Source organism: Lygodium microphyllum, chromosome 2 (assembly GCF_053477565.2).
Source record: "Lygodium microphyllum isolate KBCC chromosome 2, Lygodium_microphyllum_v1.1.10, whole genome shotgun sequence".
Lineage (NCBI taxonomy): Eukaryota > Viridiplantae > Streptophyta > Polypodiopsida > Schizaeales > Lygodiaceae > Lygodium > Lygodium microphyllum.
In genome coordinates this window covers 37,767,553-37,839,641 of record NC_141136.1, presented here as the reverse complement: position 1 = coordinate 37,839,641, position 72,089 = coordinate 37,767,553, and positions in this window count along the sequence as shown.

The window sequence follows — 72,089 nt, the reverse complement described above, 5'->3', positions numbered from 1 at the left end:
ACCTCATATCCTCTGCTATTGGGAAGACCTTGGCTTTTTGAAGCAAGAGCCAGGACGGACTGGTTCAAAGGAACCCTAACCCTAGAAAGAGGATCCAATAAAGCAGTGTTAAAGCTGTATGGATCGCGAAAAGGCAATGGATCCACATCCATTGAAGTCATAACTAACTCCTCTAACGAGGTAACAGATGGTACATAAGGAGATGAAGAGGCTGTTAAGCAAATCTTTCCTAAGAAAACAGAGGCACAGTCCCTAACAATGGGCACTGTAAGCCAACTGCCAAGGGAAGTAAAATCTTTGACCATGGGTGAATATCTCCTACCTCAATTAGAATTAACTTCTGAAATCACCTCTGACAATGAAATAGAAGCATGGATGTATTGTTCTCCCTGTTACATGACAGTCTCGCAGAGACATAGCAGTGTCAGTACAGAGACACTACAATTACAGATCAGAGACAGTATAGAGGCAGAGCAAATACAGAGCGTCTACAGAACAAAGTCAAAGTGGATACAGAGACAGTAACAGATACAGAGCCAGAACCAGAACCAGAAGTAGAGTCAAAACTGGTGACAGAAGCAGAAGCAGATGCAAAGGCAGACGATCTGTTCTTCTCCTACAGAGCCTCTACAGAGGCCGAGGCACAGCCTCCAGAAGATGAGAATGAAACAGATGAGGAAGTAAATGAAGTAGGCTATGTAAGTGCAGATGAAGAATTTCCTCTGATAGAGGATGATCTGGTTGATGTCCCTACAGAGACTTCAGAGGCCGAATATCTCAGGGTACTCGATGGAATGACCATGGTTCCGTTTGGGTTATGGACCCCAAAGTATGGAGAATCTGTATAAGCAATGGATTAAAGACGTAAAAATCAAGTTTACCAATGGCTCTTGTCGCCCTAACTATTCAGTCCAAAGAGAAGATGATGATGATGGCCCCTGCCAATAGAAGCCCAAGCCCTCAAAGTCACAGCCTCTAGCAGGTCCGTGCTATGTGACATTCCTAGACGCATCCTCTGAAGATGAAGCCTTGAGTCCTGAAGAGATCACCACTCAAACAAAAGCAAATAAGGCTCTAATACCCTTCCAGCAAATCAAACATACGAATGAGTCATCTGTTCAAAAGGAGGACACTGGTTCTAGTGGAACATCAGACGAGGATACGACTCTCTTGAAGGAGTGAGGCCTCTACCCAGAAGCAATCTGTGGGACATTTATTCGTGAAGTGGAAAGTGAAAGACAAGTAACATTCTTGGATGCTAAGGGTACTGAATGTCACCTGAAAGTGGGTCTTAATCTTCCAGAAGAAGACCTGGTGGTCCTTCGAGACCTACGAAAGGAGGATTTAGATGTGTTCACTTGGTCCTACAAAGACCTAAAGGGGATTGATTCTACAGTATGTCAACATCACATTGACCTAGAGCCCGATGCCAAACCTGTAAGGCAAAGACAAAGACAGATGAATCCTAATTACTCTACTCTGGTGAAGGCCGAATTATTGAAACTCCTTGAAGCAGAGTTCATCTATCCTGTGGCTAACAGTGAATGGGTTTCGCCCATTGTGGTAGTACCCAAGAAGAACGGGAAGCTTTGAATATGTGTTGACTTCCGAAAGCTCAATTCGAAGACAAAGAAGGATCATTTTCCTATCCCTTTTACAGATCAATTGTTGGACACAGTGGCAGGCCATGAGCTGTATTCCCTCTTGGATGGATTCAACAGATATAACCAAGTCCAAATCGCAGAAGAGGACCAATCTAAAACAACCTTCACCACAGAATGGGGGACGTATACCTATAGAGTAATGCCATTTGGGCTTTGTAATGCTCCTGCCACCTTCCAACGAGTAATGATGGCGGCCTTCCAGAACCATTTGCATGATTTCATTGAGGTGTATCTTGATGACTTCTGTGTCTATAGTTTGATTCGTGAGCACTGGGGACACCTCGAGTAATGTTTTGATAGATGCCAAAAGTATGGAATTTCTCTCAACCCTGACAAATGTGTCTTTGGTGTCTCCTCAGGAGTTCTTTTGGGCCATATTGTATCTGCACAAGGAATTGCAACAGACCCGGCAAAGATTGAAAAGATTGCCGCCTTAACAGCACCGACAAACCTCAAATAATTGAGAGGATTTCTTGGCCATGTGGGCTATTACAGAAGATTTATTGCACATTTTGCAACCAAGGCAGCCCCTCTGCACAAGCTCCTAAGGAAAGAAGCTGATTTCCTTTGGACGGATGACTGTGAAGAAGCCTTTAATATCCTAAAACAATGCCTAATCGAGGCACCTATTTCATAGCCTCCTGATTGGATGAAGGAATTCCATGTGCACACAGATGCATCAGTTGAAGGGCTAGGTGTTGTCCTATGTCAAAAGGGCCCCTCCAAATTAGATCAACCGATATATTATGCAAGCCGAAAGGTCACTGATAGGGAACGGAACTACACGGTGACAGAGCTGGAGTGCTTGGCAATGGTGTTTGCCCTAGAGAAGTTTCGCCGCTATCTAATGTCTACCCACTTTAAATTTTATGTGGATCATGACGCCATGTTCTTCCTGATGAATAGAGCAGACGTGAAAGGACGAATGATGAGATGGCTCCTTCTATTCCAGGAGTTTGACTTTGAGGTAATTACCAAACTTGGTCGTTCCCATGTTCTGGCTGATCATCTATCGCGTATCCCGCAGACTACAGACGAGGAGCAAGATGATCCAGACCTCCCTGATGCTTCCCTATTCCTGGTAGAAATTGTAACCCCCTGGTATGCAGACATTGCCAATCTGCTAGCAACCTAACAGTACCCTCATGGTATTTCTAGTTGGGAAAGTAAGATTATTTTAGAATTAGCCCCCTACATCTTGTTAGGCGGTGCACTTTACAAGAAAGGAAAAAATGAAGTGCTCAGAAGATGTGTTGTAGGAGATGAGATTGGGATTGTTTTGAAGGCTTGCCATGATGAGCCATGTGGAGGCCACTTTGCAGGAGAAGCGACAGCCAGGAAAGCTCTACTAGCAGGTTACTGGTGGCCGACCCTCCATAAGGATGCATATGATTACTGTAAAAGATGTGATGCCTGTTAGAGGATGGGGAAACCCACCAAGACCAGCGCTATGCCACTTCAACCCATTCTTCCCCTGAAGCTGTTCGAGAAGTGGGGCATCGACTTCATTGGCCCAATTGATCCTCCCACAAGAAGAAAACAGAACAGATACATCTTGGTATATACGGATTATGTTACAAAGTGGTGTGAAGCCAAAGCTCTAAAGCGGGACGATGGTAACAGCATGGCCCTGTCCATGTACGAGAATATCATCACCCGTTTTGGTAGTCCCCTAGAGCTGGTAAGTGATAGAGGCACTCATTTTATTAGTAAAGTCATGGAAGAGTTGAAAGAGTTGTATAAGATCCGCAATCGCAAGTCTACTCCTTACTATCCCAGAGCCAATGGCCAAGTTGAAGTCACAAATCGCATCCTCTGCTGAATCCTGACAAGAACGATTGCTACACATCGTCGTGATTGGGATGATCGACTCACAGAGGCCCTCTAGGCCTACATAACCTCCCATAAAGCAGCTACAGGACAGACACCCTTCCAGCTGGTGTATGGTACAGAAGTTGTTTTCCCTGTTGAACTGGAATTGCCCTCTTAGCGAGTGGCTATCAAAGAGCGTTTGGGGGATGATGATTCACTGCAATGTCATCTCCTGCACTTGGAATGCTTGGATAAAACTCGCAAGATGGCTCTATAGTGCATGGAAGGCACGCAAGCTTGACGTAAGGCTTACCATGACAACTTCATCGAGCACAAGGAGTTCAAAGAAGATGATTTGGTCCTAGCCTATGATTCACGATTTGGCAAGTTTCCTGGCAAGCTCCAACAGCGGTGGATGGTCCCATATAAGGTACTTGCTGTCAATCCTAATGGCTTTGTCCAAGTGCAGACCGTTGATGCCTCTGATGATCCCTTCCTGATCAATGGATATCTCCTGAAGAAGTACTTCCCTCCTTGGGGATCTTGACAATCACAGTCACCTGATCCTTTCCCCCGTTAGCGTGGCACTGTCACTCTTATGATGCTAATTCTGATAGCCGTTCTTCAGCCACTCCTGATGAGGTATGAGGTGGACGCAACCCTCTGTCCCCTCAACCCCACCTTCCAGCCCTGATATTTTATCCTCTATTTTCCACCAGCGGCAGTGGCGAGGTTAGTTCTGACAAATGGTATTTCTACCATTCCCTTGCTTAATTCGAAAAAATGAAAAAAATATACATATCGGTCATGGGAGAAAAGGACTTCGGTCCTTGTCATGCCGACCTATTCTTCGAGAAAAGGTGGAGACACCCTCGAGAATAGGACAAAAAAAACAACAACAAAACAAGAAAAAATAAAAGAAGAAAAAAAATTTGTTACGGGAGAAAAGGAAGAAATTCCCTGTCATAGCAGGCCTCGTTTCAAGAAAAGGTGGTTAACACCCTTGGGCGAGAAGCTGGCTGTGGAAAAGGTGGCAACACCCAGCAGTCCAGAAAGTGGACTCATCAATTGACATCCCCAGGATCTAGTTCCGAAGCTGCCTCCCTTGGTATGCTGTGTCCTGTGCCTTTCTGCAGAGCGTTTGACAGTCCGCTAGCAGACGCCATGTCCTATGTAACACAACGTTCGATCTGATGGCTACCTCCCTAGGTACGCCTTTTCAACAACAACTGACGATGCGATCTTCATCGACAAACAATCGAGTGACGCGAGCTTTCATCCTAACCAGATGGGGAAGTGAGTATGGTTGCCCTCTGTAACTATCAACAGAGAGTGAGACAGAGGGTGGGGCGAGTGATCAGTCTTTTCCCTTCAAATCAAATGAGAGGTGAGAAGTGTGAATGAAGTGTTGCACGCACTGGATGGGCCTCTCAATGCACAAAGCACAATTTGTTCTTGTGCACTGCACCATAAGGCTCCCTGGCCTTCCTTCTCGCATCGTATGCAGGCACAGGGCGGGATGCACAGTTGCACCATCAAATGCGCACAAGGCATACAACCTTTGCACAAGTGACCGTGAGGATTACATCAATGGGTTTCAGGACATGGCTGCCCTCCTGTATTTATCAAAACAGAGCGTGAGACAGAGGGTGGGCTGAGTGTGACTGGAGTTTCTTCAATCAATTGCTGAGAGGTGAAGATTGAGGGACATTATGACCTTTGGAGTCAGGTACGTTCCCGTTTCCCTATGCACCCATGGGCTGGGTTTCTGCCATCAACACATGACACATCATTCTGCTTTATACACTGCACTATAAGGCTCCCTGGCCTTTCTCCTTTGCACCTATGCCAGACGGGTTGGACGCACTGATGCACCATCAACCCTGGCATACTCCCTCTGCATCATTCCTTTATTGCTTCCTAAACCGGGTGTGAGATATAGGTTCTCATTCTGATTTCCTCGAGTGATATTAGTCATGGGGTGAGTGACTGCTCTTTCATTCCATATGGGTGATTGTGCGTTGAGTGCAACATTCATCATCATCGACAAATTTCCTGCAATTCCTTCAACCAGCTACCTCCCTGGGTGCTGCCGCGTGGTCCCTGCCACGAAGGACATGTGCTGTGAAGATACCTTGGTACCTCCTGCACAGCCGACAATGACAATGGATGTGCCATTGACAGTCAACCTTGATTCTCGACAACATGGGCCAAGTTTTTCTAACCCTACACTTTTTGTTGTTCATGATGTTCATGTTTTAAGTGTGGGGACATTAGCGGTTGGTCTGTCGTGTGGTATTAGGTCCCTATTGCTCGGTCAACCCTATCCGTTAAGGTTTTAGGTGTGGGGACGCGTCCCTGTGCATCTACATTGCATACCGCCGTGCATATACCTCACTTTGATCATGCATGTACGCCATGACTTTCTGTTACACTCCTGGGGTCCCTTCCCCACCCACATGTCCACTGTAACCCCTCCCTTGGGGATGTTCCTCCTCCATTTCTCTTTTTCCCTTATTTTGCTGTGTTTCCATGTGAACACACCCTACGTTTCCCCAAATTCTAATCTAAACTTATAGCCCTATTCATCCCTTTGAATTGTCCAATTTTCCTTTTTACCCACCCCTTTTCCGATGCATGGTTTTTGAGTTATTAATTTTTGAGGGATTTTGTAAAAATTAGACCGTTTTACATGTGAACGCATCTTGCTTGCTTCAGAAAAGTGATTTGATATGATAGCCCTGCCCTACCCTTTCCCCCTGACATTTTTCCTTTTTACTCCGTGTCATTTCGATGCACAGTTTGTCCAATATTAATTTTTGCGGTTTTTGGGGACCTTTTCATACGTCTTTTTGATATTTTTCCATGTGAACGTGCCTTGTTTGCACCAGAATTCCAATTTGACTTGACATCCGTGTCCATCACGTCTTTGCCTACATTTTTCCTTTTTTCTCCCTGTATTCTAACTTTCGGATTTTTTATTATTAATTTTTAAAAGTGTTTTTGAGTGTCTTTTTGGTGTTTTTTGCATGTGAACACCTCTGAATCCTATCGGAACTACATTTTACCATGACAGCCCTGTGCCACCCTGTCCTCTGTACATTTGTCATTTTTGCTGCCCTCTGTTTCGGTGAACCGATCTTGTGTTATTAATTTTCGACTGTATTTGTGTGTGTCCTTTTTATGTTTTTCCCATGTGAATGCATGGTATCTCCGTCGAAACGGTGTTTTGACGTGATAGAGTTGTCGGGCGCGTTCTTTTGCACATTTTTCCTTCTTTCTGCCCTGCATTCCGGTGAGCAGATTTCCTGAAATTAATCCCCGTATGTGTTTTCGAGGCCGTTTTTCGTGTTTTTTGCATGTGCACGCCCTTTATTCCCCCGAAACCCCCATTTCCCTTTTCCCCTATCTTCCCCCTGCCGTCTGGTACATTTTTTGTTTTTATGCCATTTCGTTTCGATGATCGGATTGTGAGATATTAATTTTTCTTTATTTTGAAGTGTTTTGTGCGACTCGTCTCGCACGTGAATGCTTGTGTTTTTTGTTTTACGCGCCTTGCCATGCCCGATCACATACGCGCACCCTGTGCCGACGTCCTGGCGTCGTTCCAATCCCGCCACGGTAAATTTTTTTACCCCGCCGTGCGCATGCGCACGGGATTGGGGTACACCTTTGTTTTAATTTATTTATTTATTATTTTAACACACCAAAAGAATCTTTATTATTTTTAAAAACAAATATTTATTATTTTTTTTAAAAAATAATTTTACCTCCCCCTCCCACGTCCATTTCAACCACACACCCCCCCTTCCCTCTTCTCTCTCTCTTCTTGTTTTCTTTTTTCTCTCTCCTCCCCCTCCTCTCTCCCCGTAACTCCCTCCCCTCCTCCCTCCTCCCTCCACCCTCCTCCTCTGCTCTCTCCCGCTCCCTCTTCTCCTTCTCCCCCTTCATCTTCTACCTTCCTCCTCCCTCCTCCCTCCATCCTCCTCCTTCTCCCTCCCTCCTCTCTCCCTTCCACCCTCCCTTCTTCCCCCGCTCGCCTGTGGCCTTCCCCCCGCCGCCTTGGTGGTGCCTGCTGGCCGTCCAGACGCCCCGCGCTGCCCTGCCGATCACCTTGTGCCGTCGCCTGGCTCTAGCGCCTTCCGCCCAACGCCGCCAGGTCCTCCAGCGCCGCCTTCGTCTCCACTCCGCCCGCCGTGCTTCCGGCTAAAAAATACACAAAAATTCATTTCAAATTAGACAAAAATACAGAAAAAAATTTAAAAAATTCCAAAAAATTCCACCCACCCACCTTGACCTTTTTTCATTTATTTTTTCCTTTAAAATATTTTTATACACGGTACCCCTATTTAAAACAATTTATTAAAACAAACAGGACCAACACACAAAACTTTACCATAAAAATCTCCATCTTATTTTCATACCCTAAATTGTGGATATTTCCTAACTGGCTGAAATTTTCTTTTTACTTCATCCCATATCCCTCTTTAATTATTCTTCCTTTTGAAGAAAAACAAAAAACCAATAAATACACAACCACATACAATTTATTAACAAACAAATCCACAAAACCACACATAACTCCAATAACCACACATACTAAAATAAATTAACCAAAACACATTTTACAACCATCCCAAACACAAATAAATTCCAAACAAATAAAATATAGCATTAAGTCGAAAAAATAATACATCCTAATACAATAAAAACAATCTAATCATAAAAATCGACACATCCACTAAGGTGTTGTCTTTGTTGTTCAGTCATCAGTGGTCTTTACTTTTCTTTTACTGGATTCATTGCTTTTGGGGGACTCTTCCGTATGCCTTCAGGCCATTGCATACAAACCCCTTCCAGGTATTTATTTTATGTGTTTTATTTATTTTCATTTTCCCCTTAATCACAAATTAATTGCTAAAATGAATTATTTATTCACCCACATTTTCCATGCGCGTTCACACTAAATACACAATTTCATCATAATAAAAATTAACCAGCCGTTCACTTTGCACGTGCTACGTGCGCTTTAGAGGCACTTTAATTTGTAATTAAAACTTAACCAGCCGTCACAAGAGCACGCGCTGGCAAAAAAGCGCTCCACATCACTCTTAATTTTTAATTAAGAAATTTGCATTTAGAGACCCAGTCTGGGCATCAAAGTCCGGGTTGTGTTAAAGCACCGTTTCAACTTAATAATTTGTGATTAAAATTTTAAGAAGAAACTGCCATTTTTTTATTAAGGTTTATCACTTAATAAAATGTCACCCATTGTTAATACTTTATTCCAATGAACCTTTCATTAAATTAATTCCCCCTCACTGCACTTATTTCCCCTTTTTAATGAACTCGCTTCGTGGGATGGGCACGTAAAAGTTTTTTAGTTGACACTGATGGTCAAGTTATGGTCCAGTCTTGATGTCTGTTTTTTATGGTAGTCTAATTTGTCCATGTGTTACGATTACGGGTATGGTGTGTAGTTTTTTTTCCTTTATTGCCTGATACGAGGATTTATGTGCTTGCATGTTGCATCGCATGAAGCTTTCGGTCGCATATGTGTAGAGGTCATGCCAAATTTTTTCTAGGCTGTGTATTGTCTGGGGTGGTACTTGAGTTAGTTACGTCTATATTTGTATGAGTGTCCTTGTTTTGGCTCGTTTCCTTTTTTATTGCCTTTTGGTTGTTTTGCAGGCATTCTTTGTGAATGTCTGTGTTGTGGTGTGTGTGTTTACCATCTGAATGGCGCCTCACGCTCCTCCCCCTATCCAGTATGTCCCACTAGTTAGTAGGGATTACTCTTCCCTACTCACTTTTGAGCCTCTCACGAAGGCGGGACTCGCAACTTTCGTGGTTGCCTCCTTTCCATTGCTTCCAGAGGATCCATCGATGGTGATGAGTTTCTGGCCTCCTACAGCAAGAAGTCGAGACTAGTCTAGGGTATTTCCATGACTTTGACACCTCGAGGCCTAGGGAAGGCTCTGTCTCTTCCCTGCAAAGGTGAACCCTTTATTACAACTTGCCAGCTTTTCTCTAACGAAGAGATTTTGAAGCTGTTACAAAAACAGATCAGGGAAATTCTGGATGTTAAGAAGGTGATCAACTCTTCAGGAGTTTCTTTTTCCATGATCACTGATCCTGTGTGGAAGTTGGTCTGTCAGTTTCTCCAAGATAGGTTTATGCCTACAAAAATGCCATCCCATTACTTGTCCAAAGAGCTCTTTACAGCTTCACGGATGGTGTTAAAAGGAGTAGCTATTGATTGGAGCACTTACCTACTCAGTAAGATGGATCAACATTTCGTCAAAGTCACCAGGGGCAATGTTACCAATGTTACCTATGGATCGTACTTGTCTGCCTTCTTGACCTATTCAGGTTTACATAAGAGTGTGCCTCCACCTCCTCCATCTGATCCAGTACCTCTTCCTCCACCTTCAGATGAGTCAGAAACAATTGATATAGAGGATTTGGATTCTCCTCCTCCCCTGGTCATACAGTACAAACGCTTGAAGCGGGTAGCAGATAAAGCTCCTTCAGTTCTTCCTTCCGTGCCCATTCTTGCTACCTCTGGCAGTGATATCCTTGCTTATCTCACATGTAATAACCTGTTAGAGCACATCGAGAAGGTTCTTTGGATATATCAGTTCCCTCACTGAACAGTCTAGTCTCAGGAGATGCCATTCCTTTCCTATGTAAAGACGGTCAGAGTTCCATTAAACTGTCAGTGTGACAGCCTCTGTTCAACAGCTGTACACTTCCTTTTATGAAGAACTGATGCAATCTAAGGACCAATTGCATAAGGCAACATCCGAGTTAGCCTCTGCTAATGATACCCTGACAGATTTGTTCAAGCAAATGGAGCAACAAACCCAACTGATTGAAACCCAAAGAGATGAGTTATCTTCTTTGAAGATTCAGTTTAACGGAGGCTCAATCAGAGGTTACTAACCTCTCAGAGGAGAAGGAGAGAATGTCCAAAGAAGCGCAAGAGTTCCAAACTCTCTTAGATGTTAAACTTTCAGCCTTACAAACTGCTAATGACACAGTGGAATCACAAGCTTCCCAAATCAAGCAGTTGCAAGATCAACTGGCAAAGTCACAGTCTGTTTCTCCAATCCCTAATGTTCCCTTGATCCCTTCTCTCTCACAGCAGGACTTGGCAGTTCTTCAGAGACAGGCTACCTTGTGTCCTCTATTCCAAGATAAAGTGGAAAGATTGCAGTCCAGGATGGATCTGCTATGGTCTACATTTGAGCAATTCCAGGAATATGTTCCTCCGGACCATTCTTTCTTTGTCCACTATCAATTACAAAAGTTGGCCTTCTACATGAATCTTTCCACGATGGATCTTTCTCTTTCAGAGGATGGTTGGAGTGGGGCTTGGTCTCCTGAGTTGCTGACAGAGGTGGTCTGTATGGTGTTTGAAGATTCTGTCACGACCGATACCATGTTGATGTCATATATGTATCTCCGAGGAGACTTGTTGATTCCAAATGAAGTGGATATGGCCTGGTATGTGGAAGACGTGGTTTTACAAGTTGTTTTGTATGTCAACCATTTGGAGTTGCGAATAGATGACATGTTTCAGAGTTACTCCTCCAAAGTGGCTACTTGCCCTAATAATTTCTGGCATACCATGATTGATTCTGTGGTCCTGAATCAAAGACAGCACACAACCCCTACCTATGTACAGAGCACTAACCAACTGAGGGTGGATCTCTTAGCTTATCTTTCAAAAAATAATCCATTTGATTCTACCTTTTTTTATGTCTATCAAAGAAGATCTATCTTAGGTCCTTCTGTTTTCCTACCCTACTGTATTACCAACAAATGGCTCACCGTTATGATATATATATCAAACCAATTCCGCAACCATCTTACCCCTTCTTTTCCAACCTCAATCTTTTCCTCAAATTTCCATATTTACATACTATTCTTTTATCGAAGATAGAGTATTTTCCCCTTCTCCGCCATGCCCTTCTCCATCCATTCATGTACCTTCTACCTTTCCTATTTATCAATTATCACCCTTCTTAAGTGATTCCCTAAAATTTTCAGCCACTCCTTAAAATTATTTCTCCTTTTATGATTTTGCCTACCCATCTCTTCATCCACTTTTACTTATTCCACTTCCATCTCGTGCCACTTCTATCTCTCAACCACCTCAGTTGGTTAGTGAATATGACGGGTTTGATCATTAGATTTCCAGAAGAAGGAGATAGAGCTCGAATGATTCTCTTATAGGACCTCAGATAAACTAGCCAATTATTCCAGGAGATTGGACAACTGCCAGTCAAGCATACCAGAACTATATTCATTTTGCTCACCAATATTCATAGTCTCTGGATCCTTCGATGAGATTGACAACTCATTTTGCTTGGTATCTAGCATACATGCATAGGCATTCCCATAATGATCAAAAGGCCATTCCAAAACTTTGTATGAATGTGAATGTGAATATTGACTCCCACCAGTTGGATGTCTTGTATTTTCATGCCTTATGTCTCCCTAGCAAATACATTGTCTTGCTAGAAAGGATATGTTGCTTGCAGTTTTTTCAGAATCCTCCCAAGACATTTGTAGATGAATCCTTCTCCATGGATCGATTCGGAAACCACCAAGCTTTTAAAAGGGATCATCTTCATTGATGCCTTTGCGATGTATTTTGGAAGAATTTTAATGATATATCTCTTTTTGGAGGTGTCATTCAGATGGTTGTGTTAGTGTTCGTGTATGTGTTGTCTTAATTGTATGTGATGAGTCGTGTTGGTTGTGAATATTTGTTCGAAAGCTATTTTCAAAATATTGCTGGTAGATGAAAAGCCTATGGTGGAAAGATGAAGAGAACCTCTTATATCCTTTACAAAATTGTAATGGTTTTTACATGATTAATCAGATGAGTTAATGAATAATGAAGTTTTCCTTTAGTAGTATTTTTTCTATTAGATATAGGTGATAAGTTGGGGTCTTGTTTTGGCAAGATTATTGAAGATCTGAAGGAAGATCCAAATTGAGCTCTTTAGTGAACTTATATTATTCTTTTCCTTAAGTCACGAGGACGCTTCCTTTCTAAGTGTGGGGATATGTTGAGAGTGGAAAAAGACTGAAATTTTGACTGATTTTTGTTGTTTTTGAGGTCTGAATGATTGATTTTTGGTGGATTTAGAGTGATGTATGATTGTTAATGGAAGTATTTGAGAGTGTTTTGGATGATATTGATTATGTTTTGGAAGTTAATGATGATTTTTAATGAAGATATGAGGTTCTATGATGTTCTGATAGGTTTTGATTGGTTCTGTATACCTTCTGTATAGCTTCTGTTTTGTTCTGATTGTCTTCTGTATGAAGCATGGATTGATGATTGATGAAGATTGAGATCTTGTGAAAGCTTATTGAATAGTTTTTGAGATTTTGGAATGGTTTGAGTATGAGTTATGAGGTTTTGATGACCTTCTGTAGATCTTTTGTAGAGCCTCTGGCTCTGCTCTGTAACTGTACAGTAGTTGTTCTGTAACTGTATTGTGATTGTTCTGTAGACCTTCTGTAAGTATTCTGTAGAATGTATGTGTGACTTTGGGAAAGTTTTCTAACCTTTGGAAAGGATGAATCTAAGTTCAAAAGAGCTAAAACAGGTGGAAGAAACAGCTGTTGAAGACTGAAGAGAAGACTAAGTGACAGTGAGAGTAGTGAGCTATGAAAAGACACTGTAGTGGCTCTGGTGGCTCTTCATATCAGACATACCTCTTGGGAGGTGCATCCACGACCTAAGAAGGATTATTGAGGGTTATTATGAGAGTATTATAGTGAAGATATGATGTACTATTGATGGAGAGAGAGAGAGAGAGTCAGAGATAGTCAAATATATCAAAACAGTGTAACTATATATGAGAGATTGAGAGAGAGAATTATGAAGATATTGAAGATGAATAATATGTGATTTATTTCCATTCAAAGATGGTGTATTATCTTGTGTTCTTTTTTCTATTTGTGGATTTTGTGAAGATATTGAAGAATATGGTTGATTCTATTAAATCCGTGGGAGAAATCTACTATGATGCTGCGTGAAGAATTGTTATTTTCTTTGTTTTGATGATCAAAAGAATGAAATAAAAGCTTGTTGATGTTACAAGATAGATTTTCTTGCAAGAGAATTCCCTTTTCCTTGGTGTTCCTCTTGGGGCTCCAAGGGGGGCACAAATTTTCTTCTGCGCTCTACAAATTTGATTGATGCCTCTTTAATCCACAATCTTCTAGAGAGAGGGAGAGAGATTACTAATTCACATAGAGTGAGGAAGATGATGGCTCTAATCTTGTTCAATTTCATGAAGAAATGAGAAATCTCATTTTTAGTCTTTCTTTCTCCTCTCCTCTCTCCTCTTTGGTGTTGTTCGTATGCATCAATTCAAGAGAGAAGGGGGAGGGGTGTTATGAAGAGTCCCGAGCAAATGATGATGCACAGGCAGTAGAGATTGTAGATTAGGCCAAGAGAGCACGTTAGTGGTAAAGAAGAAGTGTCAATGGCCTCCTAACCATGACATACGATCCTCAAACCCACACGTTTCTAGGCATAAGTGAGCGTTTCTTTTGTTTTATGAAAAATGATTGAAGAATGTGCTTGATCTTGATTGTTCTTGGTTTTCCATGTAGCATTATCTCTGAAATATGAAAGAAAACTAGAAGATACAAGGTTACAATAATTGAGTGTCCTTGATCAGTAAGAACTCATAATTTTGAAATAGCACATTTTGATGAATAAATAAATGGAAAATATTAGAGAAAATAAGAAAAAATTTAGTTTTTGCACCGAAAAATTTAGAGAAAAATACATTTTATGTTTGTTAACATATAGAAAGGCTCAAGCATGAGGGATGAGCCTTGTTTCTATGCTATAGTGTGGGTTTTATTGATTTTAACATGAAAAACGACATAAAAATGAATGCTAAACCTACCCAATGAAAGCAAAATCTAAACAGTAGGAGGGAAGAGGGTTTGTGAAAGTGGTTAGTTGCTTAAAATGATTCAAATTATAATCTATTTGTTTATGCATAACATATACAATGGACTATCATTTGAGTTAAGTAGACTAGTAGCATGAAGAAATTCGGTGCTAGTCTCTATCTCAATGCCACACGTACCAATAGTTGGAAAATCATTCAAGGGTTGTCTTTGCACTCTACTTAGTTGGTTTCTCATAATAAAATGCTTGAGAACAATGGCCATCCACACTTCCACTGAACATAACATGATATCAAACTTGGACGATTTCAATTGTTTTCCAAGCATATGACCTACGTGGAGTGTGTAAGCAAACCTGAGTTGTAGGGTAGACGAACGGTTTCTTAGCGCAAGCTTGGTAAGGAAGTATCAAATCTTCTAGATCGTTTGAAATATATAAGAGTGGATATTCTTTGTGAGTTCTTTATGTTAGAGCAATGTAGTGAGGGGTCAATCCTCTCGGTGTAGGAGAGCTGTAGTGGGGCCACAACATTGAGTCGAGGGGGTTGCCACCAATGTTTGTGTTATGTTTGTGTATTATACAAGGATATATGGGATCTCCCTCTAAGGAGTAGATAAGGGCAATCGTTGGACTACGTTCTACTATAAATGCAATATTTACATTAGCGATAAGGGCAGTGTGTCCCTTCAATGGTCCTAGCCCCACGAGGCCGTGTGGGGTTGTCTTGTGAGGGTTATACAGGCCCAACTAGTACTAGAGTCAATGTCCGGACCAATTTAGATCCGGACAGAATGAGAGTTGGATTTTTGGGGCCCATTTTGAGCCATGCTTGAAGCATTTGAGGAGGTTTTTGAAGTTGACAGTGCCTAAGAAGCGCCAAAGACCAAATTTTCTTAAAACATCAAACGGTGGCAAATGGCCGAGATGGAGTTCTCCTAGATGCATTTCAATGTCACGAATCCAAAGCAAGTCTCGGTTAGTCGATCCTAGGTCATTTGACCTCCCATTTCATCCCCCCAAGGTTTGGCATTCTAAAGTAGCTACTAGATTTGGGTGCCAAAAAGTGTTCGACATTAACCAAGATGATGGATATCCATGCTACGAAGCCACCTATCTAGACGGATCTCAAATTCAAGTCTGTTCAGCCCCTGAAAACCAAAATATCCACTTTGCCGCGGGAAGCGTGAACACAAAGGACATGAACAAGTTATTTTAATGCTTTAACTTGAAGCTTGATTTAAAAGGACTTAAACCAAAAGAAACTTACAAGATAGGGGAGGGGGGCGGAAATTTTTATGGGCCCTCTCCAAATTAGATTGATGTCTCTTCAATCCACGATTTTTAGATAGAGGGAGAGAGATTATGGATTGAGACAAATAGACAGAGGAAGATGATGGCCGTAGCCTTGTCCAATTTCATGAAGAAATAGGAAATATGATTTTCAATCTTTCTCTCTCCTCTCTCCTCTCTCCTCTTTGTTGTTGTTCTTATGCATCAATCCAAGAGAGAAGGGGGAGGGGGTTGATGAAGAATCCTGAGAAAATGATGATATTGGAGCAGTATCGATCGTAGATCAGGGCCAAGAGAGTGCCTCAATGGCAAAGAAGAAGCATCAATGACCTCCCGACCCCAACATACAAGCCTTAAACCCGGAGGTTTGAATGCATAAGTGAGCGGTTCTTTTCTTTTATGGAAAATGATTGAAGACAGTGCTTGATTTAGATTGTTCTTGATTTTCTATGTTGCGTTCTCTCTGAAATATGAAAGTAAACCATAAAATACAAGGTTATTACAATATCCTACAAAACTTGAAAAATCCCACAAGTTGCGGTTTATATAAAAATAATGGGATTTGGGGGTTTCGTTGAGTGTTTTGGAGTCATATGGGATAGAAATGGATATGAAGATGATGGTGAGTGTGTTTGATCAGTAAGAACTCATAATACTAAAATAGCACATTTTTATGAACAAATAAAAGGAAAAAAGTGAGAAAAATAAGAAAAATTTTAGTTCTTGCACCTAAAAAATTAGAAAAAAATACATTTTATAATTGTGAGCATATAACAAGGCTGGATCATGACAAATAAGCCTCAGCCAAGCCTTGTTTCTATGTTATAGTGTGGTTTTTATCAATTTTTACATTAAAAAAGACATAAAAATGAATGCTAAACCTGGCCAATGAAAGCAAAACCTAAACAGTAGGAGGGAAGAGGGCTTGTGAAAGTGGTTGGTTGCTGAAAATGATTCAAATTCTGATGTATTTGTTTATGCATAACATATAAGACGAACCATCATTTGAGTTAAGGAGACTAGTAGCACCAAAAAATTCGGTGCTATGCTGCCTACATTTGTGTTACGTTATTGTATTATACCAAGATGTATGGGATCTCCATCTGAGGAGTAGGAAGGGCAATCATTGGACTACGTTCTACTATAAATTCAATATCTATAGTAGCAATTATGGCAGTGTGTCCCTTGGACACTCCTGGTCATGAGGCTATGTGGGGTTGTCTTGTGAGTATTATAGAGGCCCACCTAGTGCTTATAGCCAATGTTGGGCTCTTTTTAGGTCCGGAGAAAATGAGAGATGGATTTTTGGAGCCGATTTTGAGCCATGCTTGAAGCATTTGAGGTCGTTTTTGAAGCTAAAAATGCCCACGAAGTGCCAAAGACCAAATTTTTATGAAAAATCAAATGGTGGAGAATGGGTGAGTTGGAGTTTTCCTAGATCCATTTTGACATCAAGAATCAAACGAAAGTCTTAGTTCCTCGATTCAAGGTTGTTTGACCCGCCATACAATCCTCGTAGTGTTTAGCATTATAAAGCTGCTACTGCATTCTCGAGCCGAAAAATGCATGAGGAAGGACAAGATCATGGATTTTGAGGCTACAAGGCTGCCTATCTAGATAGATCTTGACTCGGAGTCCATTTGGCATCTCAAAACCAAAATATCCACTTGCCGCAAGAAATGTGATCACAAAGGATATGAAAAAGTTATTTTAATGCTTTAACCTTAAGCTTGATTTAAAAGGGATTAAACCAAATAAAATTTACGAGACAGGGGGGCACAAATTTTCCTCCGCACTCTACAAATCCAATTGATGCCTCTTTAATCCACAATTTTCTTGAGAGAGGGAGAGAGATTACTAATCCACACAGAGAGAGGAATTAGATTATGGCTCTAATCTTGTCCAATTTCATGAAGAAATGAGAAATCTCATTTTTAGTCTTTCTCTCTCCTCTCTCCTCTCTCCTCTCTCCTTTTTTGTGTTGTTCATATGCATCAATTCAAGAGAGAAGGGGGAGGGGTGTGATGAAGAGTCTCGAGCAAATGATGATGCACAGGTGGTAGAGATTGTTGATTAGGCCAAGAGAGTGCGTTAGCGGTAAAGAAGAAGTGTCAATGGCCTCCTAACCATGACATACGATCCTCAAACCCAAACATTTATATGCATAAGTGAGTGTTTCTTTTGTTTTATGAAAAATGATTGAAGAAAGTGCTTGATTTTGATTGTTCTTGGTTTTCCATGTAGTGTTCTCTCTGAAATATGAAATAGAAATAGAAAATACAAGGTTATAATAATTTTCCACAAAACAAGAAAGACCCATAAGCTGCGGTTTTTAGAAAAATAATGAGATTTGGGATTTCATTTGAGTATTTTGGCATCATATGGGATAGAAATGGATATGAAAATGATGTTGAGTGTCCTTGATCAATAAGAACTCATAATTTTGAAATATCACATTTTGATGAACAAATAAATGGAAACTATTAGAGGAAATAAGGAAAATTTTAGTTTTTGCATCTAAAAATTTAGAGAAAAACAAATTCTATGTTTTTTAATGTATAGAAAGGCTCAAGCATGAGGGATGAGCCTTGTTTCTATGTTATAGTGTGGATTTTATTGATTTTGACATGAAAAACATCATAAAAATGAATGCTAAACCTACCCAATGAAAGCAAAATCTAAACAGTAGGAGGGAAGAGGGTTTGTGAAAGTGGTTAGTTGCTTAAAATGATTCAAATTCTAATCTATTTGTTTATGCATAACATATACGACGGACTATCATTTGAGTTAAGTAGACTAGTATCACGAAGAAATTCGGTGCTAGTCTCTATCTCAATGATGCACATACCAATAGTTGGAAAATCATTCAAGGGTTGTCTTTGCACTCTACATAGCTGGTTTCTAATAATAAAATGCTTGAGAATAATGATCATCCACACTTAGGGTAGATGAACGGTGTCTTGGCGCAAGCTTGGTAAGGAAGTATCAAATCTCCTAGATTGTTTGAAATATATAAGAGTGGATATTCTTCGTGTGTTCTTTATGTTAGAGCAATGGACAGAGGGGTAAATTCTCTCGGGGTAGGAGAGCTGCAGTGGCGCCACAACATTGAGCCGAGGGTGTTGCCGCCTATGTTTGTGTTACGTTTGTGTATTGTACAAGGATATATGGGATCTCCCTCTAAGGAGTCGATAAGGGCAATCGTTGGACTATAAATGCAATATCTACAGTAGCGATAAGGGCAGTGTGTCCCTTCAATGGTCCTAGCCACCCGCGAGGCCTTGTGGGGTTGTCTTGTGAGGGTTATACAGGCCCAGCTAGTACCTAGAGCTAGTGTCGGGACCAATTTAGGTCCCGACAGAATGAGAGTTGGATTTTTGGAGCCCATTTTGAGCCATGCTTAAAGCATTTGAGGAGGTTTTTGAAGTTGACAGCGCCTAAGAAGTTCCAAAGACCAAATTTTCTTTAAAAATCAAATGGAGGAAAATGGTTGAGATGGAGTTCTCCTAGATGCATTTCAATGTTAGGAATCAAAAGCAAGTCTTCATTCGTCGATCCTAGGTCATTTGACCCCCCATTTAATCCCCCCAAGGTTTGGCGTTCTAAAGTAGCTACTAGATTCGGGAGCCAAAAAGTGCGTGGCAGAGGCCAAGATGATGGATATCCATGCTACAAAGCCACTTGTCTGAGTTTGTTCAGCCCCTCAAAACCAAAATATCCACTTTGTCGCAGGAAGTGTGAACACAAGGGACATAAACAAGCTATTTTAATGCTTTAACTTGAAGCTTGATTTAAAAGGGCTTAAACCAAAAGAAACTTACAAGATAGGGGAGGGGGGCGGAAATTTTTATAGGCCCTCTCCAAATCAGATTGATGTCTCTTCAATCCACGATCTTCTAGAGAGAGGGAGAGAGATTATGGATCGAGACAAATAGAGAGAGGAAGATGATGGCCGTAACCTTGTCCAATTTCATGAAGAAATGAGAAATATGATTTTCAATCTTTCTCTCTCCTCTTTGTTGTTGTTTGTATGCATCAATCCAAGAGAGAAGGGGGAGGGGTGTGATGAAGAATCCCAAGAAAATGATGATGTTGGAGTAGTAGAGATCATAGATTGGGCCAAGAGAGTGCATCAACAGCAAAAAAAAAGCATCCGCGACCTCTCGACCACAAAATACAAGCCTTAAACCCACAGGTTTGAATGCATAAGTGAGCGGTTCTTTTCTTTTATGGAAAATGATTGAAGAAAGTGCTTGATTTAGATTGTTCTTGATTTTCTATGTTGCGTTCTCTCTGAAATATGAAAGTAAACCAGAAAATACAAGGTTATTACACTTTCCTGCAAAACTCGAAAAATCCCGCAAGTTGCGGTTTATATAAAAATAATGGGATTTGGGGTTTTCATTGAGTGTTTTGGAGTCATATGGGATAGAAATGGATATGAAGATGATGGTGAGTGTGCTTGATCAGTAAGAACTCATAATACTAAAATAGCACATTTTTATGAACAAATAAAATGAAAAAATTGAGAAAAATAAGAAAAATTTTAGTTTTTGTGCCTAAAAAAGTAGAAAAATATACATTTTATAATTGTGAGCGTATAATGGGGCTGAAGCATAATGGATAAGCCTCAATCAAGCCTTGTTTCTATGTTATAGTGTAGTTTTTGTCGATTTTTACATGAAAGATGACATAAAAATGAATGCTAAACTTGGCCAATGAAAGCAAAACCTAAATGGTAGGAGGGAAGAGGGCTTGTGAAAGTGGTTAGTTACTAAAAATGATTCAAATTCTGATGTATTTGTTTATGCATAACATATAAGACGAACCATCATTTGAGTTAAGGAGACTAGTAGCACCAAGAAATTTGATGCTAGTTTATATCAACGCCACACGTATGAGTAGTTGAAAAATCATTCAAGGGTTGCCTTTCAATTCACCTAGCTGGTCTCTAATGATAAAATGCTTGAGCAGATTGGCCAACCACACTTGCATTGAGCATAACATGGTATCAAACCTGGATGCATTGCAGTTGTTTTCCAAACATATGACTTACGTGGAGTGTGTGAGGAAACTCGAGTTGTAGGGTAGACAAACGGTTTCTTGGAGCAACATTAATAAGGAAGTATCAAACCTCCTAGATTGTTCAACATATATAAGAGTGGAGATTATTCATGTGTTCTTTATGTTGAAGCAGTGCATCGAGGGGTCAATTCTTGCGGTGTAGGAGAGCTGCAATGGGGCCACGACATTGACTCGAGGGGTTGCTGCCTACGTTTGTGTTTGTTGCCTACGTTTGTGTTACATTGCAGTACTATACCAAGATGCACGGGATCTCTATTTGAGGAGTAGGGAAGGGCAATCCTTGGACTATGTTCTACTATAAATTCAATATCTACAATGGCGATTATGGCAGTGTGTACCTTGGATGCTCTTGGTCGCGAGGCTGTGTGGGGTTGTCTTGTGAATATTATAGAGGCCAAGCTAGTGCTTATAGCCAATGTTGGGCTCCTTTTAGGTCTTGAGAGAATGAGAGATGGATTTTCGGAGTCAATTTTGAGCCATGTTTGAAGCATTCGAGTATATTTTTGAATCTGAAAGTGCTTGAGAAGCACCAAAGACTAAATTTTTATAAAAAATCAAACGGTGACAAATGGTTGAGTTGGAGTTTTCCTAGATGCAATTCAATGTCACAAATCCAAGGCAAGTCTTGGTTCGTCCATCCGAGGTTGTTTGATCCCCCATTTAATCCCTGCAAGGTTTGGCATTATAAAACAACTACTAGATTCGAGAACCAAAAAGTGTGCGATGGAGGCCAAGATGATGGATTTCCATGCTACCAAGTTGCCCGTCCAGACATATCTTGAATCCGAGTCCATTTGGCCCCTCAAGACCAAATAATCCACTTGCCATGGGAAGTGTGAACATAAAGGAAATGAACAAGTTATTTTAATGCTTTAACTTGAAGCTTGATTTAAAAGGGCTCAAACCAAAAGAAACTGACAAGACAAGGGAGGGGGGGCGCAAATTTCTTTGCACCCTGTCCAAATCCGATTGATGTCTCTTCAATCCACAATTTTCTAGAGTGAGGGAGGGAGAATATTGATCCACAGAGAGAGAGGAAAATAATGGCTGTAATCTTGTCCAATTTCATGAAGAAATGAGAAATATGATTTTTTTTCTTTTTCTCTCCTCTCTCCTCTCTACTCTTTGTTGTTCGTATGCATCAATTCAAGAGAGAAGGGGGAGGGGTGTGATGAAGAATCCCAAGAAAATGATGATGTTGAAGCAATAGAGATCATAGATCAGGCCAAGAGATGCCTCAACGGCAAAGAAGAAGTGTCATCGACCTCTCGACCACAATATACAGGCCTCAAACCCATGGGTTTGTATGCATAAGTGAGTGGTTGTTTTGTTTTATGGAAAATGATTGAAGAAAGCTCTTGATTTTGATTGTTATTGGTTTTCTATGTTGCGTTCTATCTAAAATATGAAAGCAAACTAGAAAATACAAGGCTATAATAATTTCCTGCAAAACATGAAAATCCCACAAGTTGCGGTTTATATAAAAATAATGGGATTTGGGGTTTCTGTTGAGTGTTTTGGGATCATATCGGATAGAAATGGATATGAAAATGATCTTGAGTGTCCTTGATTAGTAATACTGAAATAACACATTTTTATGAACAGATAAATGAAAAAAACCAAAAAAATTAAGAAAAATTTTAGTTTTTGCACCTAAAAATTTAGAAAAAAATACATTTTGTGTTTGTGAGCATATAACAAGGTTGAAGCATAAGGGATAAGCATCAATCAAGCCTTATTTCTATGTTATAGTGTGGTTTTTGTCGATTTGTACATGAAAAATGACATAAAAATGAATGCTAAACTTGCCCAACGAAAGTAAAATCTAAACGGTAGGAGGGAAGAGGGTTTGTGAAAATGGTTAGCTATTGAAAATGATTCAAATTTTGATGTATTTGTCTATGTATAACATATAAGACAGACTATCATTTGAGTTAACGAGACTAGTAGCACCAAGAAGTTTGGTGCTAGTCTCTATCAATGCCACACGTAGGAGTAGTTGGAAATCATTCAAGGATTGTCTTTCACTTCACTTAGCTCGTTTCTAATGATAAAATGCTTGAGCACAATGGTCATCCACACTTGCATTGAGCATAACATGGTATCAAACTTGGACACATTACAATTGTTTTCCAAACATATGACCTAGGTGGAGTGTGTAAGAAAACCTGAGTTGTAGGGTAGACGAATGGTTTCTTGGGTCAACATTGGTAAGGAAGTATCAAATCTCCTAGATCGTTCAAAATATATAAAAGTGTGTTGAAAGGTAAGCATAGGAACTCTCCCTACATTAGAGAGGATAAGGGTAGCTACGTGTAAAAGGGCTGGAGGACATGGGATACCCTAACCCTAACTCCTCCAGTGGCTATATAAACAACCTAAAGTACACACTCATGTAGAGGAGAGACTTGTAGTAGTTGTACTTTGAGCAACTAACTAAACAAGATCTTGTCTTGTACCTGAGCTCTCTCTCTCCCTCTTGTGCACACCCTCTCAAGCCTTCAACTCTGATTTGCAACATGGTATCAAAGCCTTCTCTGATCCCTTCAGCTTCATATACCCTCAAATTCACTAAGTGCACATGATTTTTTCCATTGTCTTCATCTTTTACCTCTTGCCTCCATAGTCAAACCAGACCCACCTTTGATGGAGGACTTGGGGAGAACAAAGGAGGAGGTTTTAGCTCAAGGCCCCTTCTAAGGAAATCTTCCCCAGGTTAGGGCGTAGCAGCCCATCACCATAAACCTCAACATTAGCCATGCATAAGGACTACATTGCATCAAACTCAGAATCGACACAGTTTTTGGTAGCGTGATGTTTTCCAGGCTTGGCGTGGGAAACAAGCAGTGCAATCTCCTTGGCCACTATAGGGCTTTCATAGTCCCCCTAGTGGGCCATCTCCCCCTAAGAGGGATTCCAAAAATTTCATCTCTAGTAGCTGCTAGATGCCAAACCCTAACTGTTAGTTTCTTGGCAGCCATAGCCAGGCTCGAGGAAGTTACTATATGTATATCCTCTACATCACATGCATTCAAGGCCTATTTATAAATATCATTATCTGTGATTTTTTCTTGAATAAAACACTACCCTTTTCTATTCAATCTATAAATAACCCCTTTATATTATAGCATTTAGTATGTTTTCTATATATATATATATGTATATATATATATATATATATATATATATATATATATATATATATATATATATAGTACTTTAAAAATACCTTATTTTGAACCCACGTGACACACACATATAGTCATGGGTAACTTACCCGAGTAGCTAGGAAGCTTCAAGCTTCTTCAACTTTCAAAATTTTCAATGTTTGTACATTAACAATGATTTTAATCATTGAGCCAACTCTTCCTGAGTTAGTTACTAATCTTGGAACCTTATCTCAGAGGTTATTGTACTTGGAAAGTCATCATCAAGCTCATCAAGATTGACATCTATCATCTCTAGCAACATGAGCTACAGATGAGTGCTTGTAAGCACTAAGGCACATTGCTCAATCAGTATTGCTGCTGGAATTTACAAAATCTGAATGTTTTTTATCAAAAAATTATAACAATAGAGTACTTTACTTCATGTTGTAAGGCTATGTATAGAATTATAAGCACATAGACCATCATACTCTAAACTTGTATTACATATCTTGTGGACTTTTTTCAAGTGCACTAGTCAATGAAATCAGAGGGATAAGTGCCATTGTACTCTCCTCGGAATCATCAGCAACAAGCGTTGAAATCATAGACCGTCCTTGTCCAACACAAGGTTCATCCCTGAAATCATCCACACAAAGATTATTCATCCACACAAAGAGAGGAAGATGATGCTTGTAATCTTGTCCAATTTCATGAAGAAATGAGAAATATGATTTATAGTGTTTCTCTCTCCTCTCTACTCTCTCCTCTTTGCTGTTGTTTGTATGAATCAAGTCAAGAGAGAAGGGGGAGGGGGTTGATGAAGAATCCCGAGAAAATAATGATGTTGAAGTAGTATAGATCGTAGATTGGGGCCAACAAAGTGCCTCAATGGCAAAGAACAAGCGTCAATGACCTCCCGACCACAGCATACAAGCCTCAAACCCGCAAGTTTGTATGCATAAGTGAGCGGTTCTTTTGTTATATGGAAAATGATTGAAGAAAGTGCTTGATTTTAATTGTTCTTGGTTTTCCATGTTGCGTTCTCTCTAAAATATGAAAGCAAACTAGAAAATACAAGGTTATAATAATTTCTTGCAAAACACAAAAATCTCGCAAGTTGTAGTTTATATAAAAATAATGGGATTTGGGGTTTTCGTTAAGCGTTTAGGAGTTATATGGTATAAAAATGGATATGAAAATGATGCTAAGTGTCCTTGATCACTAAGAACTCATAATACTGAAATAGCACATTTTTATGAACAAATAGACGGGAAAAACAAAAAAAAAGAAAATATTTAGTTTTTGCACCTAAAAGTTTAGAGAAAAATACATTTTATGTTTGTGAGTGTATAACAAGGCTGGAGCATGAGGGATAACCTCAATCAAGCCTTGTTTCTATGTTATAGTGTGGTGTTTATCGATTTCCACATGAAAAATGACATAAAAGTGAGTGCTAAATCTACCTAACGAAAGTAGAATCTAAAGAGTCGGAGGGAAGAGGGTTTGTGAAAGTGGTTAGCTACTGAAAATGATTCAAATTCTAATGTATTTGTCTATGCATAACATATAAGACAAACTATCATTTGAGTTAAGGAGACTAATAGCACCATGAAATTTGGTGCTAGTGTCTGTCAACGCCACACGTACGAGTACTTGGAAAATCATTCAAGGATTGTCTTTCACTTCACCTAGCTAGTTTCTAATGATAAAATGATAAAATGCTTGAGCACAATGGTCATCCACACTTGCACTGAGCATAACATGGTATCAAACCTGGACACATTGCAATTGATTTCCAAACATATGACCTAGGTGGAGTGTGTAAGGAAACCTGAGTTGTAGGGTAGACGAACAGTTTCTTGGGGCAACATTGGTAAGAAAGTATCAAATCTCCTAGATCATTCAAAATATATAAGAGTGGATATTATTCGTGTGTTCTTTATGTTAGAGCAGTGCATTAGGCGGTCAATTCTCTCGGTGTAAGAGAGCTGCAATGGGACCACCACATTGAGTCGAGGGGTTGCCATCTCTGTTTGTGTTACGTTTGTGTATTATACCAAGATGTATGGAATCTCCATTTGAGGAGTAGGGAAGGGAAATAGTTGGACTATGTTCTACTACAAACACAATATCTACAGTTGCAATTAGGGCAATGTGTCCCTTGGATGCTCTTGGCTCTGACGCCGTCTGGGGTTGTCTTGTGAGTGTTATAGAGGCTAAGCTAGTGCTTATAGCCAATGCCAGGCCTGTTTTAGGTCTCGACAAAATGAGAGCTAGATTTTCAGAACCGATTTTGAGCCATGCTTGAAGCATTTGAGGAGGTTTTTGAATCTGAAACTGCCTACGTGGCGCGAAAGACTAAGTTTTCATGAAAACTAAAATGGTGGCAAATGGCCAGCTGGATCTTTCCTAGATGCATTTCAATGTTAGGAATCAAACGCAAGTGTTGGTTCATCCATCGGAGGTCATTTGACCCCTAATTAATCCCTGCAAGGTTTGGCGTTATAAATCAGCTACTAGATTCGGGAGCTAAAAAGTGCATGACAGAGGCCAAGATGATGGATTTCCATGCTACAAAACTGCCTATCTAGATATATCTAGAATCTGAGTCCGTTTGGCCCCTCAAAACCAAAATATCCACTTGTTGTGGGAAATGTGAACACAAAGGACATGAACAAGTTATTTTAATGCTTTAACTTGAAACTTGATTTGAAAGGGCTCAAAAAAAAAGAAACCAACAAGACAGGGGGGAGGGGGCGCAACCTTTTTTGTGGCCTCTCCAAATCCGATTGATGCCTCTTCAATCTAAGAATCTTCTAGAGAGAGGGAGAGAGATTATTGATCCACACAAAGAGCGGAAAATGATGGCTGTAATCTTGTTGAATTTCATGAGGAAATGAGAAATATAATTTTTAGTCTTTCTCTCTCCTCTCTCCTCTTTGTTATTGTTCGCATGCATTAATTCAAGAGAGAAGGGGGAGGGGTGTGATGAAGAATCTCGAGCAAATGATGATGCCGAATCAGTAGAGATCATAGATCGGGCAAAGAGAGTGCATCAGCAACAAAGAAGAAGCATAAACGACCTCCCAACCACGACATACGAGCCTCAAACACGCGGGTTCATATGCATAAGTGAGAGATTCTTTTGTTTTATGGAAAATGATTGAAGAAAGTTCTTGATTTTACATGATGCGTTCTCTCTGAAATATGAAAGTAAACTAGAATATACAAGGTTATTATAATTTCTTGCAAAATAGAAAAATCTCGCAAGTTGTGGTTTATATAAAAATAATGGGATTTGGGATTTTTGTTGAGTGTTTTGGAGTCATATGGCCTAGAAATAGATATGAAAATGATGTTGAGTGTCCTTCATCAGCCAGAACTCATACTACTAAAATAACACATTTTTATGAACAAACAGATGGAAAGAAATGGAAAAAATAACAAAAATTTTAGTTTTTTGCGCCTCAAAATTTAGAGAAAATAACATTTTATGTTTGTGAGCATATAACAAGGCTAGAGCATGAGGGATAAGCCTCAGTTAAGCCTTGTTTCTATGTTATATTGTGATTTTTATCGATTTTAACATGAAAAACGACATAAAAATAAATGCTAAACCTGCCCAATGAAAGCAAAACCTGAACGATAGGAGGGAAGAGGGTTTGTGAAAGTGGTTAGTTGCTCAAAATGATTCAAATTCTGATGTATTTATCTATGCATAACATATAAGACAAACTATCATTTGAGTTAAGGAGATTAGTAGCACAAAGAAATTTAGTGCTAGTCTCTATCAATGCCACAGGTACGAGTAGTTGGAAAATCATTTAAGGATTGTCTTTCAATTCACCTAGTTGGTTTCTAATGATAAAAATGCTTGAGTACAATGTTCATCCACACTTGCATTGAGCATACCATGGTATCAAACCTAGATGCATTTGAATTATTTTCCAAACATATGACATTGGTGGAGTGTGTAAGGAGACCCGAGTTGTAGGGTAGACAAAGAGTTTCTTGGGGCAACATTGGTGAGGAAGTATCAAATCTCCTAGATCATTCAAAATATATAAGAGTGGAGATTGTTCGTGTGTTCTTTATGTTAGATTAGCGCATCGAGGGGTTGTCGCCTATGTTATTGTTGCCTTGGTGTATTATACCAAGATTTCTAGGATCTCCAACTAGGGAGTAGGGAAAGGAAATCATTGGACTACGTTCTACTATAAATGGAATATCTACAATAGTGATTAGGGCAATGTGTCTCTTGGATGCGAGGCCGTGTGGGGTTGTCTTGTTAGTGTTATAGAGGCCCGTCTAGTGCCTATAACTAGTGTCGGGCCTGTTTTAGGTCGGGAAAGAATGAGAGCTGGATTTTCGAAGCCCATTTAGAGCCATGCTTGAAGCATGTGAGGAGGTTTTTGAACCTAAAAGTACTCAAGCAGTGCCAAAGACTAAATTTTCATGATAAATCAATTGGTGGCGAATGGTTGAGCTAAAGTCTTCCTGGATGCATTTCAATGTTAGGAATCCAAGACAAGTCTCGGTTCTTCCATCTGAGGTCTTTTAACGCCCCATTTAATCCCCGCAAGGTTTGATGTTATAAACCAGCTAGTAGATTCGGGAGCCAACAAGTGTGTGACGTAGGCCAAGATGATACATGTCCATCGTACAAAGTCGTCTGTTGAAATAGATCTCGAATCCGAGTCTGTTTGGCCCCTCAAAACCAAAATATCCACTTGCCATGGGAAGTGTGAAATCAAAGGACATGAACAAGTTATTTTAATGCTTTAACTTGAAGCTCAATTTAAAAGGGTTCAAATCAAAAGCAACTGACAAGACAAGGTGGGGGGGGGGGGGGGGGGGGGGGGGGAAGGAGGGGGTGCAAATTTTTTTGCGCCCTCTTCAAATCCAATTGATATCTCTTCAATCCACAATCTTCTAAAGTGAGGGAGAGATATTATTGATCCACAAAGAGAGAGGAAGATGATGGCTGTAATCTTGTCCAATTTCATGAAGAAATGAGAAATATGATTTTTAGTCTTTCTCTCTCCTCTTTGCTCTCTTCTCTTTGATGTTGTTTGTATGCATCAATTCAAGAGAGAAGAGGGAGGGTGTGATGAAGAATCCCGAGCAAATGATGATGATGGAGCTCTAGAGATCGTAGATCGGGCCAAGAGAGTGCCTTAGTGGCAAAGAAGAAGCAACAACAACCTACTGACCAGAACATACGAGCCTCAAACCCACGGGTTTGTATGCATGAGTAAGCGGTTCTTTTGTTTTATGGAGAATGATTCAAGAAAGTGCTTGATTTTTATTGGTCTTGGTTTTTTATAATGCATTCTCCCTAAAATATGAAAGTAAACTAAAAAATACAAGGTTTTAATAAATTTTTACAAAACACGAAAATTTTGCAAGTTGCGATTTATATAAAAATAATGGGATTTGTGGTTTTCATTGTGTGTTTTGGAGTTATATGAGATAGAAATGGAAATGAGAATGATGTTGAGTGTCCTTAATTAGTAAGAACTCATAATACTAAAACATCACATTTTCATGAACAAAAAAAGGAGAAAAAATGGAAAAATAGTAAAAATTTTAGTTTTTGCATCTAAAATTTTAGAAAAAAATACATTTTATGTTTGTGAGTGTAGAATAAGGCTGGAGCATGAGGGATAAGCCACCTCAATGAAGCCTTGTTTCTATGTGAAAGTGTGGTTTTTATCAATTTTGACATGAAAAACGAAAGTAAAATCTAAATGGTAGGAGGAAATAGGGTTTGTGAAAGTGGTTAGCTAATGAAAATGATTCAAATTGTGATGTATTTGTCTATGCATAACATATAAGATGGACTATCATTTTGAGTTAAGGAGACTAGTAGTAGCAAGAAATTTGGTGCTAGTCTCTATCAACACCACACGTACCAGTAGTTGGAAAATCATTCAAGGGTCATTTGTCACTTCACCTAGGTGGTTTCTAATGATAAAATGCTTGAGCACAATGGTCATCCAAGCTTGCATTGAGCGTAACATGGAATCAAACCTGGACACATTGCAATTGTTTTTGAAACATATGACCTAGGTGGAGTGTGTAAGGAAACCCGAGGTGTAGAGTAGACGAAGGGTTTCTTGGGGCAACATTGGTAAGGAAGCATCAAATCTTCTAGATGGTTCAAAATATATAAGAGTGGAGATTGTTCGTGTGTTCTTTATGTTAGAGTAGTGCATTGAGGGGTCAATTCTCTCGCTATAGGAGAGCTGTAGTGGGGCCATGACATTGAGGCAAGGGGTTGCCGCCTATGTTTGTGTTACGTTGGTGTATTTAACCAAGATTTATGAGATCTCTGTCTGAGGAGTAGGGAAGGGCAATCGTTGGACTACGTTCTACTACGAACACAATATCTACATAATCGATTAGGGCAGTGTTTCCCTTGGAATCTCTTGGCCATGAGGGTGTGTAGGGTTGACTTGTGAGTGTTATAGAGGCCCAACTAGATCCTATAGCTAGTGTTGGGCCCGTTTTAGGTCTTGACAGAATGAGAGTTGGATTTTTGGAGCCAAATTTGAGCCATGCTTGAAGCACTTGAGGAGGTTTTTTGAATCTGAAATTGCCTGAGCAGCGCGAAAGACTAAATTCTCATGAAAAATCAAATGGTGAAGAATGGATAGGCTCGAGTTTTCCTAGATGCATTTCAATATCAGGAATCCAACGCAAGTCTCGGTTCGTCCATCCGAGGTCTTTTGACCCCCATTTAATCCCTGCAATGTTTGGCGTTATAAAGTAGCTACTAGATTTGGGAGCCAAAAAGTGCGTGACGGAGGTCAGGATGATAGATTTTGATTGTTTACCGTAGCACAGAGGAGCGGGAAATGGAAAAAAGGAAATAGCAAAAGGCACAGGACAAAAGGAAGAAAAAGGCGCCTTAACCGATAATCAGACCCTGAAAAAATTAAAAGCACGGGCACGACCCTTAGGAAGTCTTAGAGTCGCCCAAGGAAAGTAAAAGAGTAAAGAGTGCACCATTAAGTGTGAAAGCGCTCTTGAATCCTTGTAAAAGAGCGCCAGGCTCACTCCTATGCAAATTGTATGCATTAGTTGGGAATAGGATAGATTAGAACGGTGGGAAATGAGAAATGGGCCTAGGCTAATGGCCGGCCATGTAAAAAAGGGAATGACCGCCCATGAAAGTAGGGCATGTATATAAAGTTCAAAAAGTGAATGAGAAGATCATTTTTGTGTGTGGTCAAAGCTTCTTCTTCTTCTTCTCTTGTTTCTTGCCTTCTTGCTTGTGCTTGAGAGAGGGATTGAGAGAGTGTGAGGGAGTGAGGGAGTGATTGTGTGAGAGTGAGGGATCTTGGAGAAGAAGCTCTCCATCTTCTCTCTTCATCTTCCCCTCCTCTCTTCTCTTCTCTTGTCTCGCACGTGGCTATGGAGGATGAAGCTCATGGGAGAGGGATTGAGGTTGCTTGAGCTTTCCTCAAGGATCGTGGAGCTACCGGGAGGAGGGTACTCGATTGAGCATCAAGGTAAGCTCACTACACCCATAAGGTAGGCATTGCACGTCGGCTATGTGAGAGGTAGCCATGGCCGCTTGGTTCGAAACACTTGAGCAATAAGTGGTCCGTAGGTCTCGGGGTAGAGCTTGTAGCTCCCTTTCATTTTGGTTCTGTTGTCGGGACAGATGGAATTGAGCCTTGAGCACCGCGTGCATCAAATCGAGCATAGAAGTAGGGTTTATAGCCCGAACCAGTGCTCGAGATAGCTAGGAGATTTAGGAGGTTTTAATCCGTGAAACAAGTAAGTGTTTTGGTTTGTTGGAAGCATTAGTGTAGGACTACCATTCTGCATCTCTATCTTGCATTTTGGCTGCACTAGATTAAGGTTAGATTAGGTTAAGAAAAGAGAAAACATAAGGTTTTGGCTGCTGCTGGAAACAGGTGACCAGATTCAAATTTCTGGGTAAAACAGGGAAAAGGGAATTGGTTTTAAGGTTTTGCAGTGCTAGGAAAGTCTCTTGTGATTGTGTGTAGCAAGCGTCAAGTGGGATCGAAATGCATCGAAATCGCGCCTGCTGCTAGATGTAGTCGTACCAGGTCTCAGTGGTCCGATTCCCAGAATCGGACCACCCGAGTCCTGGAGTCGGACTGTTCGATTGCAAGAATCGGACCGTCCGACTGAGGGAGTTGGACTGCGTGCTAGTCGGACCACCCAAGTCCTGGAGTCGGACCGTTCGATTCCAAGAATCAGACCTGACTTGTCCTACTACTGGACTTGGACCACTCTGTCTGACTACAAGAATCGGACCCGACCTGTCCTAGTGCTGGACTCGGACCACTCTGTCCGACTGCAAGAATCGGACCCGACCTGTCCTACTGCTAGACTTGGACCACTCTGTCCGACTGCAAGAATTGGACCGTCCGACTACTAGAGTCGGACCAGCCCTGTCCGATTACCAGAATCGGACAATCTGATTCTGGGAATCGGACCATCCTACCAGAAGGAAAAATAAGGATCTTTAGTTGACCCTGCCCCACAGACCTGACCCCCAGGACACAACCCTAAACACCCCTAAGACCCAGTTTGACCATTAGAACCTCAGAGACCAATCGAACTTAGAGCAGAATAGAAAATGTAGCACAGACCTTCAAAAAGACCATAGAATAGCTGGGAACCGAGCTTAGAACTCAAATCAGGCTAATAATGTGGAGAGAAACAGAGTGGAGTTTGCATTAAACACTTTCTGCATCAGCACTTCACTATTGTGTTCCACTACGTTTGCACTGCAAGAAAAGATAAAAGCCTATTTTGGCACCAAGCACCATGAAAGCACTAAGCATAACGTGCAAATAAGGATTGCAACTGCTTTCAAATAACAAGGAATACATTAGAATATCTAATAACATTAAGGAACCCACTAGTAGGAGAAGACCCCAAGACTTAGACAGGTGCCTGAATGCCCTACTAGTAGGACCTGGAGAAGACACGAAGACACGAAAAGCAACAATATAGAGGATTGGACGCTACCGGAGCTACTTGGATTTATTGACAACCTCATGGAGCTGGAAGCAGAAACAATGTCGGGATTAAGAGGCGAATGAGGAGGGGACCAATTAGACTTAGGAGAATTTCCAACCTCAGTCCTGGAATTGGTTCATAACTACGATCTACTCACTAGTACCGTGATCCAGGGCAGACCTATAGAGGAAGTGGTAGCAAACCTGGAAGAAGAGAGAAGAGCAATCAAGAGAGCGCGAGAAGGAATAATTGCCTACAACCATGAGCAAAGGGCTAGAAGGCTACAACAAGACATAGATATGTACCAGGCTAGACAAGTGCTAGACCTAGCTGGAGTGGCCAAATCTGGACCGAATGTAGAGAGGGAACGGACAGCAGAGGCTGACATGACATTGAGTGAACTGGTAGCAAAGCGAATACGTCTGTTGAACAAAGTGCTACTGCCCTAGCCACCGTGCTACTATCGGGATTGGGAGTCACGCAAGGGGCTAAAGGGCAAGCTAGAATCTCCATCGTAGCAAAACAACTAGCTAGATACGAACCTAGCAGTGACCCATACAGGTTCATGGAGCAGTTCAAGCAAGTATGTGAGGCAAACGGTCTTACTGACCCTGCGCAGCGAGCTCAAACTTTCGGCTTGTGCTTAGGCGATAAGGGGAGGACCTGGTATTCTAGTCTAGATGACGTAGAATGTACGAACTTTGTTCACCTTAAGGGCCTCTTCATCAAGAGGTTTTCAGAGGCAGGGTATTCGGATAACCTCATCGTTAGGTTGATGAATATTAGTCAAAGAGAGAAGGAAGATGTTAGGATTACATCACTCAGGTGCGTAGCCTCTACAAGAGAATCCCTGCCAATGAGCAACCTACCGAGAGGGCAGTTTCTACAGTGTTCATGAATGGGATTTAGAGTGAGGAGCTCTGTAACGCTTTGGCCAGTAACTCCATCTTGCAATGAGACATGCTAGCTAGAGTTTTCGAGGAGGCAATACGCATAGATGATCAATTCAAGGAACATAGCATGAGGACTACCAACCGAGAGAGTGCAAGCCAGAGGGACCCTGAGAGATCAACTACTTTGGGGGAAAAAGCAACTGCTAGTGTGCAGGATAAGGGAAAGAGTGTAGACCACGACTAGGGGATGACAGAAATGAGAATGGAGATTGCACGGTTGCAAGAGCTAGTATGGAAGCCTGTGATATCGCATGTACAATGTATATACTGTGGCGGCAATCACCTCCTAGTTGAGTGCGAAGATCCCAGATCTCGTCTGTGCTCAAATTGCGGGGCATGATGCAGTGCATTGTAGAATGCCGAGGAGATTCCCATATGCGCAGCAGTACAACCCTCCATACTTAGGTAATAGGCCACCCAATTTCTTTGGGAGGGGAGCCCAGTTAGCTCTCCCAGCACCGACTGACTCAAGACCTGCCGTACCGAGGCTGGAGATGAACCCAACTGGTATACCCAGACCACCAGGGCCTTTTGTAACCCATCCATCTACCGATGCTCCTGTTCACTTTGTGGAGGAGCCTAATGAGGAAGAAACATATGTCAACCCGTACATATCCTATGACGAGGAGGGCAACCCAGTCCTGATGGACTATCGGCCGGTGCTGGTGATGGATTTAGGAAGAGGAAGAGGCAGAGGCTTTGGAGGGCCAAGCCAAGATCCAATGGACTTGCGGCCACCCAGGCCACATTTCATCATGCTGCCCAGAACGAGAACAAGCTAACAAGGACAAAGCGGATCTCCGATGAACAGAGTGTGGAATCACACATCTATTTCCTGACTGTCCTAGGCGGAAGCCATCAACCAGCTCTGCCAACATGCCATTGGTGCCTTTGGGGCTTTTCGGAGTGGAAACCTTTGACAGTGAGGATACACCCATCCCACTACATGTTATGACACGAGCTCAAACAAAACACGCAGGCATCTCTTTGCCAGGGCCAAGTAACCTTGACGTAACCCCAATAGGAAAGAAAAGCCGGAGGAGATGGAAAAAGAGAACCGATGCAAAGATAACTCTTAAAATTGAGGAAGCGACTACGTTAGTAATGGGAAAGAGGGTCACAGACGCAAGGGCGGAGTCCTCAGCTCCTAAGATAGCCAAGCTAGGGAGTGCCAAGGTAGGGGAATATCCCCATCCCAAACGGCAGCTCGAGGCTATAGCTAAGGTCAAGGAGTGGGTCAAGGACGCCCAAAAGCACCTCAAGGATGCTGAACCCATATTAGAAGATCCTATTGACAATTTCTCTAGCGTGAGCACACCAGTTTCACCTTCAAAACCACAAGCTGTGAGCATACCTGCACCACTGGGGGAAACTCAGTAGCAAGGCTAAGGGGAAACTTGCTAGGGTAGACAGAACGCATGGACTAGAAATGCTAGCCTTAGGGGAAGACAAGAGCCCAGTAGCCTCCTCACAACCTTGTTGTCTACTCCAGTAACTCTAAGCTTGGAAGACCTGCTTAGTCAGAATCATTCCTTATGGCACGAGTTAAAAGACTCAATGGAGGGACACACAGGACTTGCAGGTGCTGATCCGCAAGACCATGATGTGGTTACACAGATCCCAAGTCTAACTCTACACTCAACTCCTAAGTCTTTGCACATCAATGCTTTTTGGGAAGGCACTGAAATGCATGCAGTTTTACCCGTCCTAGCCTTAGGAGATATGACAAGAAAAGGAATTGTAGACACGCAGGTGAGTGTGTACTAAGCTATGCAGTCTTAGAGGCATGGGAAAACCCTCCTGTAGAGACTGCCAGGTTTAACGTCACATTAGCAAATGGAATGAAGGTAAGACCATTCGGGGTCTTAAAGAATTGGCCATTAAAGATTGCCAGTGTGCAGTTTTCCATAAACTTCATTGTCATGAAGGGAGTGGATTACGACATACTATTAGGCCGACCTTGGATGAGGAATGCGCGTGTCATTGAGGACTGGGGCAATGGTTTGATTTTCCTAGGGAACAGAACTAGTGCAGTAAGGGTAGAGATGGACACTTGAAAGACGACCCCTGTTGACCTAGATGCCATCTCAGCTATGCTGAAAGGCTCAAACGACCAAACCCTATAGATCACTCACTAAATATATTCCTTGCCTTGAGGATGAGAGGGATTGGATGCACGTTTTGGAAACCATTGACCTACTATTCTTGGATGAGGAAGAACTATATCGACAGGCTGCTAAAGCCGCAACCATGCCAATTGAGGAGCTAATTGTGCCACTCTACATGATGGTAGCAAGCTCACTCAACCCAGGCAAACCAGCCTCGTTCCATATCCCCAACAACAAACTAGAGCTTCAGGAAATCGTAGAGTATCTGATCAATAAACTAGAAGGCAACTTGGCTGCTAACTTAAAACCTCTATGTGATCTATTAGCTAAGCCAAAATGGAAATGGACCAAGGTCCACGACCTGAATTTGTTATATAACTGGGCTTTAGTTACTAATGACAAGGAGACTGTAGAGGAAAGCTTAGGTGATGATGAGCAGTCAGAAGGATAGGACTCTGATGATGAGGAGTATGAGGACTGTCACTCTACGGGAGAGGAGAGTGAAGAAGAGATAGATACAATAGAGTACGACACGGAAGAAAAGCGATAGAACAAATTAGGACAGACTCGAGGCCTAGGAGAGGAAGGACCAATCATAATGAAAAAGGAGTCATGCGAATGGAGTGTGACAGATCTTGGCTAGAACACACAGGAGCCGTGGATTATGAGCAAGCCGGAGTGGCACGACCATGGGTAATCTCAGTGCTCAAGACAGATGCACCTACTGAACTACGACCCCCTGGGGAAACACCTTCCTCAAGTGAGGGATATGAGTTTAACTCAGAGTTGGAAGTCAACACTGAGAGTGATTCCGAGATACCACAACCTTCTAAAGTCAAACGCACCAAGGGAGACTTACCAGTCCGCCTAAGGTGCTGGAGGCTAAAGGAGGAGGCCAGGAAGCAAGCAAAGGACTCAGAAGTAGAAAGGCAAAAGAAACCACAAAAGAAACCGCAGGATCTACCCAAACGGTTTAAAAAATTTAAAAAGGGTGACAGAGTGGTGATTCGGCTAGGTGCAAAAAGACAAGGCCAAACTAGTGAACCAATTTAGGGACTCGCCAAAGTCAAGGAAGTTAACTTGGCTGGGGAAGGTGAAAAGCCAAGGCCTGTATTCATTGCAGATGACTTGACGGAGGATGAGGAGACCAAACTTGTTGCACTCTTGCAAGAGTACATTGACGTATTTGCCTGGACATTGGATTTGAACTTAAGGGAGTCAACCCTAGGGTTGTGACTCATAATATCCCAATGGTCCCTGATGCAGTGCCAATGAAACAACAACCTTACCCCATGAATCCCAAACACACCCATGCAGTAAAAGAGGAGATTGATAAACTCATGAGGGCAGGATTCATATAACTATACTTTACCTTACACCGAGCACATGCTAGAGAGGGTAGCAGGTAAAGAAGCCTATAGTTCTCTGGATGGTTTCTCAGGCTATAATCAAGTGCAAGTGCACCCCGACGACAGGCACAAGACTGCCTTTGCCACGGAATGGGGTGTATTCACCTACATTGTCATGCCTTTTGGGCTAATGAACGCACCTGCGACTTTTCAATGCCTAGGCGTGAACTGGAAGTGTTTGTAGACGACTTATGCGTACACTCTAGTTGGGCCGAACACTTAGAGAAATTGAGAGCTATCTTTGAAAGGTGTAAGTTGTACCACCTCTCGTTGAACCCCTTAAAGTGCCAGTTCTAGGTGAAACACTGATGCATCTTATGGCACGTAGTGTCAAGGAATGGCATTGCCACTGACTCTTCTAAAGTCAGAGTCATTGTTGACTTATCGCCATCCGATAACTACAAGGGAGTTCAGTGCTTCTTAGGACACACTGGATATTATAAACGCTTTGTACTAAATTATGCACTAATTGCTAGACCATTGTACAAGCTGTTGATAGTGTTCAAGTGGATTGAGGAATGCCAGCACACATATGAGGAGTTGAAAAAGGCTCTTACTATTGCACCAATCTTACGAGCCCCAGACTGGAACATAACGTTTCATGTACGCATAGACGCCTCTAAGTTCGCTATTGGAGCCGTGCTATGCCAGCCTGGTGAACATAACGTAGATTACCCGGTGAGTTTTGCCAGCAGGTAGCTCACAGAGACCGAGATGAACTATTCCACGACAGAAAGGGAGGGGTTGGCTATGGTGTTTGCGGTAAAGAAATTTAGGCATTACCTGTTGGCCACTCCCTTTGTCTTCTTTGTTGACCATCAAGCCTTGCTATATCTTGTGAACAAGCCTTGCGCTACGGGACGCATAGCTACATGGTTACTCCTTCTACTGGAGTTTGACTTCTCTGTGGTTGTACGCAAAGGAAAGCAGCATTACATGGGTGACCACATGTCCCGCATACCCACAGGAGAAGCCGCTGGACAAGGCATACCTGACGATTTACCGAATGCTCATCTCTTTAACCTGTCGAGAAAGAGAGAATTGTTTAAAGCTAATCTAAAGCCATACTAGGCCAATGACATAGTGCAAGTGCTAGAGAGCGGACTACCTGAGAGACCTATTGAGAAGGCCAGGCTGAGAAGACTTATCCTGAAAATTCAGCCATACCAACTGATAGCCGCTCAACTCTACAGGTTGGGATAAGACAGTTTATTGCACAGATGCGTATGTGAGCACGAGATGCACGATGCATTGAAAGAAGCACATGGAGGAATTGCTAGAGGACACTTTAGCGGGGACACAACAGCTCGAAAGGTGCTACAATCCCAACTATGGTTGCCCACCCTTTTCCGCGATGCAGCTAAATTCGTAAAGCACTGCGATGATTGCCAAAGGACCAAAGTGCCTGTGCGGAAAGACAAGATGGAGTTGACCCCTGTCATGGCCCAACAACCCTTTGAAAAATGGGGCATCGATTTTATTGGACCTATCAGTCCTGCGGCACAATATTCCCAAGCTCGCTACATCATAGTGGCAACCGATTATCTAACAAAGTGGGCAGAGGCACAAGCCACGAGGAAGAATGATGCTAGAACCACTAGAAAGTTCTTGTGGGAGCAGGTCATTTCATGGTTTGGCTATCCAATCAAACTTGTAAGCAACCAAGGCACGCACTTCATTAATGAGGTGATTTCCCACCTGCTCTCTACCTTCCTAATAATTCATCGGAGGTCCTCTCCCTATTACCCTCAGGCTAATGGCCAAGCTGAATCCACGAATAAAATCTTAGTCAACATGCTTACAAAGGTAGTGTCTACTTCAAGAAGTGACTGGGACAACAAGCTAATGGCGGCCTTGTGGGCCTATCGCACAGCTTATAAAATAGCTGTAGGACAGACACATGTTGGTATTGGCCATTCTAGCACATCTCTGACCTTGGTTGGGTCTATTGAGATTCCATCTGCTGATACTATGAATCCCAGATATTCAACCTGACGTTTGAAGAATGCACACTTCTTCATCTTAGCATACAGCTTATGCAACCTCATTGTCTCAAGGACAATTCGAAGTTGGGGTTCATGATCTTCTTCCTGTTTGGAATAGACTAAAGTGTCATCGAAGAAGACGAGCATGAAGTCATCAAGATATGGCCTAAAGATATCTTGCATTAACCTGTTGAAAGTGGCAGGTGCATTCGTAAGCCCGAATGACATAACTAGGAACTCAAAGTGCCTATATCTTGTATTGAAGGCCGTCTTGGGGATATCTTCTTCCTTGATCCTTATCTGATAGTAACTTGACTTGAGATCAATCTTGGAGAAGATCTTTGCACCCTGAAGACGATCAAGAAGCTCATCTATTCTAGGAATAGGGTACTTGTTCTTGACCGTTCATTGATTCAATCCTCGGTAATCAATACATAGTCGAAGTGTCCCATCTTTCTTTTTCTGGAATAGTACTGGACCTCCCCATGGTGAATTGCTAGGCCAGATGTAGCCCTGATCTAGTAGTTGCTTGAGTTGTTCCTTCAGCTCAATTTCTTCTGGTATGGACATTCTATAAGGTCTCTTTGCAATCGGTGCAGCTCCTGGTACTAACTTAATCTCATGATCCACTTCTCTTTGAGGCGAGAGTTCTGTCAACTCTTCAGGTAATACATCCGCGTATTTCTTTAGCCAAGAAGGTCCTTCATTAGAATCTTGCTTCTGATCTAACTTGTTGAGTTTCATTAAGTAGACATGTTATCCTTTTCTGACTCCTTTTATGATCTGAGATACTTTGGCCAATTGGATTCTCGGCACTCTAGCCTCACCTTGGGTTGTGACTAATTCCCTTTCAGAGTTTCGAAAGGAAACTTGGCCCTTTCCACAGTGAATGTGGACGTCATTAGGCTTAAGCCAATCCATTCTGAGTAGACATTCATGGATACCTGAATTCATGACTCTGAATTTGAGGGAATTCTTCTTTCCTCCCAAAAATAATTCCACCTTAGTAATTTGCCTGGTACTAGTAACCTCACGACCATTTGCCAATTCCACAAGCAAGGTAGGTGCTTCTACCATGGCTATTCCTAATCTTTTTACACATGCTGATGAGATAAAGGAATGTGTACTGCCACAATCAATCAAGGTCTTGAAACTTTAACCTTGATAGTCTGACAGTGTCTGAATCACCGAGAACTGGCGATTCGGCCCTTTCTTGTGAAGAGCGGCATGGACTGTCACCCTTTTGAACTCTGCTTCCATGGTCAGATCTTCTTCTTCTTCTTCTTCTTCGCACAATTGCCTATTGGCAACGCAGGCGGTTCTTCCTCTACCTCGGGTAGCGGCTCCTTGACCACGGCTTGTTCCTTGGAAAGGCACTTGGCGATGTTGTCCACCAAGCTTGGGACATTGCCTCTTGAAGTGACCGGGTTTGTTGCAGTGGAAACAACAGAGGTTTCTGCCATTGCTTTGAGTAGGAACAAAGTTGTTGATGTTATTAGACCTTGCTTTCTTTCTTTGTCCCTAATTATGACCTTGAACTCTCTTTATCTGAGGTCTGAATGCTCCTCTGTTTGGGTCATTATAAGACCAAGCTTTGTTACCCCTTGGTCTAGACTGCACCTCCTGAATTATAGGCGCCGCTCAAATGAGTGCGTCCTGAAGATCTGATGGACGCATAGATTCGAGACGGGTATTTACTGGTGGATTTAAACCAGCACAAAATTTGGACACCTGCTATGTCATGTCCATCTGCGGATCATACTTTAAAAGTTAGACGAATTTAGAGTAGTATGCGTCAAGAGTGAGCCCCAGCTGTTTTAGCTTGTAGAACTCATTCATTTTCTGCGTGTGATATGCAGGTGGCAAGTATCTTCTCTACACGGATTTCTTCAGCTTCTCCCAGGTAACGGGTCTCTCCGCAATCCCTTGATCCCTACACCATTGCTTCCACCAAAGCCTGGCTTCGCTGGTGAGCTTTAGCTTGGCAAACATAGCCTAATTGGTAGGTGCAGTATCGGCTGCTTCGAAGTAATCCTCCATGGACTCAATCCAAATTTCAGCATTAGCTTGGACAGACCTACCTCTCCCGTCAAAATCGGGTGGCTTGATCTGCTTGAGAAGAAACTTCTTCTCCTGGATTATAGTAGTACTTGATGTAGGAGGAGAACTAGGAACCTGTACCTGGGGTTGTGCCTGAATAAAGGTTTCTTAATGTTATTATATGATAATCGTTATTGATTTATATTACATCTTCAATTCTGCTATCATGTAAGCAATGTAGCTACTTAACTTTTTATCAATTCTCATGCACAATCAGACATTGATAAAAGAAAATCTTATTCGTATTTATATGGGCATAGCCCTTTCGGAATACAACATTTCTTGTGATGATAAGCCAACTATTACATTTAGTTTGGGGAGAACAACGTTGTATTACATTTATCTATAGGAATTGTATAATAGTATGGTTTTGGGTCATGGATCTTCAGGAATCGGTAAGTCATTGGAAGTTCAGGATATCCTTTCCTTTGGAATCTATTCTTTTCATGGCGCCCTAACACTTTAATCCTATCGGCAGAGATTACATGGGTTACTTCCTCATATACATATGTGTTCATCTCAACCCTCTGACCTCGGATATGTAAACTTGAGTTTATGTGAGCTTCCACAAAAATGAACAGCTTCACAACTTTCAGGTCTTCCAACCACTTGATCCTTTTTAGGTTGGTTTGTAGGTAAGCAAACTGGTGGGCGGCTATATAGTAGATTCCTGAAGCACCCGTCCATCTTCGTTCCATGTACAAGGGTGATGGATTATAGATTTGCTCCAAGATGTTCATCATCTCAACCCTTTGTCTATAATGCAGAGAATGCATTGCAGTCATAAACATGATTCAAAATACTAAGAACTTGTTCCATGCTTCATAATTCTGCAAGACAGCATTGGAAGTAAGAAAATGTTTGTACAGCACCATTTGCTTTACTTCATCTGATTAAGATTTCATAAAAACAATTCTGTTGTTGGTGGGATCTGATACCAAGTGTAACCTGTCCACTTGTATCTTCAGGATACGTCTTAGTAGTCCTTCGGAAAGGGTGTCTAGAAAGCTCCGGTTGGCACTCCCATGGAATGTTACGGGGTTTGCTATCTAGGGCTTTTCGCGTTTGTCACATAGCAGAAGTATTCCGGCCGTTCCCACTTAGGATCGACCTAGATTTGGGTTTTCCTTATTGGTCATTTCCTAACGGCAACTAGCGTCGGACCCAAGCGAACTACTTTACACAAAAACGCCAGGTCCGAAGCGAATTCATGCTACACTTGGTTCAAGGAGAATGAGAAACGAGAGGGATGCAAAGCTCAACCTCTCTGCCATAAGGCATAGTCCCATTCGGTTCCCCTAAAACAGCATAAATCGGGTTCAATCATAACTCTCGGTCAATGCTCTTGTTGTTCATGTTCTTTGACGATCTTCCAGCTGTCCATTGTGATTTGAGAAAATTTCCCAGCTAATCGGGACCACCCATCCGTAGGATGGACCTATGGCCCATCCTCCGCACTTTCCTTAGGTTGTTTTAGTTATTTAATTACCTAACACATTAGTTGGACATGTAACAACCAACTTCTTTAATTAACCCGTTAGGCACTGGTTCCTTCACGTGATCTTATCACTTGACATAGAAAATAATATCAGAGAAGTTCCTTATTAACAGGTTATCATATTTATCTTTGAAATACAAAGAGTCCAGCCCGTAAGCTTATCCACAATCCGCCCGAAGGCTATCCAGCAATCGACAGGGATCACTAATCCAAGTTTTCGCCCGTAGACTAGTATGCGGGCCTCGAGATCCAATCCCGAGTCACGTTAGCCTCTTGTGTAGGGCCTGGAAGGCGAGGGATTTACGGCCAGAGCCCCCTGGCACCCAAGCGTCCTCCTGCTCCAAGTAGCGCTCAACGGAGAGACATCTTGTGGCGGGTTCGGTCCACATGCCTGGCACGGTTAACAACCCCCTTGGTTAGGGTTAGGCAGGCAGTCGGGGGTAACTAAAGTTGCCTCTCCCTTCAGGCCTTCAACCTGAAGTATAGATATCCATTTATCTTTTAATTCATTGATCAAATAAAGCCAAACAGTGCTCTAAAATATGTAGCAAGCACAAACATTTTCATTGATCGTTTTTGTTGGCAAACTGCTAAGGAATGAATCCTTCCTTTCGAATGCATCCAGCACTCGATCCGGGATGTCTTGCAGCTTGGCAAAATCCCCTACATCTTGGGTTAGGGCGTACCGTATTAACCCGACTTGGTCAAACCTTAAGTTCATTGGTTATTTCAGTTTATCGGTTGGTCTTTAGTTTCCAATCAATCTTCTTTACTCAAGAAAGATACTAAATTAGGATGATTATTCATCCTCTTGCAAGATAACTTGCATAAGAACTTGCCAACCTCGTTGCGAGAATTTGGCCATTCCCTTGTGATCCAATCACAAGATCATATGACTCCACACTTGTTGCACAAGTGTCGCATTGAATGGGGTCATGAAACAATCTGTTCCTGATTACATTAGGCTAACGTCGTTAGACCTACGGTTTCCAAGTTCCATCTTGTAGATTCTTAGGGGCAAACCCTAGCTCACTTTCAAAATATGTTTCATTGTCCCTACGTTTCGGTGAAAGTGGGAAAATATTTAGGGTATAGGAGTTTCAATTTTTTCAATACGTAGTGATTAGGTTATGTATTAATTCCTAGTGAATTTATTGGAATTTAACCCATTCTAAATGAGTACTCTGCGGTTTTTAGGCTTATGCCAATTTGTTTAACTCAGAAGATAGCTATGTTATTATTTCATAAACACATGACTCGTTGTCTAAGTGTAAATTGATTTTTCAACCCTAACTTGTCCATTTAAGGTCAAGCATAGATTAGGTTAATTCCAACTAATCTTCCCTGTACTTTGTGAACAAAATTCATGCTAAATAAGCAACCTTTTACTTGATAATTTATGTAGTTGACAAACGATAATTTCATAGAGTTTATGCATCGTAAGAATCATTTCATGCTTTGCACTTTCCATGATGATTAATTGCGAAGAGGATATGGGTTAATAGTGTGAGACGCAATTTATACTTCTAGGCTTAACCGAAGTATACTATTTTAATGGGTAATAATCTAGCTTATAATTTATGTCAATGCATAAAGCTATTTGCTAGAAATGCATTTATGCTTTCTTTATTTTGCATGTTTCATTAAAAGTATTAATGACTAAGTTCCTTCGTCGTGAATAACTAGGACAAAAATATATCCTATTTCTAACAATTAACCTTGCATGATTAAATTACAACAATATCAAATAAAAATTAGGAAGGAAAACCTGGGCTTGGGGTGAGATGTCCACGTGGATGCTGGGAGACGACCCTCCCGTGGCTGCGCCTTGGACTTTCTTAGGAGGCATTTCTGCCGTGGAAGCAGCTTTACAACTCCTTTTTGATATTCCACCGTGGCTCTCTTTCGCAATAACTTGCACTGTCCGTCGAAAGCAGTTTTTAGAAGGCTTCCTCCTTGGGGTCGGGAATTCGAAAGGGGTGTTTCAGAATCTTTCATGACTAAGACCCATTAAGCCATGGGGAAGGCCTAATGGCCTTTGTAAGGACTCGCACGAACGGGGAATAACAAGGTGTGGAATCCCTTATGAGGGTTTTTTTTTTTGAGTGGAACAGGGAGGTGTTAAAAGCCCTCAACACTCTCTTCTCTCTTTCGAGTGGGGGGGGGGGAATGGAACAAAGCCCCAAGGGTATTTTGCATGGGTTTTCAAGAGCACAAAGGAAGGGCTTAAGGGGGTTTTTACGATAGGGGTTACAAGCCCAAAGGAAGGGCCTTAAGGAGGATTTAAAAACAAACCGGGGAGATAAGACCTTAAGGGTCAAAACCCTTTTATGGGGGGAAAACCCTAAGGGGAAAACTCCAAGGGAAATAGTAACCTTAAAGGATATAAGTAAGGGTCTAAGGAACTTTATAAAACACGGGGGTTTCAAAGCCCACGGGAAGCATGGGAAGGGCTAAGGGGGAAAAGGGCTTATGAGGGTTTAGACACGGGGGGAAAGAGGGGCTTTTAAATCCAATGGAAAAAGGGGGCTAAGAAGGTTAAGCACGGGGGGGTGATTCTAATCCAAGGGAAAGGGGGCTGAAGGGGTTAAAACCCGGGGGTAGGGTAATAAGACCCTTAAGGCCTTAGTTCTTTTGGGGGGGGGGAAAGGGGGCTTATAAACCCTCCTTAGAAGCTTCCCCTCGGAAGCTTCTATAGCTTCTTACGTGGTAGGAGGGGGGAATCAAAGCCAATGCTGAAGGCGGCGTTCTAACAGCTAGGTGCAGTCGACAGTAGAGGCGACGTCCCTTCCTCCTTTAGCAGCTCCACGGCCATCCTCCCTTCTTTCAAGGTCTTCCCTTCTCAGACTCAGATTGGCATCATGGCAGCTTTTCTTCCTTCGTCTTCTGTCCCCTTACGATAACAGCCCCCCCTCTGTTTAAATAGGGGAGGGGAGGGGGATCCTCCCTCTCCTTCGTGTCGATTGGCATGGCACACATTACACCTGCGAGCTCCACCGAGGAGCTTCCACCTCCTTTCTATTCCCCTCCCCCTCCAGCACGACTGTCGGCTGGGGGGAATAAGGAAAAAAATTTGCATTATCCTTAGGAAATTCAAAAAAAATGCTATATCATTATCCCCATTACTTAAAAGGGGGTTCATGCGAAAGATAGAATTTAGAATGTTACAAATTTTTTCTAGTTCTCTTTTTGATGCACTTATTTTATTGGTTGAAAATAAATATAAAACGTAGAGGATGGGCATTGATTATCAAGGTTTAAACAAAATTACTATTAAAAATTAATGTTCCATTCCTAGAGTTAATAATTTGAGAAATGGTATGATTCTTGAGCCTCTTAGATTCTATATTATTATCCAACCTAGTAATTGGAATCAACATTTGGTTGTTCTTCACATTTCTTTTTATAACACCCCACATTCTACCACTGGTAAAGAGAATTTCAAGGTAGTTTATGGAAAGAAATTTCCTATTCCTACGATGACCATTGCTTCTCATGTTCCACCTACTAGTTCTTTGGTCACTGGCCATAGCCCTAACCATAGCCAAATTTTAGAGGAAGTCATCGAAAAGATTAAACAATCCCAATTGAAATACATTGCTCAAGCCAATAAAAAACACAAGGCTATTAAATTTCAAAAACAAATATCTAGTTTGGTTTCGAATTGAACAAAGGAGGCTACAATTGTAAGAAGCTGGGAAGACTAAGGATTTAGTGTATAAATAATATTGATGCCATGTCACATTGACATAGGTATAAAAGGAGAGGACATGTAAATTTTCTCATATTTTTGACACATTAATACATTATTGTTCTTCTCCTCTTTACCTTGCTCTTAGCTTCAATGGCTTCTTTCTCTTTCATGTATTTCTCTCTCCTCCTCATCACTCTCATTCTCTCTCTTCTACACTCCATCTCTCTCTTCTATAGTCTTCTCTCTCCTCTTTCTCTCTCTCCAGTTCACTTCTTGAAAAGTGGTACCAGAGCATTGGTCTTTGATTAATTTTTCCTTTTATTCAGTCCAATTTTTCTCCATAAAAATCAATTTAAGACAAGTAGGTACTTGACAAAGACTGTGACTAGCAAAGGTTTGTAGACCATCTATAGTTAGTAGGAGACTATATCTTGAGATCTTCAAGGTCAGATATGGCATTGGAAGGCTAAAGTAGTAGGTCATGTCATCAAATTTTCATGCACTTCGGAGGTAACTAAGTTGAATGGGAGTTAACTGGGCTTAGTTAGGAGTTAAACTGTGGTTACTTTTCAAGAGAGGCTTCTCATTCCTCTTTCTTCAAGCTTTGGTCAAGCTTCCATGGAGTTTCTGGCCAATATCCCTTCCTACACACAAATCCGTGCTTATAGACTTCATTCAAGCTGAGAATCAGTTGCTTTAGTTGTTTTCAAGCTTCAAGTTATCAACCATTGTGAAGGATTAGTGCTCCCAAATCAGGAAAAAATAGTCATGAATATTGTGGCTCAATTTTTGGTTGCATCAGGCTTCATCTCTCTTTTGTTTGATTGATTTACATGAAATATTGGCTACTCCAATATTCAGGAAGAGAAAACCTACAATGCATATCATGATTATACTCCATTCTTCATCCATAAGCCTTCTTGTAAACCCTAGATGAACAGTCCATGGCAACCATGAAAGCTTCAACCCAATCTTTCAATTCTCATCAATTTCTTGAAGATTCTTCATCATTTCAGCCTGTGGGATCATTTTAGTAAGGATTCTTGAAGAAATTTCAAGGATTAAGCATGATTGGTCAAAGATAAGCTCAAGAGCTTCCATGGAGCCAAAATTAGGGGAAAACGGGTTAAATGCTTCAATCTTAAGCATTTGAAGCTTCAAAATTGCTCTCAAGCATTAACTACACGTGTCTTAAAGATTATTTTGGCAACATTGGACCACCACTGAAGGCTTTATCAATGGAGTCGCCCTATCCCGTGGTCGCCAATGAGAGCGCGATTTTGGTGCCGAAAATTGCTTAAAAATAGCTAAAAATTATGAATATCAAGGGAAAAATATCCAATGTCAAAGGCGACGGGTCGACCTAGGATGATTTTAAGCACCAAAGTGCTTTAAAGGTGCCTGAGCGACACTTGTTGATTTTTCATAATTTTTCAGACAATCGTGCGGGGTGACACGAGCTACTGGCCAATGCGGGCCAGGATTTTTCAGAGCTCAATTCCGAGTCCGGACGGGAAAATGGCCAAGGAAACGGTCAAGATGCGAAGGGGTGGACAAAATTTGGCCAAAATGAGTAAGTGACCCTTGGGAGCCCAAGAATGAAATGCCACATGAAATGTTGGAGAAGAATCGTGGAGAGAGAGAGGAGAAGTTAACGCTTGCCTGCGCCGAAAAATGCGCCAAGAAGATGGAGAGGGAGGATGCAGCCTGCAAACAACCTACCCGAGCGATCATTGCCCTTGCTTCCCCTCTGCCTGCTGACTCTATTGCCGCCCTTCGCCCGTCAATTGGTGGCCTAAATGCTGAGATAGAAATCTAGTCTTTCTCTCTCCTCCCTCTCTCTCTTCTAAGGGGGAGTTCATGTGGGAAGAGAAAGGAAGAAGAAAGAATGGTGGAGGTTTGTCGGATTGCTCCACGGGTTGGAAATGGTGACTTGTGATCGTCATGAGCAAGAAGTGCTGCTGATTTTCAGATTTGCAGCCATGGACATGAAACCCGAAACACGTAAATAAGCGGTAATTCATTTTTTTCAAAGGAAATTTGAGATTTCATGGCTTTTGATTGATAAAATCTTGTTCATGTGGGCTAAAAATTGTTTATGTTGCTGTTTTCCATGAGTATTTGTTGATCATAATCAGAAAATCAGAAAAAACATGCATCTTGTGACTCAAAATAATACACTAAAACACGTAAAATATGAAAAATCAAGGGAAAATGATGTTTTTGGGCATAAAAATGGAAGAATAAATAGGAACACCAATTAAATTTTCATTTTTGTTTCAAGAAGGAACCAAGGGCCACAGCCCATAACCTATTTTGATTTTTCAGTAATTAAATAATGCAAAAAATAAGGGAAAATACAAGGAAAATAGAGAAAAATCACAAAAAAGGGGAAAAATGCATTTTGGGTGCGAAAAATTAATGAAAATTAAGAACAATGTTCGTGAATGTTTGTGGGGACTGAAGCATGAGGATTTGCCTCAGTTCAACCTCACCTTCTTGTTATAGTGTGTTTTTCCCGCTCTTTACACATAAAATGATGGCAAAATGCCTTATAAATCTATACAACAATGCAACATTTGATCGATGGGAGGGTAGAGTAGTTAAAATGTGTCTAAATGTGGAGTAAAATGATGAAAAGATTGTTGTTTTTGTTTGCATGTCATATAGGTCGGTGAATAATCATAAAATAAGGGCCTAGTAGCACGAGGGTTTCCTCGGTGCTAGTAGGTATGTGCAACGCCACATAAGAACGGTAGTTGAAAATCATTGAAAGGATGTTTTCCACATGTGCACAATATTGATTTCATAACTGTTTGAGCACTTAGCATCCACAATATGCATAAATCATGGAAATATTTAAAGGTATCAGAAATCCTGGATGCACAACAATTGCTTTCATTAGGACCTTGACCCACGTTGAGTGAGAGACAGGACACCCTAAGCCATAGGCTAGTCATGGGGTCTAGGGGAAAGAGAACTAAGGACAATGGTACATTCCTATATACGATTAAATGGTACCTTGAGTGGATTTTGTGCGAAATGCTTATATGTTGAGCGATGCATCGAGGGGTCAATCCCCAAGGTGTAGGAGAGTCGCAGAGGGGTGGCGGCACTCAGCTGTTGGAGGACCCCCTATGTCCATGTTTCGTGTCTTTAGGCAATGTGTAAGGGACTCCCTCTGAGGAGTAGTGGGTGAGAGAAGAGTGGACTACAAATGACGTAATACAAACGTAAGATATTTAGGAAGGCAATGTGTGTGTCATCAACGCTCCTGGCCGCGAGGCCGTGGGGTTGTTGAGCGCGTGTGATAGAGGTCCGGCTAGTGCATGAGCCAATGCCGGCCCGTTCTAGGTTCCATCACTCAGTGCACTCACTAACACCCTCAGTTCTCATGAGACAAGGCATGTTAAGAGGCATAGAGAATTGATGGAAGGCATTGGTCAAATGAAGACCACTATGGACACCCTTGCTACCTAGCTCACTAAGTGGATGGAATTCCAAATGAAAGGGAAGGAACATGAGGATAGATTGGGTATGCATGCTGAAGGAGTGATTGGCCCATCAGTGAATGTAGCAAGCATGAACTCCCAAGGAATTTTGGAGAGAGTGGGCATCCCTAACACACATAGCCCACTTTAAATGCCTCAATACCACAAATTAATTTAAGTGTAGCAAATAGCCCAAGAATGGATAATAGGTAAGGGGACAAAAAAAAAAGCTTCAGCCTTTGGCAATCCAAAGTCCATTTCCATGGATTTGTATAAAGAAAGAAAGGAAAACGGGCTTTGTTATAAGTGTGACAAGAAGTACACAGCTGATCATGCCTCAAAAAGTGCTTTTAGAAATGCTAAGACACGTGTTCATAGCATGTTGGTATTTGAGGACTCCAGGGAGGACCCTAAGGATACACATGCTTTTATGATGACTGTTGAAACGAATGATGCTGATGAAGAGTTTGGTCAAGAAGAGTTCTTTGACCCTGCTGACTCTTTTTCTTTTGACCCCGGTGGTCATGTATCACAAGATATGGGTAGAAAGAATGAACCACATGTAGAAATACATATTGCCACTATTTATACCATATCTATGGATGCTTGGACACGATCTAGAAGCCCTAATACATTGCGTATTAAGGGCCAAATTCATGGGAAGGATGTGTTTATACTCGTAGACAGTGGTAGCACTCATAGTTTCATTAATAGAGCAGTCATAAACATGTTGAAGTGTTTTTCCACTGATTTACAGCAACTATTGAAGGTGCAAGTTGCGAATGGGGATGAAGAAATTAGCATGCAAGTATACCATGCTGTTCATATTCAGCTTGCTTAAATTTTTGGACAGCAATTGGATTTAATTGCATTGGAAATGGAGCCTATAGACGTTGTCTATGATTAGGCGATTGCAACTTATTCAACAATAATCAAAGCCCTTCCTCCTCCATATAAAAAACAACCCTCTCATAAAGAATGTAGTGCCTGAACTTCTTGGTCCCAAATACCATCGCAAGGCACAACTTCTCCATATAGGTGTAGTTAATTTTCGATATGCCTAACTTTCGACTAGCAAAAGTTATCAGATGGTACCACTTTCCCTCCCAAATTTGGGCCAAACAGCAGGTGATACTATACATAGTTGCTGCTGAAAATATACAGAACATTTCACCCCTTTTAGATGCTTTTAAAATAGGTGCTTTGGCAAGCTCTTGCTTTACATCGTCAAAAGATACGTTGCAAGCATCACTCCATGAAAACTAACAATTAAAGGACAATAGGTTTGTCAGTGGCAATGTTCTTTCTACCAAGGCATTGATAAACCTCCGATAATACCCTACCGATGACAGAAAGCTATGCACTTCCTTTGGAGGATGCGGTGGACTCATGGCGACTATGACCTTGATCTTTTCACGATCAGTCGCAATCCCTACGGAACTAACCACATGGCCTAACAAGAACCCATAAGGAACTCTAAAGACACACTTCCGTGGGTTAAGAGCTATGCAAAATTATCTGCAACCCTCAAAACACTTCCGTAAGATAATTAACTGTCCCTTATGGTGGCTACCCCCAAATCGTCAATGAATACTTTCAATTCCTCGGGGGAAATGTCACCAAAGGTCTTGTCGGCTCTTCTTTGCCACGAACTTGGTGCATTACATAACCCAAATGCCATCACATGGTACACAAAGGTACCGAAGACAGTAATAAACATCATTTTTAGCTTGTCTTGGTCAGCAATCGCCATTTGGTTATACCCTGCAAAGCAATCCATAAACGAATAGATTTCCCTACCTACTAGTTGATCCAAAATTTGGTCAATAAATGGCAATGGGTAGTAATCTTTAATAGTTTGCTTATTCAACTCTCTAAAATCTACGCAAAGCCGAATCTGATTATTCTTCTTCTTCCTGATCACAGCTGGTGAGCACCATTCAGTATGCTGAACAAGGAAGTTCAAACCCACTTTCCGCAACTTCTGTAGTTCCTCGAATAACCCGTCCCTTAATTCAAAAGGCATACGCCTTACTTTCTGACGTACAAGGCGGGTACCTTCCTTTACAGGAATAGTATGGATAGATAAACTAGGAGGAATACCCCTAAGTTTGTCATAGCTCCAAGCAAAGATGTCGCGGAACTCCTGAATCAGGGACACATAGTCCTCTCTCTCTTTTGAGCTGAGCATAGAACCCAATTTGATTGGCCTCGAATCATTAGGCGTACCAAGGTCCAACTCAATAACATTTGCATCTCTTATTCTATCATGAGGCTCTATCGGCTCATTCAAGGTTATCTGATAAATATCCTCTGTAATGGACCCTTCCTTAGATCCATCGTTCGATGATGTCTCACTACTAGATGAATCATCTACTGTTTCTAGTTCAGTGGAGGATAAAGGAGCTCTCTCACTCTAAGGAGACTCAGGGTAAGCATCCACTATTACACGATGGGCACCTCGACCTAAAATCACTCGATCAGCGGGTATATAGACTTGACAGTCTGTTCGTAAAATCCAGAGCCTTCCTAGAAAAACTTGATAGCTAGGACGTCCTGCAAACCTTATCACCCTAAAGTCTAGATAGCACTCCACACTTGCAACAGTAATATGGACTTTAGTAATACAACCTTCTGGTTGTCTTAGACTATCATCCGCCATCCTAAGAAGCGTGGAGTCATCATTTTAAATTTTGAAACCTAGCCACTCCATCAAGTTTGAACTTATGATATTGATGGAGGATCTAGTGTCCACAATAGCATGCTCCACTAATATTCCATCAACATATGCTGGAACCCTAGGGCAATGCTTTTCAACATGATCGAACCAATCTTCTCCCACTCTAGCTATGCCCAAAGGTTCTACTATATACTCGATACACAATATTTTCTTGAATTCCCTGCGCACTCCTGGAGAAAGTTTAATCAATTATAGGAGATTCACATCTAGTTTGACTTCGCAAAGAGAACTTGCTAGGTCAAAGTCATGGTAGTTAGCCAAAGTTCTCTTCTCGCTCCAAACCATTCTTTGATTTGGTCGTTGGACCGCTGGCTTCAGTGCCTCTTTCTTTACTTTTGTGTTCTTTCTTGGCACCTCTCTATCCTTCTCAAGATCCACTTTACCGTCAATAGGCCTTAGAGGTCCACTTTCCATATTCGGATTTAGGAATCACTTTTCCCTAGCATCTTGGTTAGGGTTTTCCCCGATAGGTTTTATAGTCACTTTATCACCCTCTTTAATCTTTTGCCATCTTGTCACGGCTTGTAGATTAGAGGTTTTAGTATCATTGACACGTACAACCTCAATAAGGTTGACTCCACTACCATGAGGCAACTCCTCTACAACAACCTTTCCTTGTTGCAGTATTTGTCTTGGTCCCTCATCTTGCTGGAGACTATTCCCTTGTACGTGATGGTTAACTAGACTAGGTTGTTTACTTCCTTGTTGGAGATAACTGATCTTACTCCAATAGGTAGCAGCTAAGTGGCTAGACTTTTCGCAAATATCACATTTGACATTCGGGAAATTCCTAGGGAAATGTTGGCCACCACACCACTTACAGCTGAATCTTGAGGGGCCACCCTCTTTAGGGTGTCGACTCCCTATCAAATTCTGTTGCTTCTTAAGGAAGTTGACATCCATAGCTCTTTTTTTGATATTGTTCAGAGATCATATCGGTGTAGTGCTTCATCATGTCCTTAACCTCACCAAGGACATTGGAGGCACTCGACTCATAGCCGAGATTGGTAGTTTGTCATCCCATGGGCCTAACTACTTGATTAGGGATTGGCCATTGACCTACTAGGAAAACATTAGGATTCATTGTTAGCCCCCCACTACTTAGTGAGGCCGCCTGACTAGCCATGGGCATACTCATGCTAGGAGGAGCTGGTAACATAGGTAAATTTGGGATGATCCCTCCTCTCCCATTCGCGTTTGACATGGAATCCCCTTGACTCCCCTTGGTCAAGGCCAAGTTATGACCATTCCAATTTATCCTTGCTGCATAAGTCGCTTGCAAGTGCAATTCTACTCCTCCTTGGATAATAGCAGTGTCAATGTTAGCCAAAGCAACACTACTCAACTACACCTGGATATTAAAATCCAATCCATGTAGGAAATATTGTAACTCGGCAGCTGCTGGAATGGGGATATAAGTATTTAGTTTACAAAAAACTTGCTTTAATTTCTTGGCATAGGCCTGGACATTCTCATTTGGCTCTTGGCGTGTTACATTCAAGACACGCAACCAATATTGTCCACCCTTCTCAGTGGCAAACTCTCTACAGAAAGTCGTAAAGAATTGGGCACTGCTAGTTATGGTTCCAACTTTGAGACCGTGGTACCATACTGCCGCTCTTCCTTTTAACGTCATGTTGAAGAACATCTGTAGGTGTCCTTTGTCTTGGATTCAATAATTGAACATGAGTGTTTGAAACTCCTTAATGTGGAGTTCTCCATCTTCTTCTGCTAACCCATGGAAAATGGGCAACAATGCTCCTAATGCCAGCAAATCCGATGTCCCTGCTGGAATTGCGAAAGGTTGTGCCATGGCTACAACCAGATTGACAATAGGAGTTTGTGTAGGTAAAACTATTACCTCCACTTGTCGTGGGTTGATTAACTGGAAGTAGGGAAGTACTAAAACTTTCACTTGCACTCGAAGCGCTACTCGTAACACTTAGGTTACTAGAACCACTGCCACTTATGCGCAACGGGCTGCTCCTTTGAGGAGAATAATGACTTACAATCTCCAACCAGCATATAGCCCTCTCAGAACGTTCTGATTTTTGTATTTCAGCTTGATGGTCCTTGTCAGAGGACATAAAACAACTATTTGGTCCCTAGAAACCCTAGATTTGAGAATCACCACTTGTTGGCAGCTCCCTACAAATGCACCACTGATGGGACCTAAAATGGGCTGACACTAGCTAAGGCACTAGTCGGACCTCATGCACTCAACAGACAACCCCACCACACCACATGGCCTCGCGGGCCAGGAGCGTCTGTCGAGGGATACACTATCCTAAACACTAATTAAAGCGCACGTTCCCTTTCCCGTCTCCTCAAAGGGAGATTATACATATATCAGCAAAAAATGCCACATATCTGAGACACAAGGGCACCCCACCGGCTGATTGTCGTGGCGCTACTACAGCTCTCCTATATCTTGGGGATTGACCCCTCGATGCGCTACTTCCACACATAGACACATTTGAAACAAACTCCCCTCTTAGTTCCAATATATTTAACATTCCAGGAATGCACTTATCCTCACTTATCCATCCCCTTTGACCCACCGTCTACACCTATAGCCAGGTTGCTCACTCTCTCTCTATGTGGGTCAAGTCCTAAAGAAACCAAGTGCTATGCATCAAGGAGCTTGTAATTGATAGCATTTAACGATGCTTGATGCAAATGTGTATATGATTAAGTTCTCAAACAATTGAAAAATAGCCTCATGCATTGTGCAAATCCATTCTTTTCATGTTTCCATACACTAACGCATAATTACTGCGATGAGAGAAGACATCGAGCCTTACACTCATGCTGTACTTCCCTTTATTTAACTTAATGTCATCCTAATGAATAATTTAGCAAATACATCAAATTTTATATTATATTTCAGCACTCAAACTTCCCTCCTCCCCTAATGTTTAAGGTTTTGCCTCGTTCTATAGGTAAAGGGGTGATTTTATGTGTATTTCGCACGAAATAAACAGTAAATACTCACAAAAACATATAAATGGGGATAACCTAAGGCAAACCCTCATGCTTTATCCTCATTATACACTCACAGACACATCCATATTTTTCCATAATTTTTCTCATCCATTTCCTATTTTTCTCCTTTTAACAAGCATTTTTTCTTATTTTTGCTTATTTTTTATTATTAAAATGGAAGAAATTTAGCTTTATTTCAGAGCTATGGATCTTGAGTCCTTAAACATCAAAAATGTAGATTTTATTGGTGTTTTATTTCATGTTTTTCCCATTTTAAGACCAAAAACCCCATTTTTACTCTAAAAACCATGGTTTTCGGGTTTTTTCCATTTATTTTCCACACTTTAAGTGTATATTTTTTTATTTTTTTAATATGAAAGACTAAAACCAGTAGCAAAAAACATGTCCATCAATTTTGATCCCATATGAACATTGCTGACCTCATCAAATGCGGAAAAAGAGCTATTTTCTTTGTAAAAATGTCATTACCGTGTATCTTTTATTATTTCGGGTTTTGAAACTTGTTGTGGGTTTGCAAACTAGGCCCTGTTTGATGCTCTGTCCACCTTCACATTGCCATCTTCAGCCCATCTTCTGTTTAGAAGCAATCCGGTACCGCGTCGGACGAGCATTCACCAATCGGGCTTCATTCTTCTTCATACGCAGGAACTGCCCCACTGCCCCTTGCAGGAGAGAGAGGGAGGAGAGAGAAAGATTGAAATCTGATTTCCACAACCGGACAACCATTTGACGCGTGGTCTAGAGCGATGGGGAGCGAAGATCAAGAGTATCTCAGGCATGTAATTAGTTGGGGGGTTTGCTTGCAGCCCCCATAACCCATCCTCAATGATTGGAGATATGGCGCCTTCTCCTTGCTCACACCCATGAAAATCAGTGCCCCTCCTCCCAAAAAAAATATATATATATTTTTTGGTGGGATCCCTAAAGGGAGACCCCAAGGGTCATGCCCTTTGGCATCCTTTAAGTTCATTTTCACTTGACTTTGAACTTGGCCTCCCGGGCACTTCCTCTTCCGCGTCTCGTACCCGATTTGAAGTTTGAAAAATCCTAGGCGTCCGTCTTGAAGTCCTCCACTGTCGAGCATCTCCCAGGGTCCTATCTGACATGCAAAATAGTTATGAAAGTTCATCAACTATTGTCAAGTGGGTCTTTTAAGCCTTTTCCGGGCATTGCCGCTTAAAATCGTACTGATTGCCACCGTCGCCTTTGATGAAGTCTATTTTTCCCCTGAAATTCAGAATTTTTGGCTATTTTTAAGCACTTCTCGGCATAAAAAATCATCTCTCAAGTGTTAGAATATCAAGCTCATATTATTCTCCTGTCAGTATGTATGACCGACATTAGCTATGTCCAACTGTATCAACAAGTGTGGGACATTAAATAAGTCAGTGGTCTTAGACCCAGTATGAATGGTCCTACTGACCTTAGTACTATTGTATACACTTATGCTATGTGTGTGGTTACGTGATAATGAATGAAAGAAGAAGAGAGCACATTTGCTCTTCACTCTGTCTCTATCTCTCTCAATCTCTACATGGTATCAGAGCACCCATGACTGGGCTCTGTGGAAAGCATTTGTGAAGAAGGCTGGAAAATTGAAGCTTTAAGGTTCTTGAGAAGAAGGGCTAACTGCTCCTACTCCTGTAGAGGTATGCATCTACTCATTGTGAGGTCTATGATTGATATAAGTACTTGAGTCCTGTATGGAGCCTATGGGGAGCTCTATTGAGCATGACTTAAGTGCTCATTACCATCATTATCACCAATATAGGTTGTTGAATATATCAACAGATCTACGTGAACTATGCCAGTCCAGAATGTGGACTCAGATGCTTACAAATGATGATCATGATCAGTCACTGAATTGTAAAGAGATTGTGTGAACCCTTTGAAGGGTGATTGAAGCCTGGAACCATTCTTGTTTGCTGTGAGCTCATCTGGGAGAGCCGAAATCACTAATTGTAGGTCTGGGATTTTTCACCATTTGCTATATACAGGGTACATACAGCATGAATGCATGGTTAACATGAGTCTGGAGCTCTCAAACATGTCCAAAACAACAACTGGAGCATGGGTACATGTAAAGAAGATATATAAACTAGATGTTATGCATTGAAGCTAAAATTTCTTACTGAAAATACACAGACCTGGAAGCCTAAAGCAAGCTAAAAAACTATCAAAAAGTGTGGGCAGCAAGCATTGGTCTTCTTGAAGCATTACATGTCTTTGGCTGACTCTTGTGGTGAGAGGAGTGACTTGACATATATGTGTCAAATGTTTTGAGCATTGAGAAGGGAGTTGGATGCAAATGTTTGGAGCTAAAGCAAATGGCTTGACACGGTTTTGAATGTCAATGAATTGTGGATGAACTATGAATTTATTGTTTGCTACTGTGCCTTGATAACGGGACAATCTTGGAAGCTATCAAGCTCATGTATTGGTTCCCATGTATGGTGGCATATGTCTATGACATTTTTGAGGGGTTTGGTGGAGTGAAATATATTGTCATTGATTGTTTTGCTTGGTTGGAATTTACAACAAGTGTACCTTGCTTTTGTACTTGCAGTACATGATGTATACGGTGTTAGACTGACATGTCTGGAACTTCATATACAGAGATAAAACTTTGAACTGCTATAAGTGTTCTTGGGGCATGTATCCTCTGTGTTGAGCTCAAAGGAGAGCTGCTGGTTACTGTCAGTTTTAGCCTATGGACTGCTTGTCTGTACATGAACACGTTTCCCAAATACATGATGGTTTTGCATTGAATGCAGTCCGTACATGCAGGCTACAATACCTAAGTGATTGCCAAGTCTCAAGAGGTGTATGTACCACTACTTTCAGATTGAAATGCTGACTGTCTGAGCACATAGAGTGCTGAAAACTGTCATAAATAGTTGCAGGCTGAAACCGAATTGTCAGGAAGATTTTGGCTTGTAGGTAGTCAAACAGAGCATACGATATGGCTAATGCAGAGAGGACTGAAAACATAACCCAGATAGCGGGGGAAAAGCTTGACAGTAACAATTATGCCATATGGAAGTTCCGCATGGAGAACATCTTAATAGAGAAAGGCTATTGGGAGTTGGTACTGGAGCAGAAGTTGAACCTGAGCTCCTAGATCGACCTACGGTTGATTAGAGACGATTACACCGAGCTTGGACAGAAAGAGCTTGTAGAGTCTTGCACTGGCTCTCTTTTTGTATCTCAGATGCCATGGTAATGCAGATAATGAATTGCATCTCTCCTAAAAATGCATGGGACATTTTGGTCAAGTATTATGGCACAACCACAAGTGCCAAGAAGATATAGTTGAAGTATAAGTTCAACAACATGGAGAGGAAGAGTAGATCTATACAGGATTATGCCACGGAGGTTAAGACCATTGCAAATTAGTTGGCATATGTTGGTTCATAGGTTGAAGATGAAGACATGGTTGCTGTGACTTTGAATGGCTTGGGGCCTGAGGATAAGTCTTTTGACACTTTTGTGTCTGTGCGGGCTGAAATGCTTGATTTCAATGAGCTGGTTGCATTGCTTATCCATGAAGAGGTTAAGCTTGGCTTGGCTACAGGATCTAGCAGTTCTAAAAACAAGGATGCAGTTTTCTATTCCAATCAACACAGCCGTGGAAACCATGGTAGAGGCTATGGATCAGGCAGAGAAGGCCAACAAAATGCATCCTATGGCAATAACAACCAGCAGGTATCGAATGCAAGAGGTGGTGGAAACTTTATAGGTAGGGGGAGATCTAGCCCTAGAGGTAGAGGCTTCTGGCAATAGCATCGTCCATCTGACAATCTGAACAAGGATAAGGATTGTCATTACTGCGGGAAGTATGGGCATATTGCCAAGGACTGCTGGAAGAAGCAGGGCAATCAGAAAGGCAAACAACATGGACATTTTGCTACGTCTAGTCAGGTAGATGATAGTTCAGGAGATAGATTGTTTGCCATATAGTATGTAAAAGATAGAGTTGCTGGAAAATGTACTGATGATGCAATTTGGTAAATTGATTCAGGGGCATCGAACCATATGACTCCTCAAGGTGATTGCTTCACTAATATGGTGGTTGAAAAACATGGCTATGTCTGTACAGGTGATGACATGCAGCATAGCATTGAGCATAAAGGCAAAGTGCCTCTTGTGGTTCATGATGGCAGAAAGAAAAATTTGCATGATGTATTGCATGTTCCTTCAATTATGAAAACTTACTGTCTGAGCAGAACTTGTAGGTTAGATTCAACAAGCATGGTTGCTTTATTGAAGAGTTTGGCAATGGATGCAAGTTGATAGCTCGTGGCCACAGGAATGGCAGAATGTTTACTCTTGATGCTACCTTGCCAGAGCTGAACTCAGCTATGTTTGCCCATGGTTCTGGCACTATCAGAGATTTGGAAATTTGGAACAAGAGAGTGGGGCATGTGAATTTGCAAAGCCTGCAAATTATGCAGAAAAAACAGCTCGTTACAGGTTTACCCAAGTTCCAATACTCAGATATTAGTCATATATGCGATGTTTGCCAGTTTGGTAAGCAGTCAAGGTTGCCATTTGTCAGGCATGTAAGGTAGAGTACACATCCATTGCAGTTAGTGTGTTTTGATGTTTGGGGGCCAACCCATAATGCATCTATGGGAGGCTCAAAGTATTATGTGACATTCATTGATGATTACAGTCGCTATACTTGGGTTTACATTTTGAAGACAAAGGATGAGGTGTTTGCTGTTTTTCAGCAGTTTAAAAAGTAGGTTGAAAAGGAATTTGACTACTATATCTCTTGCTTGAGATTAGATAGCGGTGGAGAGTATATGTCAAATGAGTTTGACAACTTTCTGGCTGAAAATGGCATACACATGCAGCTTACCTATAGCTACACTCCTCAACAGAATGGGGTAGCTGAAAGAAAGAACAGGGTCTTGATAGAAGTTGCTCGTGCCATGATGAATGAGAAGAAGATGCCACTCTATTATTGGGCTGAGGCTGTTATGACACCCATGTATATCTTGAATCGGACTCCCATTGCAGGTATTCATGAGATGACACCGTTTGAGAAGCTGTATGGCTATAAGCCGGATGTAAGTCACATAAAAGTCTTTGGCTATCTTTCTTATGTGCATATTCCATATGAAAAAAGAAAGAATCTGGATCCAAAAGCGCATAAGTGTGTTTTCATTGGATATTCGCAGGAGAAGAAGGCATACAAATGCTATGATCCCTCTACTAGGGAGACCTTGGTGAGTAGGGATGTTATTTTTGATGAGATGGGTTCTTGGTATGTATCACTAGCTATAGTGCCATCAGATATGCCTTCCACTCATGTATCTACATTTGATTTGCAGTAGAGCACTGCTATGATAGGACCTAGTAGTCAGATAGTATCCCCATGGACAGGGAGATTGAGGAGCTCACCGTCCACTGATACTAGTATGTCAGTGAGGGGGAGATATGATGTCGTGGACAGCAAAGGAAAAGAGAAAGTTACTGAGGATGTATCTCGGATGATGATACCTGGTAGAATGACTTTTGGATATGAGTCTACTAACACTTTAGACAGTGAACTTGGTATTCCGACTGTCTATACGCCTGGTGCAAGGCAGGGCAGGTACATACCACCTCATGAGAGAGGGGAATCGAGCAATGCACCATAGCCTAGACGCTCACAGAGGGTCAGATACCTTGTTGACAGGTTGACATATAGTGGCTACATTGCAAAGCATTATGCTTACATGACAAAAGTGATGGAGATCAAAGAACCAAGTACATATGCTGAAGCAGTGGAAGATGAGAACTGGTGTGCAGCCATGGATGAAGAAATGAATGCCTTGGCTGAAAATAAGACATGGGATTTTGTGCCACAGCCTGAAGGAAAAAAGACCATTGGCTGCAAATGGGTCTACAAAATCAAATGCAAGTCAGATGGTAGTGTGGAAAGGTACAAAGACAGGCTGGTTGCTAAGGGGTATGCCGAATAGTATGGACTTGATTATGAGGAAACATTCAGCCCTGTTGCCAAGATGGCAACCATACGCACTGTGATTGCTTTGGCTGCTACTAGAGGCTGGAAATTATAGCAGATGGATGTGAAGAATGCCTTTCTTAATGGTGACTTAGAAGAGGATGTCTATATGGTTCAGCCAAAAGGGTATGAACACCATATTGAGGAATATGGGAATCTCCCATAAGTTTGGAACACCTGGTCAAATCTTTGGATTTGTGATAACTTGAACACTATAACTCCAAATCAAGCGCTCTATAGCTCAATAGATTCCATTTTTCAAGCACTTTCCAATGATAGGTCACATCAGATGGTTTTGATAAACTTATGGGCATGTTATTCGGGTGCCACCTTTTTAGTATTCAAAAAACAGAAATTGGGAGATTCCCAAACTCACTAATATTGTGTTTATGTTCACCCTGATCTTCAGCATTATGTATGCAAGCTGAAAAAGGCACTATACGGGCTGAAGCAGGCTCCGAGAGCTTGGCATGCTAGGATCAGTAACTACTTGCAGAGGTTTGGATTTATTGTTGGTAGGGTTGATCACAGCCTATTTACAAAGAAGATTGACAGTGGCTTAGCAGTGCTGGTCATATATGTTGATGATTTGATAATTAGCGGTAATGATGACTTGGGCATACAACATGTAATGAAGATGCTCAAATCTGAATTTGACATGAAAGATCTAGGTGAATTGAAGTAATTTTTGGGTATTGAGGTAATCAAGGTTGAAAATGGTTTATGGCTGATGCTAAAACATTATGCCATGGAAATGCTGAAAAAGTATGGCATGGTTGAATGCAAACCATAGGATACACCCCTTGATCAGAATGTCAAGTTGGAGATTAGCACTGGAGCTGAAATTGAGGATGTGACTATGTATAGGCAGATGGTTGGAAGTCTGATCTACTTGACCATCACTAGGCCAGATTTGAGTTATTCAGTTGGGCTCATAAGTCAGTTTATGCAGAAGCCCAGGAAGCCACATTTGAATGCTGTTAGGAGGATTATGAGATATGTTAAGTCCACTGTAGATTATGGGTTGTTCTATATGAGAGATAAGCCCTTGAAACTAGTTGGATACACAAATGCGGATTGGGCAGGATGCTCATATGATCACAGATCTACGAGTGGTTATGCTTTTGGCTTTGGAAGTGGCATGATCAGCTGGAGAAGCAAGAAGCAACCAACAGTTGCATTGTCTAGTACTGAGGTAGAGTACAGGGGTGCAGCATTGGCAGCATGTGAGATTTCATGGCTTTTCAAGCTTATGGCTGATTTGGATATTCAGGCGGATGCTCGAGTGACCTTATTATGTGAAAATCTCAGTAGTTTACTCCTGGCAATGAATCCAGTATACCATGCCAAGACAAAATACATAGAGGTACACTACCATTTTATCAGAGAGATGGTTCTTGTAGGGAGAGTAGATCGTATGCATATGAAGATTGATGAGCAGGTTGCAAATATCTTTACCAAGTCTTTGGGTAAAGATAAGTTTAGTAGTTCTAGACAGCTACTTGGAGTTCATAAGATGATTTGAGCTTGAGGGGGAGTGTTAGAATATCAAGCCCATATTATTCTCCTGTTAGTCTGTATGACCGACATTAGCTATGTCCAGCTGTATCAGCAAGTGTGGGACATTAAGTAAGTCAGTGGACTTAGACCCAGTGTGAATGGTCCTACGGACCTTAGTACTATTTTATACACTTTGATATGTGTGTGGTTACGTGATAATGAATGAAAGAAGAAGAGAGCACATTTTCTCTTCACTCTATCTCTGTCTCTCTCAATCTCTACATCAGGCACATTGTTAGTGAAGATGGAATTAGGGCTGATCCTAAGAAAGTGCAGTGTATAAAAGACAGGCCCACACCTGCAAATACCACTTCACTTAGAGGATTTCTTGGTCTCTCATCATTCTATCACAGATTCATTAGGAATTATGCCACTATTGCAGCACCCTTGATGGATAGGCTTAAGAAAGAGGCCTTTTTTGATAAGAGCTTTAATCAGCTCAAGGAATTGCTTACCTTAGTGCCCATTTTGGTTTGCCCTGATTTTTTGAAAGAATTTACCATTCAGTGTGATGCCAGTGGTAGAGGCATAGGGGCTATATTGCTAGAGGAGCATGGGGTTATAGCATTTGAGAGCTGCAAACTTGTTGAAAATGAGATGACCATGAATGCATATGACCAAGAAATACTGGCCATCCTTCATGCCATTAAGAAATGGCACCACTACTTGTATGCAGTAGATTTAAGGTCAAGAGTGACCATAGGGTCCTAAAGGATTTCCTCTCTCAGTCTAATTTCCCCGTGTATGTGCCATGTCAACAAAACAAGGAAAGCACCTTAAAGCTAGTTGGTTTACTATAGCCATTGCCTATGCCCAAAGGCAAATGGACACACATTACTATGGAATTCATAACTGGCCTACCGGTGACCAAGAAGGGGTGGAAAAGCATCTATGTAGTTGTGGACATACCCACCAAGGTAGCCCATTTCGTTCCTACAAAGACTCAATATAATACTTCTCAAGTAGCTAGCCAATTCATGGAACATTTTTTTCAGATTACATGGCTTACCACAGATCATTGTGCATGACCGGGATGCTAAGTTCATGAGCAACTTTTGGTAGGAAATTTTCAGCTCTATGGGCACTTAGTTAGTCCCTTCCATTGCTTACCATCCACAGACTGATGGTGGCCAGAGAGAGAGGGTTAACAAGTGGCTAGAAACTTACTTGAGGCATTTCTGTTATGATGTACAGAATGCTTGGGACTCATGGTTGCATTTGGCTGAGTTTGCCTATAATAAATCTACACACTCTAGCATTGGAGTTTCACCCTTTGAGGCATTGTAAAGCTATAAGGTACCCCTTCCCACAGTTATCTTCAATGATAAAATAAACCCACAAAGCAAGGAGGAATTGGATAGAATGCAGGCCTTGCTTCATCAATATAAAGTCAACTTGAAGAAAGCTCAAGATCAAATGAAGCTTTATGCTGATGACAAAAGAAGGGATGTTGAGTTCCAAGAAGGGATTTGGTGCTTTTGAAGGTGCCCAAGTCCAGATATGCCACCCTTAAGGATGGGTCCAACAATAAATTAGCTCACAGGTTCCATGGGCCATACCGGTTTGTAAAAAGAGTGGGAGACTTGGCATATCAGTTAGCATTTCCCCCATCCACGAAGATTCATAATGTCTTCCATGTGAGTCAATTGAAGCCCTTCATTGGATCATCATTGGATTATGTTGAGGAGTTACCACTGATAGATGAATAAGGCATCATTCAATACATACCCGAGCAAATCATAGGACAAAGGGAAAAGAAGCTTCACTCTCACTCCATCATGGAATACTTGATCAAGTGGCAAGGTTTACCACTTGAGTAAGCTTCTTAGAGGTGAGCTTCAGTTTTGCAGGAAGAATTTCCATAAACACAATATTAGTAAGTTTAGGAATCACCCAATTCCCATTTTTTGAATACTAAAAAGGTGCCATATGGATAACATGCCCATAAGTTTCTCAAAACCATATGATGTGACCTATCATTGGAAAGCTCTTGAAAAATGGAATCTATTGAATTATAGACCGCTTGATTTAGAGTTATAGTGTTCAAGTTATGATAAGTCCAAAGATTTGACCACGTGTCCCAAACTTATGGGAAATTCCCATATTCCCCAATATGGTGTTCATACCTATTAGAAGCAGATTTGGCTAAAATCTAGCTAACTATGGCCCTGTTTTCACTCAGATTGTGACTGCAAATAGCTCTCTGTTTCAAAGTAGATTTTATTTTGCACTATGGACAGCAATGGACATCATACATGGACTGAAAGTACTACCCGAGAGCTCTGTTTTGATATAAGGCACACCCCGATCGGAGTCTCCTACAGAAAGTTATGAGAGATTTACTAAAGCAAGGGCCTATACTAAACAATTTGCTAACTGTCTGCAGCTCGCATTTACTCAAGATACTTGGATCAAAATTCATTTTTATAACTCCCCAATAAGGCACATGTATTGTACATACCCCAATGACCTATCATACGCAATAATACCTCTTCATTCATTTGTATACCCTTATAATAATGTAGCAGAGTAGTACTCTGATCTGCTCCTGACCAGTTATCACAACTGCCAATTTTTTTTTATAGGGCAAAAACCTTCGGGTGGGGATGGAATGTAAGAGAGGGGGATTTAATACTGGGGAAATACTAGCTACACTAGCTGGTATATAAGGTGTTAGGGACGTGATTTTTGGCCATCAAATAATAATACAAGTCTCCTTTCATCTTCACCTCTCTCTCCCAACTTTCATGGCTTCTTTCTCTCTTTTTGTCTTTCTCTCTCCTTTTCTAGTATTTCTCTCTCCTTATCACAATCTTTCTCTCTCTGTCTCCCTGCAGTCTTCCTCTCTCTTCTATACTTTCTCTCTCTCTCTCTCTCTTCTTTTCCCTCTCTCATGTTCTCTTTGTGACAGAGAGAGATAAAGAGAGCTAGGGAGACATTACTTTTAATATCTTTATTTTTTAAGTTTCTTGTTTTCTCTCTTCAATTTTGTTTGTAACAAGATGCACTGTGAGTGAGAGTGGGAAGGGAAGGAGAGAGAAAAATAGAGAGAAGGGAGGGGGAGAAAGAGAGAGATGGAGAGAAATAGAAAAGGGGAGAGAGAGAGGGGTTTCATAAAAAATAAAAAGATAGAGAGAGAGCGGGGGAAGAGAGGCAAACAAAGAAAGGGAAAGAGAGAGAAAGAGGAATAGGGAGAGAAATATAGAGATATATAAAGATAAAGAGAGGGGGAGAGAAAACAAATGGAGGTAAGTAGAGAGATAGGGGAGAGAGAAACAAAGAGAGATGAAGGGAGGCAACAAAGAGAGAGAGAGAGAGAGAGAGAGAGAGAGAAAGAGGGATGGGGAGAGAAATAGAGAGGGGAATAGATAAAGATTAAGAGAGGGGAGAGAAAAGGAAGGGAGAGAAGTAGAGAGATGGGGAAGAGAGAAAAATAATGAGGGAGAGAGAGAAATAAAGAGAGATCAAGGGAGGTAAACAATGAAAGGGAAAGAGAGAGAGAAAGAGGAGTGGGGAGGGAAATAAAAAGGGAGAGAGAAAAGAAATAGAGGGAAATATAAGAATAGAGAGTGAGAAAGACAAGTAGAGACTAAAATGGAGAAAGAGAAGCAATGAGGGAAACAAAAGCATATCATCTGCCCCCTAACATACATGAAATGGACAACAGTGATGGGGGTGACATCTTGGATCATGAGGCATATCTTAATCAGTGTGTCTCATGTTCTTGCACTCAGTACAAGCTAGAAATTAGATAAAAGCATTGCTTGTTTATAGACCACACGCTTTGCTTTGACGATTTTCAATTGGAGATCATTAACTGGGTAATCTCGCACTTTGAGTGAATGGTAAGAAAAGTGTATATCAATCATGCTTTACTTTCACATTGTAATTGAATATCATATACAATAATATTAGATATTCCTTTGAAATGCCTATAGAGATGTGGCACTCCATCCTAAGGAATGCACCTATTTGGGCTCATCAGAAGAGTTTGTTGATGTGTGATGGATGGAGTGCCTAAGCCAATAAACCCATTGGAGGGCATGCTACTAGCTACACCCTTGATACTAAAAGAGATGGTGTACCTTTTAAACCTTCCTCCAATTTTGAAGCCTAAGATAGAGGCAATGATTGATGCATTACTACCCATGGATTCCAAGTCATTTGATCCACTAATAAAGGAGACATCCATACCATTGTATGATGGGTGTTGAGTATCTCCACTTAAAGATGCTACTTGTGCTTCTAGCGGTGTAGACAAATTATGGATGGAGCAATGTGAGTGTGACCGAGTTATTCACGTACATACTACACTCCTTTGTTTTTTATTCTATTACCAAAATGCATTTTATACTCTTCAAAGATGCTTGTTTCTTTTTCAAGTTTCTAAAATATCACATATTTCCAATTTGGAAACACAATGTGTGTCTCGTGATGATACATGATTGGTGTTACGAAAGCTTAGCATGGACTACAATAGCATCCATGTATGTGTCAACGATTGTGTGCTCTTTGGAGGAGACTACGAGACTATGGAGACATGTTCAAAATGTGATGCTCACAGGTATCAACAAGACTTGCAAGGGAAAATCATCCCTCAGAAGATTCTCGAACACTTTTCACTTATACTACATATACATCACATATTTCATGTATCAAGAATGGTGAGCTTCACAGTGTAGCATGTGCAAAATAGATCCACAGATGAAGTCCAACAAAAATCAGTAGATTCATGTGCATGGAGCGACATTAACTCTACCTTTCCAGGATTTGCAAGAGAGCCAAGGAATCTTAGGCTTAGTCTTCCTATGGATGGAATGAGTCCATTATGTCTCTGCTCAACTTCTTAATGACCTCCTTCTCCCATATCTAGATTCTATGAAGAAAGGTCACTTGATTCTTAGCTTGCTCATTCCTAGGCACTACAAAGTCAAGAACATGGACATCTATCTCCATCCATTAGTTGATGAGTTCAAGATTTTATTGGAGAAGGGGGTCATTGTGAAAGACATGAGTAAGCATGATGATCGAGGGTCAGCTAATATACGAGCCCTTATTATGTGGACCATACATGAGTTTTTAAGATTTGAGGAGTACTCAGGTAAGTGGGCTTACATTCTTGTTGTTGATATCTAACAGGGCTCGTTCAAGTTTTTTTTGACTAGATAGGGATATTGTGATAGGTCTGGTTACCTCAAGTTATCATGATTTTACATTGTGCGGGCTATAGTTAGACTATCGAAGGTCACAAACCATTAAGAAGATGGTATGTCAAGGACACAATATGTCTCTTTGAGAAGTATCTACCCATGCCTATGCTCACGATACAAACTCATCTTTTGGTACATCCCATGGATAAAGTGGAGATTGCGGGACCCATCCACACACGATGGATGTTCTTCTTAAAGTGCTTCATGAAAACCTTGAAGGAATTTATGTGAAATGAGCTCAGCTAGAAGTCAACATGGTTGAAGGTTGGCTAGTTTTGGAGGCATTAGTGTATATTTCATAGTGGTTACCGATGGTGGATTCAAATAATAGTATGCTATGGATGCGAAAGGATGATGATAGACTGATCAGAGATGTGATCGTTGAAAATGGGATAGAAAAAAGGATGAATGGTTCCATGGAGGATAAAGTAAATAGTTTTTACATATTGCATCATTCATCCATGGAGAAATTTCTTGGTATGTATGCGCAAGCCAGAAGAGAGCAGGAGGGAACACAATCAAAATTTTTACCCAATACATGTGATTGATTGGTTTGATATGTAAAATATTACACGGTGCAGCGAACAAAATCTGAGAAAGAGATAGAGAGTACACAACAGATAAGAGGAGAATCAGTAAAATTCTTTAACTCCAAACAACTGATACAAAGATGGCTCTGTCCACCCGTGCGCTTCCACTAAATGAAGCTTAGATGGCGATCTAGACAGAAGATAGGTGAAGAGCTTAAGGCTAGCTGGAACAACAACTCTGACTGGGTGAAAGATGAGTGAATGATGGCTGCGAAGGGGTTTAGCTTTTGTAGCCCGCGAAGGTCGTTAGGTCGGCCTGCTGACCGACCTACCATATGAGCCTCCACTAGTCGACCAGGGAATATTCCAGGGAATATTCCCTTTACCATCGGGCCAGGGGCGCTGCCCCCGGACCCCCGCCAGGGGGGCCGCTGGCCCCCCTGGGACCCCCTAGCCAGGGGCCGCTTCCGCGGCCCCCGGACCCCACAATAGGGGCCCCTTTTAACTCCCTTACCACGCAACTCAATGCAATGTGCCTCGAGTTGCTACCAGCTTAACCACTCCGTCTAACCCAAAGATTAGACCCACAACAGTCACCTTTTTGCCATCCGGTCACATAGACCTCATCTGATATACAAGTCAGGACTCAACCAATGTCCGAGCTCACATTTGGCTTCTCCTCATAATGGGGGCCTTACAACTTTGAGCACCATGGATCATTGGTAGCATCTAATGAGGGTGGGGCATTGATCATATCTAACACCCCCCCTCAATGTCCATCCATAGGTGAACTATCTCCTCGGCCCAATGCCGAGTCTCTGAAGATGAACTTGAAGCAGATCCTTTGTAAGTGCTTTGGTGAAGATATCTGCTCCATTCTCCTCTATTGGACAGTAGACCAATTCCACTATCCCATCCTCCATCAAATCACGCACATAGTGATACTGGATCTCTATATGTTTGGTGCGTGCATGAAACACTGGATTTTTGGCAATGGCGATGCAACTCTGATTGTCACATCTCAGCACAGTTGGTTCTTCATCCTGCACTCCCATATGCCATAGAATCCTTCTCAACCATACGGCCTCACATGCAGCAAAACAAGCTGCCTTGTACTCTGCTTCGGTAGAAGACAATGCCACTGTTGGTTGCTTCTTACTAATCCAAGAGAAAATTCCTGAACCCAAAGAGAAACAATAACCAGAAACTGATTTCCTGGAATCAATGTCTCCTGCCCAATCTGAGTCACAGTTCCCCACAAGAGAAGTTCTGAAACTGTATGTGATACCATAGTCAAGAGTTTTCTTCAAGTATCTGAGCACCCGCATCCCAGCCTTCCAATGACTCTCATGAGGTTTGTTTGAGAACCTGCTCAAAACACCAACAGCAAAACTGATATCTGGTCTGGTGTTACACAAGTAGATCAGACTGCCGACCAACCTCCTATACCTCCCAATGTCTGCTAATGCTGATGTATCCTCGACGGATAACTTTGCATTCACCTCCATAGGTGTAGCTATCTCCTTGCACTCGGTCATGCCAAATGCCTTCAAGATCTCCCATGCAAACTTCTTCTGAGAGATGAAGATCTTTCCTGGCTCTTGCCAGACTTCAATCCCCAAACAATAGTGTAGCAAGCCCAAGTTTGTCATTTCAAACTCAGAACTCAAAGCCTTTCGAGTTTGGTTGATCATATCTTCATAGTCACCTGTAATAAGAAGGTCGTCCACATATAGGACAATCACTACAGACTTTTTACCATCCCTGTAAACATACAAGTTAGCATCTGAGGCACATCTTTTGAAGTTTAGGTTTAAAAAGAACCTATCTATCCACTGGTACCATGCTCTGGGGGCTTGTTTCAGCCCATACAATGCCTTCTTCAGTTTACACACTTTGTTCTCAGAATGGGGGGCCTCAAACCCTGGTGGCTGAGCCACGTACACCTCCTCCTTGAGGTCATCGTTTAAGAACGCTGACTTAACATCCATTTGGTACACTGGCCACTTTTTGTGGGCAGCCACTGCAAGTACCGTGCGAATAGTGGTCATTCTGGCAGTTGGGGCAAATGACTCTTGAAAATCAAACCCTTCAACTTGTGAAAATCCTTGGGCAACCAGTCTAGCTTTGTACTTTTCTAAGGTACCATCAGCCTTGTACTTTACCTTCCAGATCCACTTGGTGCCAATAACCTTTCGCTTTGCTGGTCGATCCACTAGCACCCAAGTGTCATTCTTCATTATGCTGTCATACTCCGCCTGCATAGCAGCCTTCCATGATGGATCTGCAAGAGCTTCTTCTAAGTCAGTTGGCTCCTTTACTTCTCTCATAATCTCAACCATCAAGGCCATATTGACTATGTGAGCAGAAGCCCTCCTTTGCTCCTCTATTCTCTGAGACCTCCTTGGTCCGTCTGCCTTCTCCTCAACAGATGCAGGCATAGGATTATTGTGGTCATAGAGCTGCTTCACCCAGCGCGGCAATGGCTTTTCCGGTGGGGTGATGTCAGGTTGGTGAACTTTTTCCTCATCATCTGAAGATGATGCTTCCTCCTCCTTAAGGATAGGGATAGCTCTCGGGACAGGTTCATAGTGGCCTACTTCTTCGCTTGATGATAAAGTGGAAGAACTTGCCTTCTCCTCCTCCATTGTATGCGGCTCCTCCTTGAACACCACATCACGGCTCGCGATGATCTTCTTTGCCTCTTGGTCATATAATTTGTAAGCCTTCTGCTCATCACTATAACCCAAGAAGATACATTTTCTGCTTTTTGGTTGTAACTTGTTTCTCTTCTCATCTGGAGCATGTGCATAACATTCACATCCAAAA